This window comes from Oncorhynchus keta, unplaced genomic scaffold (assembly GCF_023373465.1).
Source record: "Oncorhynchus keta strain PuntledgeMale-10-30-2019 unplaced genomic scaffold, Oket_V2 Un_scaffold_2010_pilon_pilon, whole genome shotgun sequence".
NCBI classification, from domain to species: Eukaryota; Metazoa; Chordata; class Actinopteri; order Salmoniformes; family Salmonidae; genus Oncorhynchus; species Oncorhynchus keta.
This window is the reverse complement of record NW_026290854.1, coordinates 295,001-365,000: the sequence shown is the minus strand read 5'-3', so window position 1 is coordinate 365,000 and position 70,000 is coordinate 295,001. Positions and strand designations below refer to the sequence as shown.

Here is a 70,000-nt window from a genome sequence, read left to right as displayed (position 1 = left end):
CATGTCAAAGGTAGCATTCCAGACAGGATTGTTGGACGGAATCACATCGGTCCGATGGGACTTGGAACCGTAGGTGACCACAGCGTACCTGTAGCAGGTGGAGAAACAGGAAGTTGGAAACAAACTGGAAAGATTCAAATACTATGACCTGCCACAAGAGGAGGATCAAACTCATTCCAAGGAGGACCTTTGATACCCTCCGTGGAATGAGAGAGGAGAGAGAACCATCAGACACTCGGCCCTCCGTGGAATGAGAGAGGAGAGAGAACCCCTAGACACTCGGCCCTCCGTGGAATGAGAGAGGAGAGAGAACCCCTAGACACTCGGCCCTCCGTGGAATGAGAGAGGAGAGAAAACCCCTAGACACTCGGCCCTCCGTGGAATGAGAGAGGAGAGAAAACCCCTAGACACTCAGCCCTCCGTGGAATGAGAGAGGAGAGAGAACCCCTAGACACTCAGCCCTCCGTGGAATGAGAGAGGAGAGAGAACCCGTAGACACTCGGCCCTCCGTGGAATGAGAGAGGAGAGAGAACCCGTAGACACTCGGCCCTCCGTGGAATGAGAGAGGAGAGAGAACCCCTAGACACTCGGCCCTCCGTGGAATGAGAGAGGAGAGAGAACCCCTAGACACTCGGCCCTCCGTGGAATGAGAGAGGAGAGAAAACCCGTAGACACTCGGCCCTCCGTGGAATGAGAGAGGAGAGAGAACCCCTAGACACTCAGCCCTCCGTGGAATGAGAGAGGAGAGAGAACCCCTAGACACTCGGCCCTCCGTGGAATGAGAGAGGAGAGAGAACCCGTAGACACTCGGCCCTCCGTGGAATGAGAGAGGAGAGAGAACCCCTAGACACTCAGCCCTCCGTGGAATGAGAGAGGGGAGAGAACCCCTAGACACTCGGCCCTCCGTGGAATGAGAGAGGGGCTACTCCAGTTGGCACATACAGTGGGGCAAAAAAGTATTTAGTCAGCCACCAATTGTGCAAGTTCTCCCACTTAAAAAGATGAGAGAGGCCTGTAATTTTCATCATAGGTACACTTCAACTATGACAGACAAAACGAGAATAAAAATCCAGAAAATCACATTGCAGGATTTTTTATGAATTTATTTGCAAATTATGGTGGAAAATAAGTATTTGGTCAATAACAAAAGTTTATCTCAATACTTTGTTATATTCACATATTGAATCACTCATTCACATATTGAATCACTCATTCACATATTGAGTCACTCATTCACATATTGAGTCACTCATTCACATATTGAGTCACTCATTCACATATTGAGTCACTCATTCACATATTGAGTCACTCATTCACATATTGAATCACTCATTCACATATTGAATCACTCATTCACATATTGAGTCACTCATTCACATATTGAGTCACTCATTCACATATTGAATCACTCATTCACATATTGAATCACTCATTCACATATTGAATCACTCATTCACATATTGAGTCACTCATTCACATATTGAATCACTCATTCACATATTGAATCACTCATTCACATATTGAGTCACTCATTCACATATTGAGTCACTCATTCACATATTGAATCACTCATTCACATATTGAATCACTCATTCACATATTGAGTCACTCATTCACATATTGAATCACTCATTCACATATTGAATCACTCATTCACATATTGAATCACTCATTCACATATTGAATCACTCATTCACATATTGAATCACTCATTCACATATTGAATCACTCATTCACATATTGAATCACTCATTCACATATTGAATCACTCATTCACATTCATTATTGAGTCACTCATTCACATATTGAATCACTCATTCACATATTGAATCACTCATTCACATATTGAATCACTCATTCACATATTGAATCACTCATTCACATATTGAATCACTCATTCACATATTGAATCACTCATTCACATATTGAATCACTCATTCACATATTGAATCACTCATTCACATATTGAATCACTCATTCACATATTGAATCACTCATTCACATATTGAATCACTCATTCACATATTGAATCACTCAAAAAAATCTCATCTCCTTACTTTTGGCAGAAGTTTAAAAAAAAACAGACTTCCTGCTGGTCTTATACCTTCTCCAGAGGAAGTCTCCAGAATGACAGAATAACAATTATTAGATTATTATTATTTCTTATTATTATTATAATTACAGTCTCGTTATTATGAATTCTCATTGGGATTACATAGTCTTCTCAACAACACCGGAGCTGTTGAACCAAAATGTATAAATTAGGTGAAATATTTAGCGTTGTACCATTATCCCGATAATTACCCAGCCTTTGTTTGGTTAACAGACTAGTGACAATTTAAAAGTCACACCACTCTAAATGATTTTTGGATTGAATTGAAATACACAACTACGATATGAAAAAAACACCATTTAAATCTGTGAAGTCGGAAATCTGACCGAGATCCTCTGAATCTAAACCTTCATTAGAGGCTTTAAATCCACTCACCTGTTTGAATTGGTGTGAGTGGTTCTTCAGCTGACTTTCTCCTCAGATCTGGAGTCAGTGATGAAGTCTGTCCCTCCTCCCTGTCTGTCTGCTTCTCTCTACAGCCTGGGATGGTCTTTTATACAGAACAGCTGACTTTCTCCTCAGATCTGGAGTCAGTGATGAAGTCTGTCTCTCCTCCCTGTCTGTCTGTCTGCTTCTCTCTACAGCCTGGGATGGTCTTTTATACAGAACAGCTGACTTTCTCCTCAGATCTGGAGTCAGTGATGAAGTCTGTCTCTCCTCCCTGTCTGTCTGCTTCTCTCTACAGCCAGGGATGGTCTTTTATACAGAACAGCTGACTTTCTCCTCAGATCTGGAGTCAGTGATGAAGTCTCTCCTCCTCTGTCTGTCTGCTTCTCTCTACAGCCAGTGATGGTCTTTTATACAGAACAGCTGACTTTCTGACTACCACAAACGTTTCCGTAAAACTTTTTTAAAAGCTACAGTGGGGAGAACAAGTATTTGATACACTGCCGATTTTGCAAGTTTTACAAAGCATGTAGAGGTCTGTAATTTTTGTCATAGGTATTTTGTCACTTCAACTGTGAGAGACAGAATCTAAAACAAAAATCCAGAAAATCACATTGTATGATTTTTAATTAATTAATTAGCATTTTATTGCATGACATAAGTATTTGATACATCAGAAAAGCAGAACTTAATATTTGGTATAGAAACCTTTGTTTGCAATTACAGAGATCATACGTTTCCTGTAGTTCTTGACTAGGTTTGCACACACTGCAGCAGGGATTTTTTTCCCACTCCTCCATACAGACCTTCTCCAGATCCTTCAGGTTTAGGGGCTGTCGCTGGGCAATACGGACTTTCAGCTCCCTCCAAATATTTTCTATTGGGTTCAGGTCTGGAGACTGGCTAGGCCTCTCTAGGACCTTGAGAAGCTTCTTATGGAGCCACTCCTTAGTTGCCCTGGTTGTGTGTTTCGGGTCGTTGTCATGCTGGAAGACTCAGCCACGACCCGTCTTCAATGCTCTTACTGAGGGAAGGAGGTAGTTGGCCAAGATCTCGCGATACATGGCCCCATCCATCCTCCCCTCAATACGGTGCGTCCTGTCCCCTTTGCAGAAAAGCATACCCAAAGAATGATGTTTCCACCTCCATGCTTCACGGTTAGGATGGTGTTCTTGGGGTTGTACTCATCCTTCTTCTTCCTCCAAACACGGCAAGTGGAGTTTAGACCAAAATGCTCTACTTTTGTCTCATCAGACCACATGACCTTCTCCCATTCCTCCTCTGGATTATCCAGATGGTCATTGGTAAACTTCAGATGGGCCTTGACATGCGCTGGCTTGAGCAGGGGGACCTTGCGTGCTCTGCAGGATTTTAATCCATGACGGCGTAGTGTGTTACTAATGGTTTTCTTTGAGACTGTGGTCCCAGCTCTCGAGGTGAGATCTTGCATGGACCCCCAGACTGAGGCTGATTGACCGTCATCTTGAACTTCTTCCATTTTCTAATAATTGCGCCAACAGTTGTTGCCTTTTCACCACGCTGCCTGCCTATTGTCCTGTAGCCCATCCCAGCCCTGTGCAGGTCTACCATTTTATCCCTGATGTCCTTACACCCTCTCTGGTCTTGGCCATAGTGGAGAGGTTGGAGTCTGATTGATTTGATTGAGTGTGTGGACAGGTGTCTTTTATACAGGTAACGAGTTCAAACAGGTGCAGTTAATACAGGTAATGAGTGGAGAACAGGAGGACTTCTTAAAGAAAAACTAACAGGTCTGTGAGAGCCGGAATTCTTACTGGTTGCTAGGTGATCAAATACTTATGTAGGAAAACCTGCAAAATCGGCAGTCAAATCAAATAAAATACTTGTTCTCCCCACTGTAACGTCCTTAACCCTTTATGATATTGGGAATTGTCCTATATTGATAGAGCTAAATTGAAATGATTCTTACAGAAAAAAATGTGGAAAGTAAATGGATAACCATGGAATCAAAAGGGAACAGTTGCCTCCACCTCCCTCCCTCCCTCCCTCCCTCCCTCCCTCCCTCCCAGAAGGGTCCAGATGTGGAGGCAGGAGAAGAAGGAGGAGACTGCCAGGGAGGCACTCTTTATGGCCATTTTACAGGCCATGATTAAGTAGTTTTATGTATTTTGTATGCACTTTATTTATAGCTATTCATTTATACATTTTCTACTGTTTCTGGTAAGTCCTTTATTTAAACCCAAAGTGGAGTTCTGTTTTCTCTATGAAAAGTTTTCTTGCTTGTAATAATCATAAACAAACTGGCACACTGGCATGTTCCAGCCCCAACACCAGGTTCCCATTTAATGCTCTCATACGTGCAGGAGGAAATATTTGAGGTTTGTCCTTGAGAACATGATGGAAAGGGCAGTGGAAACAGGAGTGGTATGATGTTGATATCCTGTCTCACTAACCCACATTGAACCATAGAAGTCTTATGTGCTTTGGTTTCAGAAGTGGGGATCTTTTTATTTTTTTATCCAATCGGATGAACACTTCAAACAGCTTACCCCAACCATTCTGAGGCGTCCGCATGGGGGGGAATGCCCACCCAAATCACACCAATAGAGACATAAAAAGCTCTCTAAGGTCAGGGTGTGACAGTACCCCCACTCAAAACCTGAACCTATAGGGGAGGGTCTGGGTGGGCATTTCTCTGCGATGGCGGTTCTGGTGCAGGACGTAGACCCCTATCCACCTCTGGCTTGGCCCATTTTGGTGGCGGCTCTAGTGCAGGGACCCTCGCCGCCGACCCCGGACTGGGCACGCTCGTTGGGGCCCCGGACTTGAGACCCTCGTTGCGGGTCCCGGACTGGGCACACTCGTTGCGGGCCCCGTACTGGGCACCCTCGTTCTATGTTCAGGCTCCGGACTGGAGGGCGACACTGGAGGCTCCGGACTGGAGGGCGTCGCTGGAGGGAGGAGACGCAGAGATAGCCTGGTGCGCGGGGCTGCCACAGGGCCCACCAGGCTGGGGAGACCTACAGGAGGCCTGGTGCGTAGAGGAGGCACAGGATGAACCGGGCTGTGGGGGAGCACTGGAGCTCTGGTGCGCAGCCTTGCCACCTCTCCACTTGGCTGAATGCCCACTTTAGCCCGGCATGGGCTGGGACTGTTCAGTTCGTCCTATGCCTGCTCTCCGCCTGTGCCGGGCTAAAGTGGGCATTCATCCAAGTGGAGAGGTGGCAGTGCGTAGAGCCGGCGCAGGATACCCTGGGCCAAAATGGCACACCGGAGACCAAGCGCGCTGAGCTGCCACAATCCGCCCTGGCTGGATGCCCACTCTCGCATGCCACTTGCGGGGGGCTGGCCTACAGCTCACCGGGCTATGAGCTCGTACTGGCGACACCGTGCACTTTACCTCATAACACGGTGCCTGACCAGTACCGAGCTGCTTCCTGTAAGCACGGGGAGCTGGCTCAGGTGTATAGCCTGACTCCGCCAATCTCCCCGTGGCCTGCCTCTCTTGCCTGCTTCACTGACTTTCCTCCTCGTATCGCCGCCTCTCAGCTTTAGCTGCCTCCAGTTCCTCTTTCGGGCGGCGATACTCCCCAGCCTGTCTCCAGTTCCTCTTTCGGGCGGCGATAATCCCCAGCCTGCCTCCAGTTCCTCTTTCGGGCGGCGATACTCCCCAGCCTGTCTCCAGTTCCTCTTTCGGGCGGCGATACTCCCCAGCCTGTCTCCAGTTCCTCTTTCGGGCGGCGATACTCCCCAGCCTGCCTCCAGTTCCTCTTTCGGGTGGCGATACTCCCCAGCCTGCCTCCAGGGTCCCTTTCGGGGGGCGATACTCCCCAGCCTGTCTCCAGTTCCTCTTTCGGGCGGCGATACTCCCCAGCCTGCCTCCAGTTCCTCTTTCGGGCGGCGATACTCCCCAGCCTGTCTCCAGTTCCTCTTTCGGGCGGCGATACTCCCCAGCCTGCCTCCAGTTCCTCTTTCGGGCGGCGATACTCCCCAGCCTGCCTCCAGTTCCTCTTTCGGGCGGCGATACTCCCCAGCCTGTCTCCAGGGTCCCTTTCCGTCCAGTATCCAGGAGTCCTGAACCCTCTGCTCCTCCATACCACGCTGCTTGGTCCGCTTGTGGTGGGTAGTTCTGTACGCTCGTCGTTGCGTGAAGAAGTGGACCAAAGCGCGATACGTGTTCATGATTATTTATTAAACTGAACACTGAAACAAAATAACAAAGAGCAAAACGACAACGAACAGTTCTGTCAGGTGCATATAGTTGGGGAAAAGCCACCTAAGTATGGTTCCCAATCAGAGACAACGATAGACGTGCTTCATACACTTACACACATGCTTCATTTCATACTTCTATCAACGAGAGTGAATCTATCAAAAAATACACACACAAGGGATTTGTAGCTCAATGTTTAACCATTGTTTCCATAGCTCTTATCACAATGGTGTTAATATAGATGATTAACTCAACTTTAAACCTTCTAAACTTGTCAAACAAAAACAACCTTCAGTTATTACTCATCGTCTCAATCTACAGTGGGAAAGGGAAGCTCATCCAGCATCGGCAACTCACCATCCTCTTGAAGAGCATTAAACACGAGTGCTGCTGAGACCGTATTAGACTGGGAGAATAGCCTTACAGCCTGTTAGATAGCCTTACAGCCTGTTAGATAGCCTTACAGCCTGTTAGATAGCCTTACAGCCTGTTAGATAGCCTTACAGCCTGTTAGATAGCCTTACAGCCTGTTAGATAGCCTTACAGCATGTTAGATAGCCTTACAGCCTGTTAGATAGCCTTACAGCCTGTTAGATAGCCTTACAGCCTGTTAGATAGCCTTACAGCCTGTCAGATAGCCTTACAGCCTGTCAGATAGCCTTACAGCCTGTCAGATAGCCTTACAGCCTGTCAGATAGCCTTACAGCCTGTTAGATAGCCTTACGGCCTGTCAGATAGCCTTACGGCCTGTCAGATAGCCTTACGGCCTGTTAGATAGCCTTACAGCCTGTCAGATAGCCTTACAGCCTGTTAGATAGCCTTACGGCCTGTCAGATAGCCTTACAGCCTGTTAGATAGCCTTACAGCCTGCATGTGTTAGATAGCAGATAGCCTTACAGGCATGTTAGATAGCCTTACAGCCTGTCAGATAGCCTTACAGCCTGTTAGATAGCCTTACCTTACAGGCCTGTTAGATAGCCTTACAGCCTGTTAGATAGCCTTACAGCCTGTTAGATAGCCCTTACAGCCTGTCAGATAGCCTTACGGCCTGTCAGATAGCCTTACGGCCTGTTAGATAGCCTTACAGCCTGTCAGATAGCCTTACAGCCTGTCAGATAGCCTTACGGCCTGTCAGATAGCCTTACGGCCTGTCAGATAGCCTTACAGCCTGTCAGATAGCCTTACAGCCTGTTAGATAGCCTTACAGCCTGTCAGATAGCCTTACAGCCTGTCAGATAGCCTTACGGCCTGTCAGATAGCCTTACGGCCTGTTAGATAGCCTTACGGCCTGTTAGATAGCCTTACGGCCTGTTAGATAGCCTTACAGCCTGTTAATAATACAATTATGCAGACTAAGCAAAAACACACGCTGCAGCCCATTGGTCAATATGAGATCCCCAACTTCCCAACAGGGATTCCAACCAAGTTGCAAGCGTCCGCTCTAGTTGTGGGGAATAATTTTTAGCAACAGTGGCAATGTATTGGGCAAGATCAGTCACATTAGAAGAGTGACCTGGGACAAAAGTACAACATTCATCGCCAATGATTGCACAAGTGCCCCCTTGAGCTGCCAAAAGATAGTCAAGAGCCTCTCTGTTTTGAAGAGTCATTTCAGCCAATTCTTTTAGTTCCCCATTCAATTGTTCCAGGGCATTTCGAGTAGCATTGCCAATTTTCTCCACGTGTCTAGAGATATCACGAATTTGGTCTTGGGCACCGGCAACTCCATACCCAGGGAAAAACCCGTCAAAGAACCTGGAGGCAGGTGCCTGAGTGTGAGTGCCGTCAGCCAGAGACCTCTTATCTCTCCTCGTCCCAGGAGGTTTGTAGTCTCTAAAGAGAGCCTTCAGATTCTGGTCATTGTTTGGAACGGTTCTCATTGCCGTCACCACAAACCCAACAGTACAAGTACCTCCCCAGTTCAGGGGAAGGCTATGGTAAGCCATCTTACCACACAGCCAGTAGGTGCCATTAGGGGCTCCTCTCAGAGTTGTTCTATGTTTGTCAAACCAAATTGTAAACGGTTCCTTATCAACCTGACCATTCTCCTGTATCACCTTTAAATTACAAGCATTTGATCCATTAATATTCATTGTACAATTACATTTGAATTCCCCCAAATAGTGATCTCCATATCCCCTAATACACCAAGGGGCAGTCGTCACCCCAGCCACTGAAATGGGTGGGAGTGAAACATAAGCAGGTCTCACATAACAGAATACATTGGGTTGATTATATACCTTAACATTGTTGGTCATAGTGTAAAAAGGTATTTTTCCTGCCAACGCTATAGTAAAGTTCACCCCTATCGGGACTCCTACAAGGGGGAAGCCTGCCCCTACCTTCACCGGACTCAACCCACACACCCAACAGTCCTTTCCTTTGAATGTCAGGTTGGCAACCATTTGTGCTCTAGATAAGAACAAATTGTCCTCGTGGTTGTGAAGGCCCAGCAGGGCTCTCCTTCTACGGTGACCATCTACATCTGGGCCACTACTCCAGGCCTGTGTTTGCCCCTTTGGCTCAGGACTCATTTGACCCTCTGTCGGGTTTCCTACAAGAAGACAGCCTACTGTTCCTATTAGCATTCCTGTGCTAAAGCAGAGGAGGGCCACACGGCACCGCCGGGACTGGCAAGGCTTCATCTTCTCCTGGATCAGGAGCTCGTCTGCAGTGCGACGCGTGGATCCAGGTATCTCTCTCAGCAACCTTCACCGCAGTGGGGGGGTGGTCTTGAAGAACTTGATATCGACGGGCGTCGTTCCAACTCTTTCTCCTGAAAGTCTTTGACCACCACGGAATGACCTGGGTTCAAACAGTGTTCAGCTCCACCTGCTAGGTTCGGCAAAGACGCCTTTACCCGTGGGAAACGAGTCCTAAGAACACTGTTAAGGGGGGACACAATTCTCTACCATGTCTTCCTCCGTTTCTTGCAGGGACAACCTGTTCTGGGGGAAAAGGTGTATTAGTCATTAGTCTAACGTGGTGTCTCTCAAGTCCAACCTAGGGCTACAGTCAACGGCAATGGCTAGGTCACAGACATGGTCTTCACCGGCATCTGCTTTAGGGAGAAGCATTGAAGGGTTAACATGTAATTTCCATACTCACACATCCACATTCCCTTAGTGCCCAAACACACCCAGTATTACTCCATCTGTATCTTCAACGGTTCTCTTGCAGCTAATTCCTATGCATATATAATAACACCGTGCGCTATTTACTATTTACCAGTGGCTCTCAGACCACGTAGACACTACACGTCAATGCCTATAGACAACGGGGATATTCCTGCCCACGTCTTTAGCCTTCTCTCTAAGACTATGGTATTTTTCCATTTACTTCATTTTTAAGGTTTATTTTTATTTTTTTATTTTTTTTACATCTTTTTAAATACAAATTCATTTAAATTAACTTACTGAAAAGTCAGTAGATGTGTCCTCTATTGTTCACTTATGATATGTCTCCTATGGTCTGGGCGGGTCCTAGTCATCTTTTCGTCAGATGAGAAATTCCCTCACGCCTTCCCATAGAATGTGCAGAATCAATCATCCTGTTTGTGATGCCAGAACTGGGCTGTTCTGCCAATTGGTATGAGGAGATCACAGTCACCTGCACAAACCACAATAGAGTGAGAGAGAACAAGCACAAGATGTACAATGCAAGGCTTTCTCTTCAGACAACAACATTTCCCACCACACTTCCTGTATGGTTAATAATGGCTTGCCATTGGATACACTTCCTGTATGGTTAATAATGGCTTGCCATTGGTTACACTTCCTGTATGGTTAATAATGGCTTGCCATTGGTTACACTTCCTGTATGGTTAATAATGGCTTGCCATTGGTTACACTTCCTGTATGGTTAATAATGGCTTGCCATTGGTTACACTTCCTGTATGGTTAATAATGGCTTGCCATTGGTTACACTTCCTGTATGGTTAATAATGGCTTGCCATTGGATACACTTCCTGTATGGTTAATAATGGCTTGCCATTGGATACACTTCCTGTATGGTTAATAATGGCTTGCCATTGGATACACTTCCTGTATGGTTAATAATGGCTTGCCATTGGATACACTTCCTGTATGGTTAATCTTGGCTTGAATTGGTTACACTTCCTGTATGGTTAATAATGGGGTGCCAAGGTGGATTGACTCTTCCTGTATGGTTAATAATGGCTTGCCATGGTGGATACACTTCCTGTATGGTTAATAATGGCTTGCCATTGGATACACTTCCTGTATGGTTAATAATGGCTTGCCATTGGATACACTTCCTGTATGGTTAATAATGGCTTGCCATTAGTATACACTTCCTGTATGGTTAATAATGGCTTGCCATTGGTTACAGGAACTTCACTGTATGGTTAATAATGGCTTGCCATTGGTCTACACTTCAACCTGTATGGTTAATAATGGCTTGCCATTGGTTACACTTCCTGTATGGTTAATAATGGCTTGCCATTGGTTACACTTCCTGTACTTGGTTAATAATGGCTTGCCATTGGATACACTTCCTGTATGGTTAATAATGGCTTGCCATTGGATACACTTCCTGTATGGTTAATAATGGCTTGCTGAGAGCATTGGTTACACTTCCTGAATACTGGTTAATAATGGCTTGCCATTGGTTTTGGACACTTCTGTATTGGTTAATAATGGCTTGCCATTGGTTGCAACACTTCTCTGACGGGAGGGACGTATGGTTAATAATGGCTTGCCATTCTGGAGAAGAGAGGAGGGGATACACTTTGTTGTATGGTTTCATAATGGCTTGGGCCATTTTTTTTTACACTTCCTTTTTAATAATGGCTTGCCATTGGATGGCAACTTCCTGTATGGTTAATAATGGCTTGCCATTGTTACACTTCCTGTATGGTTAATAATGGCTGCCCGGCCATTGGATACACTTCCTGTATGGTTAATAATGGCTTGCCATCAAAGGATGGTTGAGGACTTCCTCAGTATGGAAAGTTAATAATGGCTTGCCATTGGTTACAGAAGAGAGAGCTTCCTGTATGGTTAAGAATGGGTCGGAGACTTTGCAATGCCATTGGTGGATCTAGTAAAGACTTCACAGTATGGTTAAAATGGCTTGCCATTGGTTACAGAACTTCCTGTATGGTTAATAATGGCTTGCCATTGGATACAAGGCTTCCTGTATGGTTAATAATGGCTTGCCATTGGTTACACTTCCTGTATGGTTAATAATGGCTTGCCATTGGTTACACTTCCTGTATGGTTAATAATGGCTTGCCATTGGTTACACTTCCTGTATGGTTAATAATGGCTTGCCATTGGATACACTTCCTGTATGGTTAATAATGGCTTGCCATTGGATACACTTCCTGTATGGTTAATAATGGCTTGCCATTGGATACACTTCCTGTATGGTTAATAATGGCTTGCCATTGGTTACACTTCCTGTATGGTTAATAATGGCTTGCCATTGGATACACTTCCTGTATGGTTAATAATGGCTTGCCATTGGATACACTTCCTGTATGGTTAATAATGGCTTGCCATTGGTTACAATGTTTGCCAGCTATGGTATACGAGGCGATAGTAGGCCTAGTAGGACAAGGCTATCTAAGTGTGCACATGATGTAAGTAAAAGGTTATTATGAATTATTTCATGAAAACAAAATGTATGTGATTCAACTAGACTCTCCAGAGTTTTCTTCAACTGATAATAACTAAAACTAATGAGGGATGAAATTATTCAAATGTGACTAAGATTTAAGGTCTTTTGAGACTAAAAAATATAAAATAGTTATCAAAATAAATACTTGTGTCAAACAATCTCTGAGACGAGCACATATACACTCTCTCTCTCACCACACACACGCACACGCACGCACACGCACACACACGCACGCACACGCACGCACACGCACACACACGTGAACCAAAATACTCAAAAGAATATTGGGAGATTAAATGTAGTGTTTACCTTTAGAGTTTTTTGAGTGACAACTCAAACCTTTGTTTGGTTAGTAGAATTGAATGACAATTATGAGATTTAAAAAAAATGTACATTTTCAAAACATCTGCAAAGTCACAAATCTGACAAAGTTTCCTCTGGATCTAAATGGTGCCATGTCAGGTATTAATGAGGAGCAGACAGTCTACAGGTCTGGTTCTTTCTGTTCTTTCCCAGTTGTAAATCCACTCACCTCTTTACATCGGTGTGAGTGGTTCTTCAGATGAGTTTCTCCTCAGATCTGGAGTCAGTGATGAAGTCTGTCTCTCCCTGCTCTCTGTCTGTCTGCTTCTCCCTACAGCCAGGGATGGTCTTTTATACAGAACAGCTGAGTGTGCTACATGTCTGTACCTGTGTGTGTGTGTGTGTGTGTGTGTGTGTGTGTGTGTGTGTGTGTGTGTGTGTGTGTGCTGTAGCTATCATGGAACTCAACTGCTTCTTCCTGTTCCACAGAAAAACAACAAGACCCTGTGTACATGAGGAAGAAAGTCAACGTTTGACTGTGGTGTTCATTGCTAGAGATACATACAGTGTAGCTACGGTAACAGATCAATGGAACCCCACAGGGTGTAGCACAAGGACCCAGTCACTGTCACCCATTCAAAGAAGCTGATCCGTCAAATCCGTCATAATTTATGTAATGATCTAATCTAATTGTTTTTAAATGAAATGTTTTAATATTTATCTAATGGGCCTATAATGTGGTGTTTATTCAGCTATTTTCGTAATATTTAGTAATATTTAGAAGTTGTCATTTTCTGGTTGAATTTTTTTTTTTTGGGGGTATAATGCTAACTCCCTTTCAAATAAACTGGTGACATAGCTAATGAGGTAGAAATGGGTGTCGGAAGTTGTTTGTTAATGATGACATTAAATTGTTTTGGGGTTGGCACCAATAGAAGCATTATACTGTAATCTGATTTTTTCTACCAGAACATAGTGTATAATGCACATATAAACATTAGCCTAAATTTAGGCACATTTATATGGGCGGCAATGAGGATGAGTTGGTATCTACATGGTTTTGGCGAAACTTTTACTTTTTTCTATTATAGTGAATTCAAAGGGTATTTATGTATTTATTTAACCTTTATTTAACTGGACAATGGAACTCCTAATCACAGCGGGTTGTGATACAGTCTGGATTTGATCCAGGTTGTCTGTAGTGACACATCACTGAGATGCAGTGTCTTAGACCTCTGTTCCAGTTGGAAGCCCTGGGTAATACTGACCTCAATGAGAACCCTGCTCCAGTTGGAAGCCCTGGGTAATACTGACCTCAATGAGAACCCTGCTCCAGTTGGAAGCCCTGGGTAATACTGACCTCAATGAGAACCCTGCTCCAGTTGGAAGCCCTGGGTAATACTGACCTCAACAAGAACCCTGGTCCAGTTGGAAGCCCTGGGTAATACTGACCTCAACAAGAACCCTGCTCCAGTTGGAAGCCCTGGGTAATACTGACCTCAACAAGAACCCTGGTCCAGTTGGAAGCCCTGGGCAATACTGACCTCAACAAGAACCCTGGTCCAGTTGGAAGCCCTGGGTAATACTGACCTCAATGAGAACCCTGCTCCAGTTGGAAGCACTGGGTAATACTGACCTCAACAAGAACCCTGGTCCAGTTGGAAGCCCTGGGTAATACTGACCTCAATGAGAACCCTGCTCCAGTTGGAAGCCCTGGGTAATACTGACCTCAACAAGAACCCTTGGCCATTTGGAAGCCCTGGGCAATACTGACCTCAACAAGAACCCTTGGCCATTTGGAAGCCCTGGGCAATACTGACCTCAACAAGAACCCTTGGCCATTTGGAAGCCCTGGGTAATACTGACCTCAACGAGAACCCTGGTCCAGTTGGAAGCCCTGGGTAATACTGACCTCAATGAGAACCCTGGTCCAGTTGGACGCCCTGGGTAATACTGACCTCAATGAGAACCCTGGTCCAGTTGGAAGCCCTGGGTAATACTGACCTCAACGAGAACCCTGGTCCAGTTGGAAGCCCTGGGTAATACTGACCTCAATGAGAACCCTGGTCCAGTTGGACGCCCTGGGTAATACTGACCTCAACGAGAACCCTGGTCCAGTTGGAAGCCCTGGGTAATACTGACCTCAATGAGAACCCTGGTCCAGTTGGAAGCCCTGGGTAATACTGACCTCAACGAGAACCCTGCTCCAGTTGGAAGCCCTGGGTAATACTGACCTCAACGAGAACCCTGGTCCAGTTGGAAGCCCTGGGTAATACTGACCTCAACGAGAACCCTGGTCCAGTTGGAAGCCCTGGGTAATACTGACCTCAACGAGAACCCTGCTCCAGTTGGAAGCCCTGGGTAATACTGACCTCAACGAGAACCCTGGTCCAGTTGGAAGCCCTGGGTAATACTGACCTCAACGAGAACCCTGCTCCAGTTGGAAGCCCTGGGTAATACTGACCTCAACGAGAACCCTGGTCCAGTTGGAAGCCCTGGGTAATACTGACCTCAACGAGAACCCTGGTCCAGTTGGAAGCCCTGGGTAATACTGACCTCAACGAGAACCCTGCTCCAGTTGGAAGCCCTGGGTAATACTGACCTCAACGAGAACCCTGCTCCAGTTGGAAGCCCTGGGTAATACTGACCTCAACAAGAACCCTGGTCCAGTTGGAAGCCCTGGGTAATACTGACCTCAACGAGAACCCTGCTCCAGTTGGAAGCCCTGGGTAATACTGACCTCAACGAGAACCCTGGTCCAGTTGGAAGCCCTGGGTAATACTGACCTCAACGAGAACCCTGGTCCAGTTGGAAGCCCTGGGTAATACTGACCTCAATGAGAACCCTGGTCCAGTTGGAAGCCCTGGGTAATACTGACCTCAACGAGAACCCTGCTCCAGCAACCATCAACCCTGTCCTTCAAACACAAACACAATAAAAAAGTGGTCACACACGTGGTCACACACACATACAAACAGGGACATAAACAGTCACACATGGACACACACCTACACACACACAGACACAAACAAACAGGGACACAGCCACACACACATGGACACACACACACACACACACAGGGACACACAGACACACAGACACACAGGGACACACACACAGGGACACACACACAGGGACACACACGTTGATATCATGTGCCAAATGCCAGAAGTGCAGTATGTGTGTGTGTTTGTGTGTGTTCGCCTGTGTTCATGTGTTACCTGTGCTGAACAGTCTCACGTCTCCCCCATTGCGTGCAGAGTTGCAGAGTCACTGAACTGAGAAACACAACGGGTGGAGGGATATCATGGACAGACAGATGATGGAGATTGTTCCCTGCGCTGGATAAAGATCAACAACAACCCAACCAAGTTAAACAAACCCACAGACACACTCTCAACCTGAGAGGGAAAAGGAGAGACAGATGGAGAGAGAGAGATAATGTCGACTGATCGTGTACAATTCCCCGCTGTTCGGGTTGCTACATCGTTTACCTGGTCTTGCGAAAGCAGACTCTCGAATCACGATACGGTTCTAGAAGCATACAGCCCTCTACTTTCATATCACATCAAAAATAATTTCCCAAATGCTAAATTTCTGTACACCACAGGAGGCTGGTGAGGGGAGGATGTCTGGAATGGAGAAAATGAAGTGGTGTCATGGAAACCAGGTATTAGATTCCATTCCTTCCTTCCTTCCGTTCCAACCATTACTATGAGGCCGTCCTTCTGCCATTACAAATCAAATCGAATCAAATTGTATTGTGAAATGCTTACTTACAAGCCCTTAACCAACGATGCAGTTTAAAGAAAATATCTAAACAATAAAAAAAATTAAAAAGTAAGAGGAAAGAAAACAAAAAATTAAGAGCAACAGTAAATAACAATAGTGGGGTGAAATATAGGGGATACCAGTCCAGAGTAAATGTGTCAATGTGGAGGCTATATACAGGGGGTACCAGTCCAGAGTAAATGTGGAGGCTATATACAGGGGGTACCAGTACAGAGTCAATGTGGAGGCTATATACAGGGGGTACCAGTACAGAGTCAATGTGGAGGCTATATACAGGGGGTACCGGTACAGAGTCAATGTGGAGGCTATATACAGGGGGTACCAGTCCAGAGTAAATGTGTCAATGTGGAGGCTATATACAGGGGGTACCAGTACAGAGTCAATGTGGAGGCTATATACAGGGGGTACCGGTACAGAGTCAATGTGGAGGCTATATACAGGGGGTACCGGTACAGAGTCAATGTGGAGGCTAGATACAGGGGGTACCGGTACAGAGTCAATGTGGAGGCTATATACAGGGGGTACCGGTACAGAGTCAATGTGGAGGCTATATACAGGGGGTACCGGTACAGAGTCAATGTGGAGGCTATATACAGGGGTACCGGTACAGAGTCAATGTGGAGGCTATATACAGGGGGTACCGGTACAGAGTCAATGTGGAGGCTATATACAGGGGGTACCGGTACAGAGTCAATGTGGAGGCTATATACAGGGGGTACCAGTACAGAGTAAATGTGTCAATGAGGAGGCTATATACAGGGGGTACCAGTACAGAGTCAATGTGGAGGCTATATACAGGGAGTACCAGTACAGAGTCAATGTGGAGGCTATATACAGGGGGTACCGGTACAGAGTCAATGTGGAGGCTATATACAGGGGTACCAGTACAGAGTCAATGTGGAGGCTATATACAGGGGCTACCGGTACAGAGTCAATGTAGAGGCTATATACAGGGGTACCGGTACAGAGTCAATGTGGAGGCTATATACAGGGGTACCGGTACAGAGTCAATGTAGAGGCTATATACAGGGGTACCGGTACAGAGTCAATGTGGAGGCTATATACAGGGGTACCGGTACAGAGTCAATGTGGAGGCTATATACAGGGGTACCGGTACAGAGTCCATGTGGAGGCTATATACAGGGGGTACCGGTACAGAGTCAATGTGGAGGCTATATACAGGGGTACCAGTACAGAGTCAATGTGGAGGCTATATACAGGGGGTACCGGTACAGAGTCAATGTGGAGGCTATATACAGGGGTACCGGTACAGAGTCAATGTGGAGGCTATATACAGGGGGTACCGGTACAGAGTCAATGTGGAGGCTATATACAGGGGGTACCGGTACAGAGTCAATGTGGAGGCTATATACAGGGGTACCGGTACAGAGTCAATGTGGAGGCTATATACAGGGGGTACCGGTACAGAGTCAATGTGGAGGCTATATACAGGGGTACCGGTACAGAGTCAATGTGGAGGCTATATACAGGGGGTACCGGTACAGAGTCAATGTGGAGGCTATATACAGGGGTTACCGGTACAGAGTCAATGTGGAGGCTATATACAGGAGATACCGGTACAGAGTCAATGTGGAGGCTATATACAGGGGTACCGGTACAGAGTCAATGTGGAGGCTATATACAGGAGATACCGGTACAGAGTCAATGTGGAGGCTATATACAGGGGGTACCGGTACAGAGTCAATGTGGAGGCTATATACAGGGGTACCAGTACAGAGTCAATGTGGAGGCTATATACAGGGGTACCGGTACAGAGTCAATGTAGAGGCTATATACAGGGGTACCGGTACAGAGTCAATGTGGAGGCTATATACAGGGGTACCAGTACAGAGTCAATGTGGAGGCTATATACAGTGGGTACCGGTACAGAGTCAATGTAGAGGCTATATACAGGGGGTACCGGTACAGAGTCAATGTGGAGGCTATATACAGGGGGTACCGGTACAGAGTCAATGTAGAGGCTATATACAGGGGGTACCGGTACAGAGTCAATGTGGAGGCTATATACAGGGGGTACCGGTACAGAGTCAATGTGGAGGCTATATACAGGGGGTACCGGTACAGAGTCCATGTGGAGGCTATATACAGGGGGTACCGGTACAGAGTCAATGTGGAGGCTATATACAGGGGTACCAGTACAGAGTCAATGTGGAGGCTATATACAGGGGTACCAGTACAGAGTCAATGTGGAGGCTATATACAGGGGTACCGGTACAGAGTCAATGTGGAGGCTATATACAGGGGGTACCGGTACAGAGTCAATGTGGAGGCTATAAACAGGGGTACCGGTACAGAGTCAATGTGGAGGCTATATACAGGGGTACCGGTACAGAGTCCATGTGGAGGCTATATACAGGGGGTACCGGTACAGAGTCAATGTGGAGGCTATATACAGGGGGTACCAGTACAGAGTCAATGTGGAGGCTATATACAGGGGGTACCGGTACAGAGTCAATGTGGAGGCTATATACAGGGGTACCAGTACAGAGTCAATGTGGAGGCTATATACAGGGGGTACCGGTACAGAGTCAATGTGGAGGCTATATACAGGGGGTACCAGTACAGAGTCAATGTGGAGGCTATATACAGGGGGTACCGGTACAGAGTCAATGTGGAGGCTATATACAGGGGGTACCAGTACAGAGTCAATGTGGAGGCTATATACAGGGGGTACCGGTACAGAGTCAATGTGGAGGCTATATACAGGGGGTACCGGTACAGAGTCAATGTGGAGGCTATATACAGGGGTACCAGTACAGAGTCAATGTGGAGGCTATATACAGGGGGTACCGGTACAGAGTCAATGTGGAGGCTATATACAGGGGTACCGGTACAGAGTCAATGTGGAGGCTATATACAGGGGTACCAGTACAGAGTCAATGTGGAGGCTATATACAGGGGGTACTGGTACAGAGTCAATGTGGAGGCTATATACAGGGGGTACTGGTCCAGAGTCAATGTGGAGGCTATTTACAGGGGGTACCGGTCCAGAGTCAATGTGGAGGCTATATACAGGAGGTACCGGTACAGAGTCAATGTGGAGGCTATATACAGGAGGTACCGGTACAGAGTCAATGTGGAGGCTATATACAGGGGGTACCGGTACAGAGTCAATGTGGAGGCTATATACAGGGGTACCAGTACAGAGTCAATGTGGAGGCTATATACAGGGGTACCAGTACAGAGTCAATGTGGAGGCTATATACAGGGGGTATGTGGAGGCTATATACAGGGGGTACCGGTACAGAGTCAATGTGGAGGCTATATACAGGGGGTACCGGTACAGAGTCAATGTGGAGGCTATATACAGGGGGTACCGGTACAGAGTCAATGTGGAGGCTATATACAGGGGTACCGGTACAGAGTCAATGTGGAGGCTATATACAGGGGTACCAGTACAGAGTCAATGTGGAGGCTATATACAGGGGGTACCGGTACAGAGTCAATGTGGAGGCTATATACAGGGGGTACCGGTACAGAGTCAATGTGGAGGCTATATACAGGGGTACCAGTACAGAGTCAATGTGGAGGCTATATACAGGGGTACCGGTACAGAGTCAATGTGGAGGCTATATACAGGGGGTACCGGTACAGAGTCAATGTGGAGGCTATATACAGGGGTACCGGTACAGAGTCCATGTGGAGGCTATATACAGGGGTACCGGTACAGAGTCAATGTGGAGGCTATATACAGGGGGTACCAGTACAGAGTCAATGTGGAGGCTATATACAGGGGTACCAGTACAGAGTCAATGTGGAGGCTATATACAGGGGTACCGGTACAGAGTCAATGTGGAGGCTATATACAGGGGGTACCGGTACAGAGTCAATGTGGAGGCTATATACAGGGGGTACCGGTACAGAGTCAATGTGGAGGCTATATACAGGGGGTACCGGTACAGAGTCAATGTGGAGGCTATATACAGGGGTACCCAGAGTCATTGGAGGCTCACCCTCACCCCCATATTGATCAGGTCACACCTCACACCCATATTGATCAGGTCACACCTCACATATTGAGGTCATACCACCCATATTGATCAGACAACCCATATTGATCAGGTCAACCTCACCACACCTCACAACCCATATTGATCAGATCAAACCTCATAACCCATATTGATATAAATTGATCAGGTCACACCTCACCACCCATATTGGGTCACCTCACAACCCATATTGGTCACACCTCACCACCCATATTGTCACATCTATTGATCACCACCCAGAGTCATTGGTCATCAGGTCACACACCACCATATTGATCAGGTCACACTCACCACCCATATTGATCAGGTCACCCACATCATTGATCAGGCACACCCATATTGATCACACACATATTGATCAGGTCACACCTCACCACCAATTGATCAGGTCCTCACCACCCATATTGATCAGGTCACACCTCACCACCCATATTGATCAGGTCACACCTCATAACCCATATTGATCAGGTCACACCTCACCACCCATATTGATCAGGTCACACCTCACAACCCATATTGATCAGGTCACACCTCACCACCCATATTGATCAGGTCACACCTCACCACCCATATTGATCAGGTCACACCTCACCACCCATATTGATCAGGTCACACCTCACCACCCATATTGATCAGGTCACACCTCACCACCCATATTGATCAGGTCACACCTCACCACCCATATTGATCAGGTCACACCTCACAACCCATATTGATCAGGTCACACCTCACCACCCATATTGATCAGGTCACACCTCACCACCCATATTGATCAGATCAAACCTCACCACCCATATTGATCAGATCAAACCTCACCACACTGACACAAATGCAGCAAACATACTGCATCTGAAAGGCCATTAAAAGGACGGTGATCAGTGTTTAGGGGAAATGGGTCATTTAATACAAACGTTTATTGAACTGAACACACAGTAGCAGCATCAGACACACACCCAACAAAATAAAAGTCCAGAGACAGGTTTACAAAATAAGAGTCCTTTAATGGTGGGAGATGAACAGATCATATGAAGTGCCTCTTGGCAGATTCAAGCTTACAAAAACACTTCCCCACATGCATACTGGGTATTGTAGTTCCCTGGAACATAGGAGATACAGTGAAGCAGTAAATGGAATGGGGGGGTACTACAAACATGGCAGTGGACTGTGCCCTGACTATTGTCCCACCTAAGGGATGTTGGTAGCCATTTAAATAATCCCATGAGTCAGCCTTCTGTGTGTCGGTCTCCTATGAGAGAGTATGGAACACTAGTCTACCACTAACCATCTGACATGTTATCATTGAGAGAGAGAATAATGCCTTGGCAAACAGAGAGGGGACACTATAAAGTAGGGGGTGGAGGGGTAATGGTCCATGTGAACACACAGACACACACTCATTCGCTCAGTCAGTCAGTCAGTCAGTCAGTCAGTCAGTCAGTCAGTCAGTCAGTAACGACAGGTCTCTTATTTTCACACAAACAACGATGTAGCCATGGCAATGGATACAGGGGATAAGGGGTGTTGATGGTGTCAGTGTAAAGTTGCATATAGAACAGAACAGTGTGGGGGGGAGGGGGGCTTCTAAGGGTAGTAGGGAGGACAAGAGGGGATATTTGAGGGGGTGGGATATAGAGGGGGCTTTCAGGGGTGGAGGGTGTTCAGGCGGTATTCAGGGGTGATGGGAGTATTCAGGGGGTGATGGGGGTATTCAGGGAGTATTCAGGGGTGATGGGGTGGGGGGGGTATTCAAGGGGTGATGGGGGTATTCAGGGGTGATGGGGGTATTCAGGGGTGATGGGGTATTCAGGGGGTGATGGGGGTATTCAGGGGTGATGGGGGTATTCAGGGGGTGATGGGGGTATTCAGGGGCTGATGGGGGTATTCAGGGGTGATGGGGGTATTCAGGGGTGATGGGGGTATTCAGGGGGTGATGGGGGTATTCAGGGGGTGATGGGGGTATTCAGGGGTGATGATGGGGTATTCAGGGGTATTCAGGGGGTGATGGGGGTATTCAAGGGGTGATGGGGGTATTCAGGGGTGATGGGGGTATTCAGGGGGTGATGGGGGTATTCAGGGGTGATGGGGGTATTCAGGGGTATTCAGGGAGTATTCAGGGGGTGATGGGGGTATCAGAGCCTTGTCTCTATCCCGTGCGAAGGATGACGTGAACTCCAGAATCGGTGAACACCGGACCACTCATGTCTCCCACCTTCAGAGCGAAGGACGCATCCTCAAACGGCTTCTGCATCTGACCTGAAACACACACACACCTCTATCACAACGAAAACAGAAAACTTTGTGCCTGTCTGTGATTGCATGCTTGTGTGTGGGAGTGGATAGTATATTTTCCATTTGACCGTGTGTGTGTGTGTAGAATATTTTCCATTTGACCGTGTGTGTGTGTGTGAGAGTGGAGAGTATATTTTCCATTTGACAGTGTGTGTGTGTGAGAGTGGAGAGTATATTTTCCATTTGACAGTGTGTGTGTTACCTCTGCCGAACAGTCCCAGGTCTCCTCCGTTGCGTGCGGAGCTGCAGTCACTGAACTGAGAGGCCAGAGCCTCAAACTCCTCCTCTCCTGACTGCATCTGCTCTATGTACTCTGCAACATGTAAACCCACACACCATGTTATGTAACACTTACACTACAACATGTTAACAACACACAGTGCAACAACAACATGTTAACAACACACAGTGCAACAACAACATGTTAATAACACACAGTGCAACAACAACATGTTAATAACACACAGTGCAACAACAACATGTTAATAACACACAGTGCAACAACAACATGTTAATAACACACAGTGCAACAACAACATGTTAATAACACACAGTGCAACAACAACATGTTAATAACACACAGTGCAACAACAACATGTTAATAACACACAGTGCAACAACAACATGTTAATAACACACAGTGCAACAACAACATGTTAATAACACACAGTGCAACAACAACATGTTAATAACACACAGAGCAACAACAACATGTTAATAACACACAGAGCAACAACATGTTAATAACACACAGTGCAACAACATGTTAATAACACACAGTGCAACAACATGTTAATAACACACAGTGCAACAACATGTTAATAACACACAGTGCAACAACATGTTAATAACACACAGTGCAACAACATGTTAATAACACACAGTGCAACAACATGTTAATAACACACAGAGCAACAACATGTTAATAACACACAGTGCAACAACATGTTAATAACACACAGTGCAACAACATGTTAATAACACACAGAGCAACAACATGTTAATAACACACAGTGCAACAACATGTTAATAACACAGTGCAACAACATGTTAATAACACACAGAGCAACAACATGTTAATAACACACAGAGCAACAACATGTTAATAACACAGTGCAACAACATGTTAATAACACACAGTGCAACAACATGTTAATAACACACAGTGTAAAAACATGTTAATAACACACAGTGCAACAACATGTTAATAACACACAGTGCAACAACATGTTAATAACACACAGAGCAACAACATGTTAATAACACACAGTGCAACAACATGTTAATAACACACAGTGCAACAACATGTTAATAACACACAGTGCAACAACATGTTAATAACACACATAGCAACAACATGTTAATAACACACATAGCAACAACATGTTAATAACACACAGAGCAACAACATGTTAATAACACACAGAGCAACAACATGTTAATAACACACAGTGCAACAACATGTTAATAACACAGTGCAACAACATGTTAATAACACACAGAGCAACAACAACATGTTAATAACACACAGTGCAACAACAACATGTTAATAACACACAGTGCAACAACAACATGTTAATAACACACAGTGCAACAACAACATGTTAATAACACACAGAGCAACAACATGTTAATAACACAGAGCAACAACATGTTAATAACGCACAGAGCAACAACATGTTAATAACACACAGTGCAACAACATGTTAATAACACACAGTGCAACAACATGTTAATAACACACAGTGCAACAACATGTTAATAACACACAGTGCAACATGTTAATAACACACAGAGCAACAACATGTTAATAACACACAGTGCAACAACATGTTAATAACACACAGTGCAACAACATGTTAATAACACACAGTGCAACAACATGTTAATAACACACAGTGCAACAACATGTTAATAACACACAGAGCAACAACATGTTAATAACACACAGTGCAACAACATGTTAATAACACACAGTGCAACAACATGTTAATAACACACAGAGCAACAACATGTTAATAACACACAGTGCAACAACATGTTAATAACACAGTGTAACAACATGTTAATAACACAGTGTAACAACATGTTAATAACACAGTGTAACAACATGTTAATAACACACAGAGCAACAACATGTTAATAACACAGAGCAACAACATGTTAATAACACACAGTGCAACAACATGTTAATAACACACAGAGCAACAACATGTTAATAACACACAGAGCAACAACATGTTAATAACACACAGTGCAACAACATGTTAATAACACACAGTGCAACAACATGTTAATAACACACAGAGCAACAACATGTTAATAACACACAGAGCAACAACATGTTAATAACACACAGTGCAACAACATGTTAATAACACACAGTGCAACAACATGTTAATAACACAGAGCAACAACATGTTAATAACACACAGTGCAACAACATGTTAATAACACACAGTGCAACAACAACATGTTAATAACACACAGAGCAACAACAACATGTTAATAACACACAGAGCAACAACAACATGTTAATAACACACAGAGCAACAACAACATGTTAATAACACACAGAGCAACAACATGTTAATAACACACAGAGCAACAACAACATGTTAATAACACACAGTGCAACAACAACATGTTAATAACACACAGAGCAACAACATGTTAATAACACACAGAGCAACAACATGTTAATAACACACAGTGCAACAACATGTTAATAACACACAGTGCAACAACATGTTAATAACACACAGTGCAACAACATGTTAATAACACACAGTGCAACAACATGTTAATAACACACAGTGCAACAACATGTTAATAACACACAGTGCAACAACATGTTAATAACACACAGTGCAACAACATGTTAATAACACACAGTGCAACAACATGTTAATAACACACAGTGCAACAACATGTTAATAACACACAGTGCAACAACATGTTAATAACACACAGTGCAACAACATGTTAATAACACACAGTGCAACAACATGTTAATAACACACAGTGCAACAACATGTTAATAACACACAGAGCAACAACATGTTAATAACACACAGAGCAACAACATGTTAATAACACACAGAGCAACAACATGTTAATAACACAGTGCAACAACATGTTAATAACACACAGAGCAACAACATGTTAATAACACACAGAGCAACAACATGTTAATAACACACAGAGCAACAACATGTTAATAACACACAGAGCAACAACATGTTAATAACACACAGAGCAACAACATGTTAATAACACACAGAGCAACAACATGTTAATAACACACAGTGCAACAACATGTTAATAACACACAGTGTAACAACATGTTAATAACACACAGTGTAACAACATGTTAATAACACACAGTGCAACAACATGTTAATAACACAGTGCAACAACATGTTAATAACACACAGAGCAACAACATGTTAATAACACACAGAGCAACAACATGTTAATAACACACAGTGCAACAACAACATGTTAATAACACACAGTGCAACAAACATGTTAATAACACACAGTGCAACAACAACATGTTAATAACACACAGAGCAACAACAACATGTTAATAACACAGAGCAACAACAACATGTTAATAACACACAGAGCAACAACAACATGTTAATAACACACAGAGCAACAACAACATGTTAATAACACACAGAGCAACAACATGTTAATAACACAGAGCAACAACAACATGTTAATAACACACAGTGCAACAACATGTTAATAACACACAGTGCAACAACATGTTAATAACACACAGTGCAACAACATGTTAATAACACACAGTGCAACAACATGTTAATAACACACAGTGCAACAACATGTTAATAACACACAGAGCAACAACATGTTAATAACACACAGAGCAACAACATGTTATTAACACAGTGCAACAACATGTTAATAACACACAGAGCAACAACATGTTAATAACACACAGAGCAACAACATGTTAATAACACACAGAGCAACAACATGTTAATAACACACAGAGCAACAACATGTTAATAACACACAGAGCAACAACATGTTAATAACACACAGAGCAACAACATGTTAATAACACACAGTGCAACAACATGTTAATAACACAGTGTAACAACATGTTAATAACACAGTGTAACAACATGTTAATAACACAGTGTAACAACATGTTAATAACACAGTGTAACAACATGTTAATAACACACAGAGCAACAACATGTTAATAACACACAGAGCAACAACATGTTAATAACACACAGTGCAACAACAACATGTTAATAACACACAGTGCAACAACAACATGTTAATAACACACAGTGCAACAACAACATGTTAATAACACACAGAGCAACAACAACATGTTAATACAGAGCAACAACAACATGTTAATAACACACAGAGCAACAACAACATGTTAATAACACACAGAGCAACAACAACATGTTAATAACACAGAGCAACAACATGTTAATAACACACAGAGCAACAACATGTTAATAACACACAGTGCAACAACATGTTAATAACACACAGTGCAACAACATGTTAATAACACACAGTGCAACAACATGTTAATAACACAGTGTAACAACATGTTAATAACACACAGAGCAACAACATGTTAATAACACACAGAGCAACAACATGTTAATAACACACAGTGCAACAACATGTTAATAACACACAGTGCAACAACATGTTAATAACACACAGAGCAACAACATGTTAATAACACACAGAGCAACAACATGTTAATAACACACAGTGCAACAACATGTTAATAACACACAGTGCAACAACATGTTAATAACACACAGAGCAACAACATGTTAATAACACAGAGCAACAACATGTTAATAACACACAGTGCAACAACATGTTAATAACACACAGTGCAACAACATGTTGATAACACACAGAGCAACAACATGTTGATAACACACAGTGCAACAACATGTTAATAACACACAGTGCAACAACATGTTGATAACAACAACAACAACATGTTAATAACACACAGAGCAACAACATGTTAATAACACACAGAGCAACAACATGTTAATAACACACAGAGCAACAACATGTTAATAACACACAGAGCAACAACATGTTAATAACACACAGTGCAACAACATGTTAATAACACACAGTGCAACAACATGTTAATAACACACAGAGCAACAACATGTTAATAACACACAGAGCAACAACATGTTAATAACATAAGAGCAACAACATGTTAATAACACAGAGCAACAACATGTTAATAACACACAGAGCAACAACATGTTAATAACACACAGAGCAACAACATGTTAATAACACACAGAGCAACAACATGTTAATAACACACAGTGCAACAACATGTTAATAACACACAGAGCAACAACATGTTAATAACACACAGAGCAACAACATGTTAATAACACACAGAGCAACAACATGTTAATAACACACAGAGCAACAACATGTTAATAACACACAGAGCAACAACATGTTAATAACACACAGAGCAACAACATGTTAATAACACACAGAGCAACAACATGTTAATAACACACAGTGCAACAACATGTTAATAACACACAGTGCAACAACATGTTAATAACACACAGAGCAACAACATGTTAATAACACACAGAGCAACAACATGTTAATAACACACAGTGCAACAACATGTTAATAACACACAGTGCAACAACATGTTAATAACACACAGAGCAACAACATGTTAATAACACACAGTGCAACAACATGTTAATAACACACAGTGCAACAACATGTTAATAACACACAGAGCAACAACATGTTAATAACACACAGAGCAACAACATGTTAATAACACACAGTGCAACAACATGTTGATAACACACAGAGCAACAACATGTTAATAACACACAGAGCAACAACATGTTAATAACACACAGTGCAACAACATGTTGATAACACACAGTGCAACAACATGTTGATAACACACAGAGCAACAACATGTTAATAACACACAGAGCAACAACATGTTAATAACACACAGTGCAACAACATGTTGATAACACACAGAGCAACAACATGTTAATAACACACAGAGCAACAACATGTTAATAACACACAGAGCAACAACATGTTAATAACACACAGAGCAACAACATGTTAATAACACACAGAGCAACAACATGTTAATAACACACAGAGCAACAACATGTTAATAACACACAGAGCAACAACATGTTAATAACACACAGAGCAACAACATGTTAATAACACACAGTGCAACAACATGTTAATAACACACAGTGCAACAACATGTTAATAACACACAGAGCAACAACATGTTAATAACACACAGAGCAACAACATGTTAATAACACACAGAGCAACAACATGTTAATAACACACAGAGCAACAACATGTTAATAACACACAGAGCAACAACATGTTAATAACACACAGAGCAACAACATGTTAATAACACACAGAGCAACAACATGTTAATAACACACAGAGCAACAACATGTTAATAACACACAGAGCAACAACATGTTAATAACACACAGAGCAACAACATGTTAATAACACACAGAGCAACAACATGTTAATAACACACAGAGCAACAACATGTTAATAACACACAGAGCAACAACATGTTAATAATGCAACAACATGTTAATAACACACAGTGCAACAACATGTTAATAACACACAGAGCAACAACATGTTAATAACACACAGTGCAACAACATGTTAATAACACACAGAGCAACAACATGTTAATAACACACAGAGCAACAACATGTTAATAACACACAGAGCAACAACATGTTAATAACACACAGAGCAACAACATGTTAATAACACACAGAGCAACAACATGTTAATAACATGTGTTAATAACACACAGAGCAACAAACAACATGTTAACATGTTAATAACACACAGAGCAACAACATGTTAATAACACACAGAGCAACAACATGTTAATAACACACAGTGCAACAACATGTTAATAACAACAGACAACAACATGTTAATAACACACAGAGCAACAACATGTTAATAACACACAGAGCAACAACATGTTAATAACACACAGAGCAACAACATGCAACAACATGTTAATAACACACAGTGCAACAACATGTTAATAACAACAGAGCAACAACATGTTAATAACACACAGAGCAACAACATGTTAATAACACACAGAGCAACAACATGTTAATAACACACAGAGCAACAACATGTTAATAACACAGAGCAACAACATGTTAATAACACACAGTGCAACAACATGTTAATAACACACAGTGCAACAACATGTTAATAACACACAGAGCAACAACATGTTAATAACACACAGTGCAACAACATGTTAATAACACACAGTGCAACAACATGTTAATAACACACAGTGCAACAACATGTTAATAACACACAGTGCAACAACATGTTAATAACACACAGAGCAACAACATGTTAATAACACACAGAGCAACAACATGTTAATAACACACAGAGCAACAACATGTTAATAACACACAGTGCAACAACATGTTAATAACACACAGTGCAACAACATGTTAATAACACACAGTGCAACAACATGTTAATAACACACAGAGCAACAACATGTTAATAACACACAGAGCAACAACATGTTAATAACACAGTGCAACAACATGTTAATAACACACAGAGCAACAACATGTTAATAACACACAGAGCAACAACATGTTAATAACACAGAGCAACAACATGTTAATAACACACAGAGCAACAACATGTTAATAACACACAGTGCAACAACATGTTAATAACACACAGAGCAACAACATGTTAATAACAACAGAGCAACAACATGTTAATAACACACAGAGCAACAACATGTTAATAACACACAGAGCAACAACATGTTAATAACACACAGTGCAACAACATGTTAATAACACACAGTGCAACAACATGTTAATAACACACAGAGCAACAACATGTTAATAACACACAGAGCAACAACATGTTAATAACACACAGAGCAACAACATGTTAATAACACACAGAGCAACAACATGTTAATAACACACAGAGCAACAACATGTTAATAACACAGTCAACATGTTAATAACACACAGTGCAACAACATGTTAATAACATGTTAATAACACACAGAGCAACAACATGTTAATAACACACAGAGCAACAACATGTTAATAACACACAGAGCAACAACATGTTAATAACACACAGTGCAACAACATGTTAATAACACACAGAGCAACAACATGTTAATAACACACAGAGCAACAACATGTTAATAACACACAGAGCAACAACATGTTAATAACACACACAACAGAGCAACAACATGTAATAACACACAGAGCAACAACATGTTAATAACACACAGTGCAACAACATGTTAATAACACACAGAGCAACAACATGTTAATAACACACAGAGCAACAACATGTTAATAACACACAGAGCAACAACATGTTAATAACACACAGAGCAACAACATGTTAATAACACACAGAGCAACAACATGTTAATAACACACAGAGCAACAACATGTTAATAACACACAGAGCAACAACATGTTAATAACACACAGTGCAACAACATGTTAATAACACACAGTGCAACAACATGTTAATAACACACAGAGCAACAACATGTTAATAACACACAGAGCAACAACATGTTAATAACACACAGAGCAACAACATGTTAATAACACACAGTGCAACAACATGTTAATAACACACAGTGCAACAACATGTTAATAACACACAGAGCAACAACATGTTAATAACACACAGAGCAACAACATGTTAATAACACACAGTGCAACAACATGTTAATAACACACAGTGCAACAACATGTTAATAACACACAGAGCAACAACATGTTAATAACACACAGAGCAACAACATGTTAATAACACACAGAGCAACAACATGTTAATAACACACAGAGCAACAACATGTTAATAACACACAGAGCAACAACATGTTAATAACACACAGTGCAACAACATGTTAATAACACACAGTGCAACAACATGTTAATAACACACAGAGCAACAACATGTTAATAACACACAGAGCAACAACATGTTAATAACACACAGTGCAACAACATGTTAATAACACACAGAGCAACAACATGTTAATAACACACAGAGCAACAACATGTTAATAACACACAGAGCAACAACATGTTAATAACACACAGAGCAACAACATGTTAATAACACACAGTGCAACAACATGTTAATAACACACAGAGCAACAACATGTTAATAACACACAGAGCAACAACATGTTAATAACACACAGAGCAACAACATGTTAATAACACACAGAGCAACAACATGTTAATAACACACAGAGCAACAACATGTTAATAACACACAGTGCAACAACATGTTAATAACACACAGAGCAACAACATGTTAATAACACACAGTGCAACAACATGTTAATAACACACAGTGCAACAACATGTTAATAACACACAGTGCAACAACATGTTAATAACACACAGAGCAACATGTTAATAACACACAGAGCAACAACATGTTAATAACACACAGTGCAACAACATGTTAATAACACACAGTGCAACAACATGTTAATAACACACAGAGCAACAACATGTTAATAACACACAGTGCAACAACATGTGTTAATAACACACAGAGCAACAACATGTTAATAACACACAGAGCAACAACATGTTAATAACACACAGAGCAACAACATGTTAATAACACACAGAGCAACAACATGTTAATAACACACAGAGCAACAACATGTTAATAACACACAGAGCAACAACATGTTAATAACACACAGAGCAACAACATGTTAATAACACACAGAGCAACAACATGTTAATAACACACAGAGCAACAACATGTTAATAACACACAGAGCAACAACATGTTAATAACACACAGAGCAACAACATGTTAATAACACACAGAGCAACAACATGTTAATAACACACAGTGCAACAACATGTTAATAACACACAGTGCAACAACATGTTAATAACACACAGTGCAACAACATGTTAATAACACACAGAGCAACAACATGTTAATAACACACAGAGCAACAACATGTTAATAACACACAGAGCAACAACATGTTAATAACACACAGTGCAACAACATGTTATATGTATATATTCATATTGGCCATATACCACAACCCTCAGGCCTTATTGCCTAATTCTATACTATTTATTGCATCTTAGCCTTTGTAGCTCGGTCATCGCTCATCCATGTATTTATATGTATTTATTCTTATTCCATCCCTTTACTTAGATGTGTGTGTATTAGGCCGTTGTTGTGGAATTGTTAGATTACTTGTTAGATATTACTGCAGTCGGAACTAGAAGCACAAGCATTTCACTACACTCGCAATAACATCTACTAACCATCTGTATGTGACCAATAACATCTGCTAACCATGTGACCAATAACATCTGCTAACCATGTGACCAATAACATCTGCTAACCATGTGACCAATAACATCTCATAACCATGTGACCAATAACATCTGCTAACCGTGTGTATGTGACCAATAACATCTGCTAACCATGTGACCAATAATATCTGCTAACCATGTGACCAGTAACATCTGCTAACCATGTGACCAGTAACATCTGCTAACCATGTGACCAATAACATCTGCTAACCAGTGACCAATAACATCTGCTAACCACGTGACCAGTAACATCTGCTAACCACGTGACCAATAACATCTGCTAACCAGTGACCAATAACATCTGCTAACCAGTGACCAATAACATCTGCTAACCATGTGACCAATAACATCTGCTAACCAGTGACCAATAACATCTGCTAACCAGTGACCAATAACATCTGCTAACCATGTGTATGTGACCAATAACATCTGCTAACCATGTGACTAATAACATCTGCTAACCATGTGTATGTGACCAGTAACATCTGCTAACTGTGTGTATGTGACCAGTAACATCTGCCAACCGTGTGTATGTGACCAATAACATCTGCTAACCATGTGTATGTGACCAATAACATCTGCTAACCATGTGTATGTGACCACAACATCTGCTAACCATGTAACCAATAACATCTGCTAACCGTGTGTATGTGACCAGTAACATCTGCTAACTGTGTGTATGTGACCAGTAACATCTGCTAACCGTGTGACCATTAACATCTGCTAACCGTGTGACCATTAACATCTGCTAACCGTGTGACCATTAACATCTGCTAACCGTGTGACCATTAACATCTGCTAACCGTGTGACCATTAACATCTGCTAACCGTGTGACCATTAACATCTGCTAACCGTGTGACCATTAACATCTGCTAACCGTGTGACCATTAACATCTGCTAACCGTGTGACCATTAACATCTGCTAACCGTGACCATTAACATCTGCTAACCGTGTGACCAGTAACATCTGCTAACCGTGTGACCAGTAACATCTGCTAACCAGTGACCAATAACATCTGCTAACCGTGTGTATGTGACCAATAACATCTGCTAACCATGTGACTAATAACATCTGCTAACCATGTGTATGTGACCAGTAACATCTGCTAACTGTGTGTATGTGACCAGTAACATCTGCCAACCGTGTGTATGTGACCAATAACATCTGCTAACCATGTGTATGTGACCAATAACATCTGCTAACCATGTAACCAATAACATCTGCTAACCGTGTGTGTGACCAGTAACATCTGCTAACTGTGTGTATGTGACCAGTAACATCTGCTAACCGTGTGACCAGTAACATCTGCTAACCGTGTGACCAGTAACATCTGCTAACCATGTGACCAGTAACATCTGCTAACCATGTGACCAGTAACATCTAACCAGTGACCAGTAACATCTAACCAGTGACCAATAACATCTGCTAACCGTGTGTATGTGACCAATAACATCTGCTAACCATGTGACTCATAACATCTGCTAACCGTGTGTATGTGACCAATAACATCTGCTAACCATGTGACTCATAACATCTGCTAACCGTGTGTATGTGACCAATAACATCTGCTAACCGGGTGTATGTGACCAATAACATCTGCTAACCATGTAACCAATAACATCTGCTAACTGTGTATGTGACCAGTAACATCTGCTAACTGTGTGTATGTGACCAGTAACATCTGCTAACCGTGTGACCAGTAACATCTGAACCACCAGTAACATCTGCTAACCGTGTGACCATTAACATCTGCTAACCGTGTGACCATTAACATCTGCTAACCGTGTGACCATTAACATCTGCTAACCGTACCATTAACATCTGCTAACCGTGTGACCAGTAACATCTGCTAACCGTGTGACCAGTAACATCTGCTAACCGTGTGACCAGTAACATCTGCTAACCAGTAACATCTGCTAACCGTGTGACCAGTAACATCTGCTAACCGTGTGACCAGTAACATCTGCTAACCGTGTGACCAGTAACATCTGCTAACCGTGTGACCAGTAACATCTGCTAACCGTGTGACCAGTAACATCTGCTAACCGTGTGACCAGTAACATCTGCTAACCGTGTGACCAGTAACATCTGCTAACCGTGTGACCAGTAACATCTGCTAACCGTGTGACCAGTAACATCTGCTAACCGTGTGACCAGTAACATCTGCTAACCATGTGACCAATAACATCTGCTAACCGTGTGACCATTAACATCTGCTAACCGTGTGACCAGTAACATCTGCTAACCGTGTGACCAGTAACATCTGCTAACCATGTGACCAATAACATCTGCTAACCGTGTGACCAATAACATCTGCTAACCGTGTGACCAATAACATCTGCTAACCGTGTGACCATTAACATCTGCTAACCGTGTGACCATTAACATCTGCTAACCGTGTGACCATTAACATCTGCTAACCCTGTGACCAGTAACATCTGCTAACCCTGTGACCAGTAACATCTGCTAACCCTGTGACCAGTAACATCTGCTAACCGTGTGACCAGTAACATCTGCTAACCGTGTGACCAGTAACATCTGCTAACCGTGTGACCAGTAACATCTGCCAACCGTGTGACCAGTAACATCTGCCAACCGTGTGACCAGTAACATCTGCCAACCGTGTGACCAGTAACATCTGCCAACCGTGTGACCAGTAACATCTGCTAACCATGTGACCATTAACATCTGCTAACCATGTGACCAGTAACATCTGCTAACCATGTGACCAGTAACATCTGCTAACCATGTGACCAGTAACATCTGCTAACCATGTGACCAGTAACATCTGCTAACCATGTGACCAGTAACATCTGCTAACCATGTGACCAGTAACATCTGCTAACCATGTGACCAGTAACATCTGCTAACCATGTGACCAGTAACATCTGCTAACCATGTGACCAATAACATCTGCTAACCATGTGCATGTGACCAATAACATCTGCTAACCGTGTGTATGTGACCAATAACATCTGCCAACCATGTGACCAATAACATCTGCCAACCGTGTGCATGTGACCAATAACATCTGCTAACCGTGTGCATGTGACCAATAACATCTGCTAACCATGTGACCAATAACATCTGCCAACCATGTGACCAATAACATCTGCCAACCATGTGACCAATAACATCTGCCAACCATGTGACCAATAACATCTGCCAACCATGTGACCAATAACATCTGCCAACCATGTGACCAATAACATCTGCCAACCATGTGACCAATAACATCTGCCAACCATGTGACCAGTAACATCTGCCAACCATGTGTATGTGACCAACATCTGCTAACCATGTGTATGTGACCAATAACATCTGCCAACCATGTGACCAATAACATCTGCTAACCATGTGTGACCAATAACATCTGCCAACCATGTGACCAATAACATCTGCCAACCATGTGACCAATAACATCTGCCAACCATGTGACCAATAACATCTGCCAACCGTGTGCATGACCAATAACATCTGCTAACCGTGTGCATGTGACCAATAACATCTGCTATCCGTGTGTATGTGACCAATAACATCTGCCAACCGTGTGACCAATAACATCTGCCAACCGTGTGACCAATAACATCTGCCAACCGTGTGTATGTGACCAATAACATCTGCCAACCGTGTGACCATTAACATCTGCTAACCGTGTGACCATTAACATCTGCTAACCGTGTGACCATTAACATCTGCTAACCGTGTGACCATTAACATCTGCTAACCGTGTGACCATTAACATCTGCTAACCGTGTGACCATTAACATCTGCTAACCGTGTGACCAGTAACATCTGCTAACCCTGTGACCAGTAACATCTGCTAACCCTGTGACCAGTAACATCTGCTAACCCTGTGACCAGTAACATCTGCTAACCCTGTGACCAGTAACATCTGCTAACCATGTGACCAGTAACATCTGCTAACCATGTGACCAGTAACATCTGCTAACCATGTGACCAGTAACATCTGCTAACCATGTGACCAGTAACATCTGCTAACCATGTGACCAGTAACATCTGCTAACCATGTGACCAGTAACATCTGCTAACCATGTGACCAGTAACATCTGCTAACCATGTGACCAGTAACATCTGCTAACCATGTGACCAGTAACATCTGCTAACCATGTGACCAGTAACATCTGCTAACCATGTGACCAGTAACATCTGCTAACCATGTGACCAGTAACATCTGCTAACCATGTGACCAGTAACATCTGCTAACCATGTGACCAATAACATCTGCTAACCGTGTGTATGTGACCAATAACATCTGCTAACCATGTGACCAATAACATCTGCTAACCATGTGTATGTGACCAGTAACATCTGCTAACTGTGTGTATGTGACCAGTAACATCTGCCAACCGTGTGTATGTGACCAATAACATCTGCTAACCATGTGACCAATAACATCTGCTAACCATGTGTATGTGACCAATAACATCTGATAACCGTGTGTATGTGACCAATAACATCTGCTAACCATGTGCATGTGACCAATAACATCTGCTAACCATGTGTATGTGACCAATAACATATGCTAACCGTGTGTATGTGACCAATAACATCTGCCAACCATGTGACCAATAACATCTGCTAACAATGTGATGTGACCAATAACATCTGCCAACCGTGTGTATGTGACCAATAACATCTGCTAACCGTGTGTATGTGACCAATAACATCTGCTAACCATGTGTATGTGACCAATAACATCTGCTAACCATGTGCATGTGACCAATAACATCTGCTAACCATGTGTATGTGACCAATAACATCTGCTAACCATGTGTGACCAATAACATCTGCTAACCATGTGCATGTGACCAATAACATCTGCCAACCATGTGACCAATAACATCTGCCAACCGTGTGTATGTGACCAATAACATCTGCTAACCGTGTGCATGTGACCAATAACATCTGCTAACCATGTGTGACCAATAACATCTGCTAACCGTGTGTATGTGACCAATAACATCTGCTAACCGTGTGTGTGACCAATAACATCTGCTAACCATGTGCATGTGACCAATAACATCTGCTAACCGTGTGTATGTGACCAATAACATCTGCCAACCGTGTGTATGTGACCAATAACATCTGCTAACCATGTGTATGTGACCAATAACATCTGCTAACCGTGTGTATGTGACCAATAACATCTGCTAACCGTGTGTATGTGACCAATAACATCTGCTAACCATGTGTATGTGACCAATAACATCTGCTAACCGTGTGTATGTGACCAATAACATCTGCTAACCGTGTGTATGTGACCAATAACATCTGCTAACCGTGTGTATGTGACCAATAACATCTGCTAACCGTGTGTATGTGACCAATAACATCTGCTAACCGTGTATGTGACCAATAACATCTGCTAACCATGTGACCAATAACATCTGCTAACCGTGTGACCATTAACATCTGCTAACCGTGTGACCATTAACATCTGCTAACCGTGTGACCATTAACATCTGCTAACCGTGTGACCATTAACATCTGCTAACCGTGTGACCATTAACATCTGCTAACCGTGTGACCAATAACATCTGCTAACCGTGTGACCAGTAACATCTGCTAACCCTGTGACCAGTAACATCTGCTAACCGTGTGACCAGTAACATCTGCTAACCATGTGACCAGTAACATCTGCTAACCATGTGACCAGTAACATCTGCTAACCGTGTGACCAGTAACATCTGCCAACCGTGTGACCAGTAACATCTGCCAACCATGTGACCAGTAACATCTGCTAACCATGTGACCAGTAACATCTGCTAACCATGTGACCAGTAACATCTGCTAACCATGTGACCAGTAACATCTGCTAACCATGTGACCAGTAACATCTGCTAACCATGTGACCAGTAACATCTGCTAACCATTGTGACCAGTAACATCTGCCCATGTGACCAGTAACATCTGCCCATGTGACCAGTAACATCTGCAACCATGTGACCAATAACATCTGCTAACCATGTGTATGTGACCAATAACATCTGCTAACCGTGTGTATGTGACCAATAACATCTGCCAACCGTGTGTATGTGACCAATAACATCTGCCAACCGTGTGTATGTGACCAATAACATCTGCCAACCGTGTGTATGTGACCAATAACATCTGCCAACCGTGTGTATGTGACCAATAACATCTGCCAACCGTGTGTATGTGACCAATAACATCTGCCAACCGTGTGTGTGACCAATCGCATCTGCTAACCGTGTGTATGTGACCAATAACATCTGCCAACCATGTGACCAATAACATCTGCCAACCATGTGACCAATAACATCTGCCAACCATGTGACCAATAACATCTGCCAACCATGTGACCAATAACATCTGCCAACCATGTGACCAATAACATCTGCCAACCATGTGACCAATAACATCTGCCAACCATGTGACCATTAACATCTGCCAACCATGTGTATGTGACCAATAACATCTGCTAACCATGTGTATGTGACCAATAACATCTGCAACCATGTGACCACATCTGCTAACCATGTGTATGTGACCAATAACATCTGCCAACCATGTGACCAATAACATCTGCCAACCATGTGACCAATAACATCTGCCAACCATGTGACCAATAACATCTGCCAACCGTGTGTATGTGACCAATAACATCTGCTAACCGTGTCCAATAACATCTGCTAACCATGTGTATGTGACCAATAACATCTGCTAACCGTGTATGTGACCAATAACATCTGCTAACCGTGTGTATGTGACCAATAACATCTGCTAACCATGTGCATGTGACCAATAACATCTGCTAACCATGTGTATGTGACCAATAACATCTGCTAACCGTGTATGTGACCAATAACATCTGCTAACCATGTGTATGTGACCAATAACATCTGCTAACCGTGTGTATGTGACCAATAACATCTGCTATCCGTGTGTATGTGACCAATAACATCTGCTAACCGTGTGTATGTGACCAATAACATCTGCCAACCGTGTGTATGTGACCACAACATCTGCAACCGTGTGTATGTGACCAATAACATCTGATAACCGTGTGTATGTGACCAATAACATCTGCTAACCATGTGCATGTGACCAATAACATCTGCTAACCATGTGTATGTGACCAATAACATCTGCTGTGTTGTGACCAATAACATCTGCCAACCATGTGACCAATAACATCTGCTAACAATGTGTATGTGACCAATAACATCTGCCAACCGTGTGTGACCAATAACATCTGCTAACCGTGTGTATGTGACCAATAACATCTGCCAACCATGTGTATGTGACCAATAACATCTGCTAACCATGTGCATGTGACCAATAACATCTGCTAACCATGTGTATGTGACCAATAACATCTGCTAACCATGTGTATGTGACCAATAACATCTGCTAACCGTATGTGACCAATAACATCTGATAACCATGTGTATGTGACCAATAACATCTGCCAACCGTGTGTATGTGACCAATAACATCTACTAACCATGTGTACCAATAACATCTGCCAACCGTGTGTGACCAATAACATCTGCTAACCATGTGTATGTGACCAATAACATCTGCCAACCGTGTGCATGTGACCAATAACATCTGACTTGACATGTATGTAGTTTATCAAACTGTCTCTCACCATCTCTCAACACACCCAGAGACGGTCAACATTAGATCAAATGTTGTCACACCAACTCTTTCCCCCAACTACTCACTTTGTATGAGGTCGAGGGCCTCCTCTTTGGAGCGTGTGATGTTCTCCTCCCTCCAGGAGGACGGGCGACGCGATTGGCTGTGCATCACCAGGAGGTGGGAACAACGCACCTTGTCTGGCTCGCCACTCCCATCACCTACAATTCAATACAACTTTATTGTCCCCTCCCATCACCTACAATTCAATACACTTTATTGTCCCCTCCCTTCACCCACAATACAACTGTATTGTCCCCTCCCTTCACCCACAATACAACTGTATTGTCCCCTCCCTTCACCCACAATACAACTGTATTGTCCCCTCCCTTCACCCACAATACAACTGTATTGTCCCCTCCCTTCACCTACAATACAACTGTATTGTCCCCTCCCTTCACCCACAATACAACTGTATTGTCCCCTCCCTTCACCTACAATACAACTGTATTGTCCCCTCCCTTCACCCACAATACAACTGTATTGTCCCCTCCCTTCACCTACAATACAACTGTATTGTCCCCTCCCTTCACCTACAATACAACTGTATTGTCCCCTCCCTTCACCTACAATACAACTGTATTGTCCCCTCCCTTCACCTACAATACAACTGTATTGTCCCCTTCCTTCACCTACAATACAACTGTATTGTCCCCTCCCTTCACCTACAATACAACTGTATTGTCCCCTCCCTTCACCTACAATACAACTGTATTGTCCCCTCCCTTCACCTACAATACAACTGTATTGTCCCCTCCCATCACCTACAATACAACTGTATTGTCCCCTCCCATCACCTACAATACAAATGTATTGTCCCCTCCCTTCACCTACAATACAAATGTATTGTCCCCTCCCCTCACCCACAATACAAATGTATTGTCCCCTCCTTCACCTACAATACAAATGTATTGTCCCCTCCCCTTCACCTACAATACAACTGTATTGTCCCCTCCCATCACCTACAATACAACTGTATTGTCCCCTCCCATCACCTACAATACAACTGTATTGTCCCCTCCCTTCACCTACAATACAACTGTATTGTCCCCTCCCTTCACCTACAATACAAATGTATTGTCCCCTCCCTTCACCTACAATACAACTGTATTGTCCCCTCCCATCACCTACAATACAACTGTATTGTCCCCTCCCTTCACCTACAATACAACTGTATTGTCCCCTCCCTTCACCTACAATACAACTGTATTGTCCCCTCCCATCACCTACAATACAACTGTATTGTCCCCTCCCTTCACCTACAATACAACTGTATTGTCCCCTCCCATCACCTACAATACAACTGTATTGTCCCCTTCCTTCACCTACAATACAACTGTATTGTCCCCTCCCCTCACCTACAATACAAATGTATTGTCCCCTCCCATCACCCACAATACAAATGTATTGTCCCCTCCCTTCACCTACAATACAACTGTATTGTCCCCTCCCTTCACCTACAATACAACTGTATTGTCCCCTCCCTTCACCTACAACTGTATTGTCCCCTCCCCTCACCTACAATACAACTGTATTGTCCCCTCCCCATCACCTACAATACAACTGTATTGTCCCCTCCCCTCACCTACAATACAACTGTATTGTCCCCTCCCATCACCTACAATACAAATGTATTGTCCCCTCCTTCACCTACAATACAACTGTATTGTCCCCTCCCCTCACCTACAATACAAATGTATTGTCCCCTCCCTCACCCACAATACAACTGTATTGTCCCTTCCTTCACCTACAATACAACTGTATTGTCCCCTCCCATCACCTACAATACAAATGTATTGTCCCCTCCCATCACCCACAATACAAATGTATTGTCCCCTCCCCTCACCTACAATACAACTGTATTGTCCCCTCCCTTCACCCACAATACAAATGTATTGTCCCTCCCTCACCCACAATACAACTGTATTGTCCCCTCCCTTCACCCACAATACAACTGTATTGTCCCCTCCCTACAATCACCTACACCCATACAACTGTATTGTCCCCTCCCTTCACCCACAATACAAATGTATTGTCCCCTCCCTTCACCTACAATACAACTGTATTGTCCCCTCCCTTCACCTACAATACAACTGTATTGTCCCCTCACCTACAATACAAATGTATTGTCCCCTCCCATCACCTACAATACAAATGTATTGTCCCCTCCCATCACCTACAATACAACTGTATTGTCCCCTCCCTCACCTACAATACAACTGTATTGTCCCCTCCCATCACCTACAATACAACTGTATTGTCCCCTCCCATCACCTACAATACAACTGTATTGTCCCCTTCCTTCACCTACAATACAACTGTATTGTCCCCTTCCTTCACCTACAATACAACTGTATTGTCCCCTTCCTTCACCTACAATACAAATGTATTGCCCCCTCCCTTCACCTACAATACAACTGTATTGTCCCCTCCCTTCACCCACAATACAAATGTATTGTCCCCTCCATTCACCCACAATACAAATGTATTGTCCCCTCCCTTCACCCACAATACAAATGTATTGTCCCCTCCATTCACCCACAATACAAATGTATTGTCCCCTCCATTCACCCACAATACAAATGTATTGTCCCCTCCCTCACCTACAATACAACTGTATTGTCCCTCCCCTCACCTACAATACAACTGTATTGTCCCTCCCTTCACCCACAATACAAATGTATTGTCCCCTCATTCACCCCAAACAACATTGTCCCACTCCTTCACCCACAATACAACTGTAGTCCCACCCTTCACCCACAATACAAATGTATTGTCCCCAGCACACTTCACACATACAAATGTATTGTCCCCTCACACTTCACACACAGTAGAATACAACTGTACTGTCCCCTCCCAGTCACCCACAATACAAATGTATTGTCCCTCACCACAGTAGAGGAGCAGCACACTTCACACAATACAAGGTATTGTCCACACTTCACCCACAGTACAAATGTAGCACACTTCACCTACAGTAGAGGAGCAGCACACTTCACCCACAATACAAAGTATTGTCAGCACACTTCACCCACAGTACAAAGCAGCACACTTCCACACCTAGAGGAGCAGCACACTTCATTGTCCCAGTTCACAGGAGCAGCACACTTCATACAGTTTATGCAGCACACTTCACACACAATACAGGAGCAGCACACTTCACACACAGTAGAGGAGCAGCACACTTCACCTCAGTAGAGGAGCAGCACACTTCATACAGTAGAGGAGCAGCACACTTCACACACAGTAGAGGAGCAGCACACTTCACACACAGTAGAGGAGCAGCACACTTCACACACAGTAGAGGAGCAGCACACTTCATACAGTAGAGGAGCAGCACACTTCATACAGTAGGAGGAGCAGCACACTTCACACACAGTAGAGGAGGAGCAGCACACTTCACACACAGTAGAGGAGGAGCAGCACACTTCACACAGTAGAGGAGCAGCACACTTCACACAGTAGAGGAGCAGCACACTTCATACAGTAGAGGAGCAGCACACTTCATACACAGTAGAGGAGCAGCACACTTCATACACAGTAGAGGAGCAGCACACTTCACACAGTAGAGGAGCAGCACACTTCATACAGTAGAGGAGCAGCACACTTCACACACAGTAGAGGAGCAGCACACTTCACACACAGTAGAGGAGGAGCAGCACACTTCATACAGTAGAGGAGCAGCACACTTCACACACAGTAGAGGAGCAGCACACTTCACACACAGTAGAGGAGCAGCACACTTCACACACAGTAGAGGAGCAGCACACTTCACACACAGTAGAGGAGCAGCACACTTCATACAGTAGAGGAGGAGCAGCACACTTCATACAGTAGAGGAGCAGCACACTTCACACACAGTAGAGGAGCACATTTCACACACAGTAGAGGAGGAGCAGCACACTTCATACAGTAGAGGAGCAGCACACTTCATACAGTAGAGGAGCAGCACACTTCACACACAGTAGAGGAGCAGCACACTTCACACACAGTAGAGGAGCAGCACACTTCATACAGTAGAGGAGGAGCAGCACACTTCATACAGTAGAGGAGCAGCACACTTCATACAGTAGAGGAGCAGCACACTTCACACACAGTAGAGGAGCAGCACACTTCACACACAGTAGAGGAGCAGCACACTTCACACACAGTAGAGGAGCACACTTCATACAGTAGAGGAGGAGCAGCACACTTCACACACAGTAGAGGAGCAGCACACTTCACACACAGTAGAGGAGGAGCACACTTCACACAGTAGAGGAGGAGCACACTTCACACACAGCAGAGGAGGAGCACACTTCACACAGTAGAGGAGGAGCACACTTCACACACAGTAGAGGAGGAGCACACTTCACACAGTAGAGGAGGAGCACACTTCACACAGTAGAGGAGGAGCACACTTCACACACAGTAGAGGAGCAGCACACTTCATACAGTAGAGGAGGAGCACACTTCATACAGTAGAGGAGGAGCAGCACACTTCACACACAGTAGAGGAGCAGCACACTTCACACACAGTAGAGGAGCGGCACACTTCACACAGTAGAGGAGCGGCACACTTCACACAGTAGAGGAGCGGCACACTTCACACAGTAGAGGAGCGGCACACTTCACACAGTAGAGGAGCAGCACACTTCACACAGTAGAGGAGGAGCACACTTCACACAGTAGAGGAGGAGCACACTTCACACAGTAGAGGAGGAGCACACTTCACACAGTAGAGGAGGAGCACACTTCACACAGTAGAGGAGGAGCAGCACACTTCACACAGTAGAGGAGCAGCACACTTCACACAGTAGAGGAGCAGCACACTTCACACAGTAGAGGAGGAGCACACTTCACACAGTAGAGGAGCAGCACACTTCACACAGTAGAGGAGGAGCACACTTCACACAGTAGAGGAGCGGCACACTTCACACATTAGAGGAGCGGCACACTTCACACAGTAGAGGAGGAGCACACTTCACACAGTAGAGGAACAGCACACTTCACACAGTAGAGGAGGAGCACACTTCACACAGTAGAGGAGGAGCACACTTCACACAGTAGAGGAGGAGCACACTTCACACAGAGGAGGAGCACACTTCACACAGTAGAGGAGGAGCACACTTCACACAGTAGAGGAGGAGCACACTTCACACAGTAGAGGAGGAGCACACTTCACACAGTAGAGGAGCGGCACACTTCACACAGTAGAGGAGCAGCACACTTCACACAGTAGAGGAGGAGCACACTTCACACAGTAGAGGAGGAGCACACTTCACACAGTAGAGGAGGAGCACACTTCACACAGTAGAGGAGGAGCACACTTCACACAGTAGAGGAGGAGCACACTTCACACAGTAGAGGAGGAGCACACTTCACACAGTAGAGGAGGAGCACACTTCACACAGTAGAGGAGGAGCACACTTCATACAGTAGAGGAGGAGCACACTTCACACAGTAGAGGAGCAGCACACTTCACACAGTAGAGGAGCAGCACACTTCACACAGTAGAGGAGCAGCACACTTCACACAGTAGAGGAGCAGCACACTTCACACAGTAGAGGAGCAGCACACTTCACACAGTAGAGGAGCAGCACACTTCACACAGTAGAGGAGGAGCACACTTCACACAGTAGATGAGGAGCACACTTCACACAGTAGATGAGCAGCACACTTCACACAGTAGAGGAGCAGCACACTTCACACAGTAGATGAGCAGCACACTTCACACAGTAGAGGAGCAGCACACTTCACACAGTAGATGAGGAGCACACTTCACACAGTAGAGGAGGAGCACACTTCACACAGTAGATGAGGAGCACACTTCACACAGTAGAGGAGGAGCACACTTCACACAGCAGAGGAGGAGCACACTTCACACACAGTAGAGGAGGAGCACACTTCACACAGTAGATGAGGAGCACACTTCACACAGCAGAGGAGGAGCACACTTCACACAGTAGATGAGGAGCACACTTCACACACAGTAGATGAGGAGCACACTTCACACACAGTAGAGGAGGAGCACACTTCACACAGTAGATGAGGAGCACACTTCACACACAGTAGAGGAGGAGCACACTTCACACAGTAGATGAGGAGCAAACTTCACACAGCAGAGGAGGAGCACACTTCACACAGTAGATGAGGAGCACACTTCACACAGTAGAGGAGCAGCACACTTCACACAGTAGAGGAGAAGCACACTTCACACAGTAGATGAGCAGCACACTTCACACAGTAGATGAGGAGCACACTTCACACAGAGGAACAGCACACTTCACACAGCAGAGGAGGAGCACACTTCACACAGTAGAGGAGGAGCACACTTCACACAGTAGAGGAGGAGCACACTTCACACAGTAGAGGAGGAGCACACTTCACACACAGTAGAGGAGGAGCACACTTCACACACAGTAGAGGAGCACAGGGTCAAACCATAGTGCAGCGCCCCTGGATGGAGAGAGCCAGTATGTTGTTGGGTTAAGGGCCAGCATGTTGTTGGGTTAAGGGCCAGCATGCTGTTGGGTTAAGGGCCAGCATGCTGTTGGGTTAAGGGCCAGCATGCTGTTGGGTTAAGGGCCAGCATGCTGTTGGGTTAAGGGCCAGCATGCTGTTGGGTTAAGGGCCAGCATGCTGTTGGGTTAAGGGCCAGCATGCTGTTGGGTTAAGGGCCAGCATGCTGTTGGGTTAAGGGCCAGCATGCTGTTGGGTTAAGGGCCAGCATGCTGTTGGGTTAAGGGCCAGCATGCTGTTGGGTTAAGGGCCAGCATGCTGTTGGGTTAAGGGCCAGCATGCTGTTGGGTTAAGGGCCAGCATGCTGTTGGGTTAAGGGCCAGCATGCTGTTGGGTTAAGGGCCAGCATGCTGTTGGGTTAAGGGCCAGCATGCTGTTGGGTTAAGGGCCAGCATGCTGTTGGGTTAAGGGCCAGTATGCTGTTGGGTTAAGGGCCAGCATGCTGTTGGGTTAAGGGCCAGCATGCTGTTGGGTTAAGGGCCAGTATGCTGTTGGGTTAAGGGCCAGTATGCTGTTGGGTTAAGGGCCAGTATGCTGTTGGCTTAAGGGCCAGTATGCTGTTGGGTTAAGGGCCAGCATGCTGTTGGGTTAAGGGCCAGCATGTTGTTGGGTTAAGGGCCAGAATGTTGTTGGGTTAAGGGCCAGAATGTTGTTGGGTTAAGGGCCAGTATCTTGTTGGGTTAAGGGCCAGTATCTTGTTGGGTTAAGAGCCAGCATGTTGTTGGGTTAAGGGCCAGCATGTTGTTGGGTTAAGGGCCAGCATGTTGTTGAGTTAAGGGACAGCACCCCCCCCAGTTTAATTTTACAGTGCCCCACCAGGGATTCTAACCGTGACCTGTCAGCTACAGGTCCATCCCCTTAGCTGCTGGGCGACCTACCTGACCCCACCGGACGCTCCCACTGGCTGGCATTGGTGATGTGGTTAAAGTAGTACACTCTACCTAGGAAAGGGAGGAGGGAGAAAGAGTATGGGGGAGGAGGGCGGGAGAGAGAAAGAGGACGGGGAGGGAGGGAATGGAGAGAAAGGGGACGTGGGAGGGATTGGAGAGAAAGGGGACGTGGGAGGGAATGGAGAGAAAGGGGACGTGGGAGGGAATGGTGAGAAAGGGGACGTGGGAGGGAATGGAGAGAAAGGGGACGTGGGAGGGAATGGAGAGAAAGGGGACGTGGGAGGGAATGGAGAGAAAGGGGACGTGGGAGGGAATGGAGAGAAAGGGGACGTGGGAGGGAATGGAGAGAAAGGGGACGTGGGAGGGAATGGAGAGAAAGGGGACGTGGGAGGGAATGGAATGGAGAAAGGGGACGTGGGAGGGAGGGAGGGAATGGAGAGAAAGGGGACGTGGGAGGGAGGGAGGGAATGGAGAGAAAGGGGACGTGGGAGGGAGGGAGGGAATGGAGAGAAAGGGGACGTGGGAGGGAGGGAGGGAATGGAGAGAAAGGGGACGTGGGAGGGAGGGAGGGAATGGAGAGAAAGGGGACGTGGGAGGGAGGGAGGGAATGGAGAGAAAGGGGACGTGGGAGGGAGGGAATGGAGAGAAAGGGGACGTGGTAGGGAGGGAATGGAGAGAAAGGGGACGTGGTAGGGAGGGAATGGAGAGAAAGGGGACGTGGGAGGGAGGGAATGGAGAGAAAGGGGACGTGGTAGGGAGGGAATGGAGAGAAAGGGGACGTGGTAGGGAGGGAATGGAGAGAAAGGGGACGTGGTAGGGAGGGAATGGAGAGAAAGGGGACGTGGTAGGGAGGGAATGGAGAGAAAGGGGACGTGGTAGGGAGGGAATGGAGAGAAAGGGGACGTGGTAGGGAGGGAATGGAGAGAAAGGGGACGTGGTAGGGAGGGAATGGAGAGAAAGGGGACGTGGTAGGGAGGGAATGGAGAGAAAGGGGACGTGGTAGGGAGGGAATGGAGACGAAGGGAGGGAATGGAGACGTGGGAGGGAGGGAATGGAGAGAAAAGATGGAAGGGGAGAGAAAGGATGGAGAGGGTGAGGGAGAGAAAGGATGGGGAGTAGGGGAAGAGAGAGGAGAGGTGTTGGTTTGGGGGATGAGAAAAAGGGAGCCGATGCTACAACTAAAGTCTACTGAAGCTTCCTTTCCTTCAAGTGCATTAATCTACACAGATAAAAGCGTGAGCCTACACAGATAAAAGCATTCATCTACACAGATAAAAGCATTCATCTACACAGATAAAAGCATTCATCTACACAGATAAAAGCATGATCTACACAGATAAAAGCATTCATCTACACAGATAAAAGCATTCATCTACACAGATAAAATCTACACAGATAAAAGCATTCATCTACACAGATAAAAGCATTCATCTACACAGATAAAAGCATTCATCTACACAGATAAAAGCATTCATCTACACAGATAAAAGCATGAATCTACACAGATAAAAGCAGGAGCCTACACAGATAAAAGGCATTTTGCTTTAGTCTAATCTCAGTTGGTCGTCTTCAGCAACTTTTACTGATATTATGCTGAAGAAGGCGTTGAGAAAATACATATTTAACTTCTGCTCACTGGGCAGAAACCCGCCATCCTAACACAGGTGTCGGAATGGTCCCACGGCGCGGGACAAAATGACGTCATTGTTATGGGCCTTGTTATTTTCTGCTACCTCGCGAGCTGGCGTGAAATGAATGAATGGACATTAATGAATAAACTGACCAACTCAAAATGACGACACCCCATACAACAGTCTTATCTTCCAATACAGATATTCCTAAGAATTTGATTATGAAATAAGTTACTGTCCAATGCATAGTGCGTTGAACAGTTGTCAAAACATGCATGCGCCGTTGCTAGTTAGGCTAGCTTGCTGAGTTAGTCGTGAGGGTAATGACTGGCTAACTAAACAACACCAGATGATAGCTTTTTGATACACGCACTAGTCAAACGAATAACCATCAGAGACAATTCACGAATAAACATGCGTCACCACCTAACGATGCAACAAGATTACAACCTAACTAGCTGGTAATTTAGCTAAGCCGCTAATGCCGCTAGCATTTGGGTTCGTTCGGTCGGTACTTGGCCATGCAAGTGGTTTGTGCACCAGCGACAAATTGTTCGGGACTGGGATGATACAGCTAGTTATCGCTCTCAACCTACTGGAACTGCGGCTCATCCGCTTTTCCCACCCGGACGGTAGCTTCTCGTCCTCGCCGTCTGCCATTTTCCCTGCTTGCTTTCAAAACTGTGCAAGTCACTCCTCTTTGCCTCTGGTGGCTCGTAGATTGCGGCTGTAAGGAAACGTCTGCTGCTGATTCTGTTGTTGCACCTTCCATCCGCCAGGTGTCAAAGAGACATGTTTAGAATATTCTTCACTTTTCTAGAAGGGTTGCTTTTACATGTGTTTCGTTGTTGTTGCATTAGACATGTATTTCTCATGATAAACTACATTTGATTTAATCGAATGGTATGTTGATATCATTTCGGCTGTTTATTCCACTGATCTACAGTAAAATAAAAAGCCCTTATAGACTGATGTGACCGCATTTGTTATTTCATTGCAACTATTCGCAGCACTTCTGGTTGATTTACGGCATAGCTGAATATTGCAGTGCCCGCCTTCTCTTGACATGTCACCCTATGAGAGGCCTTGACGTAGCCACGTCAATCATCCGTTTAGATGTTTCATTGGTGCTTTTTCTCGTTGTACACAAAGCGGAACGCTTTACGACTACACAGGCTGAAACGATTCTGACTTTCGCTAACGACTAGCTATCAATAAGGTAATATCTGTACTTATACGATATTTTATCAATGGTATAGACCAATAAACATGTGAGGAAACTTCAATATCTAAGACGTAATGCTTTATTTATTTTGTCAGGGGTTGTTGATGAAGCGCTAACTAGCTCTGCTAACATTAGCCAACTCCACATGACAACATAACGTTTATTGTCCTTGCTGTTATGTTATCTGCTAAGTAACATTACATTATTGGAGTTGTAATGACAAACAACTGGAACATCATCCTTGTATTGTAATCAGCACTGTTGTGTAACCAACTAAAGTTCGCTAGTTAGTTTAAACTGTGTGCTGTTTCACTCCACTTCGATACGAAGTGATTTTCGTAGCAGGTTATGAGAGCATTTTTCGCTAAGCCGTCTTAACCTCAGTCTCCTAACCGACTACGTTAATTATCCTAACCCGCTTTAAGTTCTGACCTGCTACGAAAAAGTCGCTTCCGTATCGTAGTTGTTTGAACATAGTGTTTATCGTATGTTCACCGTGTCATACTGTACCGCTGTCTCAACCAACTCTCCCCGTCTCTCTCTGCGGATCAGGATGATTGAGGTGGTTTGCAATGACCGGCTGGGCAAGAAGGTCCGGGTGAAGTGCAAGTATCCTTTTACTAAGCTGACCACCATGCTAGTCTTACAGCACAGACCTACGCCATTCACAGACTGCATCTGATTTAGCGCCTATTGGCGATAGTAACACACTGTTACAATAGTATGTGAATACCCCTTCAAATGAGTGGATTTGGCTATTTCAGCCACACCCGCTGCTGACAGGTGTATAAAATCGAGCGCACCGCCATGCAATCTCCATAGATAAACATTGGCAGTAGAATGACCTTACTGAAGAGCTCAGTGACTTTCAATGTGGCATCATCATAGGATGCCACCTTTCCAACAAGTAAGTTAGTCAAATTTCTGCCCTGCTAGAGCTGCCCCAGTCAACTGAAAGTGCTGTTATTGTGAAGTGGAAACGTCTAGGAGCAACAACGGTTCAGCCGCGAAGTGGTAAGCCACACAAGCTCACAGAACGGGACCGCTGCAGCGCGTTAAAAATGGTCTGTCCTCGGTTGCAACACTTACTACCGAGTTCCAAACTGCCTCGGGGAAGCAACGTCAGCGCAATAACTGTTCGTCAGGAGCGTCACGAAATGGGTTTCCATGGCCGAGCAGCCACACATAACCCTAAGATCACCATGATGCCCAGCGTCGGCTGGAGTGGTGGAAAGCTCGCCACCATTGGACCCAGCGCAGTGGAAATGCTTTTTCTGGAGTGATGAATCACGCTTCACCATCTGGCAGTCCGACTGACGAATCTGGGTTTTGGTGCATAGTGCCAACTGTAAAGTGGAGGAGGAGTAATAGTCTGGAGCTGTTTTTCATGGTTCGGGCCCCTTAGTTCCAGTGAAGGGAAATCTTAACACTACAGCACACAATGACATTCTAGACGATTCTGTGCTTCCAACTCTGTCTCAACAGTTTTGGGAAGTCCCTCTCCTGTTTCGGCTGGCTCCCGTGCACAACGAGGTTCATACAGACATTGTTTGTTGAGATCGTTTTGGAAGAACTTGACTGGCCTGCACAGAGCCCTGACCTCAACCCCCATCGAACACCTTTGGGATGAATTGGAACGCCGACTGCCCAACATCAGTCCCCGACCTCACTAGTGCTCTTGTGGCTGAATGGAAGCAAGCCGCCGCAGCAATGTTCCAACATCTAGTGGAAAGCCTTCCCAGAAGAGTGGAGGCTGTTATAGCAGCAATGTTCCAACATCTAGTGGAAAGCCTTCCCAGAAGAGTGGAGGCTGTTATAGCAGCAATGTTCCAACATCTAGTGGAAAGCCTTCCCAGAAGAGTGGAGGCTGTTATAGCAGCAAAGGGGGGACCAACTCCATATTAATGACCATGATTTTGGAATGAGATGTTCGACGAGCAGGTGTCCACATACTTTTTTCTTATCCCAGATGCTCGTTCTGAACGTTAAAACGCGTCGCTGCGATATGGTTTTGGAAACAAGGAATGTATCTTTCATATCAGCAAGAAATACTTTTAAAAAAACGAAAGGTTAAATTACTACAGACCTTTTTCGAGGGTTAGGGTTATATAGATGTCTGTAGATGCTAAACCTTCAGAGGTTGCAGGCATAGACACACTATACCAACATGTCGTTATAGCAGTCATCTGTGTACAGCCTTAACCCTTTCCAGCTCAGAAGACACTATAGGAGACCTGAAGAAGCTCATCGCTGCCCAGACAGGCACACGGTGGGACAAGATCGTACTCAAGAAATGGTGAGAAAGAAATTAAGTCCCTAGTCTACGGACCAGTGACGAGTCACTTCCCTACGGAGTGACCACTTCCTAGCCTACGGACCAGTGACGAGTCACTTCCCTAGCCTACGGACCAGTGACGAGTCACTTCCCTAGCCTACGGACCAGTGACGAGTCACTTCCCTAGCCTACGGACCAGTGACGAGTCACTTCCCCTACGGACCAGTGACGAGTCACTTACCTAGGGACCAGTGACGAGTCACTTCCCTAGCCTACGGACCAGTGACGAGTCACTTCCCTAGCCTACGGACCAGTGACGAGTCACTTCCTAGCCTACGGACCAGTGACGGACCAGCCTGACCAGTGAGTCACTTCCCGAGCCTACGGACCAGTGACGAGTCACTTCCCTAGCCTACGGACCAGTGACGAGTCACTTCCCTAGCCTACGGACCAGTGACGAGTCACTTCCCTAGCCTACGGACCAGTGACGAGTCACTTCCCTAGCCTACGGACTTTTATTAATTATTTTTTAAATGTAACTATACAAGTCAGTTAAGAACAAATTATTATTATCTCCAATGACGGCCTACTGCGGCCAAACCCGGACGGCGCTGGGCCAGTAGTGCGTCACCCTATGTGACTCCGTCACGGCCAGGTGTGATTCAAATCAAATGTATTTATAATGCCCTTCTTACATCAGCTGATATCTCAACGTGCTGTACAGAAACCCAGCCTAAAACCCCATACTGCAAGCAATGCAGGTGTAGAGGCCTGGAATCGAACCAGGGTCTGTAGTGACGCCTCTAGCACTGAGATGTAGTGTCTTATTTCTTTACTCATCTATTGTTCACCTAATACCTTTTATTATTTTTTTGACTTAAAAATTGCACTGTTGGTCAAATCAAATGTATTTGTCACATACACATGGTTAGCAGATGTTAATGCGAGTGTAGCGAAATGCTGGTGCTTCTAGTTCCGACAATGCAGTAATAACCAACGAATAATCTAACCTAACAATTCCACAACTACTACCTTATAGACACAAGTGTAAGGGGATAAAGAATATGTACATAATGATATATGAGATGAGTAATGTAGGGTATGTAAACATTATATTAAATAGCATTGTTTAAAGTGGCTAGTGATATATTTTACATTAATTCCCATTTATTAAAGTGGCTGGAGTTGAGTCAGCGTGTTGGCAGCAGCCAAGTAAGTATGTCACTGTTGGTTAGAGCCTGTAACTAAGTATGTCACTGTTGGTTAGAGCCTGTAACTAAGTATGTCACTGTTGGTTAGAGCCTGTAACTAAGTATGTCACTGTTGGTTAGAGCCTGTAACTAAGTATGTCACTGTTGGTTAGAGCCTGTAACTAAGTATGTCACTGTTGGTTAGAGCCTGTAACTAAGTATGTCACTGTTGGTTAGAGCCTGTAACTAAGTATGTCACTGTTGGTTAGAGCCTGTAACTAAGTATGTCACTGTTGGTTAGAGCCTGTAACTAAGTATGTCACTGTTGGTTAGAGCCTGTAACTAAGTATGTCACTGTTGGTTAGAGCCTGTAACTAAGTATGTCACTGTTGGTTAGAGCCTGTAACTAAGTATGTCACTGTTGGTTAGAGCCTGTAACTAAGTATGTCACTGTTGGTTAGAGCCTGTAACTAAGTATGTCACTGTTGGTTAGAGCCTGTAACTAAGTATGTCACTGTTGGTTAGAGCCTGTAACTAAGTATGTCACTGTTGGTTAGAGCCTGTAACTAAGTATGTCACTGTTGGTTAGAGCCTGTAACTAAGTATGTCACTGTTGGTTAGAGCCTGTAACACTAAGTATGTCACTGTTGGTTACCTGTAACTGGTCACTAGTTAGCCTGTAACTAAGTATGTCACTGTTGTATTCACTGGGCAAACACTGTGACCTGTAAACACTTTGATTTAGATCACTGCCTGTAACTAAGTCACTCAGAAACTTGTCAGTTGTTAGGCCTGTATATTTGGAACCAATGACGTATGTCACTGTTGGTTAGAGCTCCACTTCTCTTCCTCCTGTATTATTCACTGTTGGTTAGAGCTGGTCTCTGTGTCGTAACTACGTTTGTATCCAGGGTAACCTGTAACTAAGTTGTCAGAATATTAAGGTAGAAATGTCACTGAACCTGTAACTAAGCCTCTGTGACATGTAGAATGAGGAATCATGTCATTTCTATCTGAAACCTGTTCACTGTTGAAGGAACTAAGCTGTTGGTTAGAGCCTGAACTAAGGTCACGTGTTCTTCCTCTGTGACACTGTGTAGAATGAGGAATCATGTCATTTCTATCTGAAACGTTCCGGAAGGAATCTGGTCGTAGGTCACTGTGTTCTTCCTCTGTGACCTGTAACTAAGTCACTGTTTTCCTGTAACCTCTGTCAGGTACACCATATTCACTGTTGGTTAGGACCACGTGTCCTCTGGGAGACTGTATCACTTTTGAGCCCTCGTCACTGAAGTGCAGTTTCACTGTTTTCCCAACGGATGGCGTTTTATTGTCGTGAGTCTGTAACGTCCTGGAGGCCTGTAACTAACTGTTGGCCATTTCCCTTGACAGAGTCACTTCGGCAAAGTCAAACTCTGTATATATGTTTTCAATAATGTGTCTTTTTGGTGTTTTAAATTAGGGTTAGGCATTAGGTTCAACAGTGTGTTAGGCATTAGGTTCAACAGTGTGTTTTAAATTAGTGTTAGGCATTAGGTTCAACAGTGTGGTTAAATTAGGGTTTGGCATTAGGTTCAACAGTGTGGTTAAATTAGGGTTAGGCATTAGGTTCAACAGTGTGTTTTAAATTAGTGTTAGGCATTAGGTTCAACAGTGTGTTTTAAATTAGTGTTAGGCATTAGGTTCAACAGTGTGGTTAAATTAGGGTTAGGCATTAGGTTCAACAGTGTGTTTTAAATTAGGGTTAGGCATTAGGTTCAACAGTGTGTTAGGCATTAGGTTCAACAGTGTGGTTAGGGTTAGGCATTAGGTTCAACAGTGTGGTTAAATTTAAAATGAGATTGGATGCCTTTGTGACTGTGCCAGCTAGTGAGCACTGTAGAGCTGCCTCCAGAACAACATTCATGATGAAGAATGCTAAAACAGCTGTTTAACCAAGAGGAAATAGAACACTATTGAGCCCTTAGAACAGCAGTTTCACTCTGACCAGGGAGGAATCTGTAAACTGGGTGATACTGAGCCAACATGTCTGCTTTCCTTCCAGATTTTGCTACTGTTAGATATAGTAAGGAGAGAGAGAGAAACATACAGCAACATTTGAATGTCTCCTCCTCCTCCTCACTTTATCTGATGGTTATTGTCAGAGTGGGTTTCTACATGTAAGCAACGTTTTTGTTATTGAGAAATGCTGTTGGTGAAGTATTGCCTTGAAAGTGAGGAGTTTCCTGGTTTAGTTCATTATATTGAGGGAAACTCGGGGAAATGATTTGGTTGTGCAACTCGAGACATTTGACACACACATAAACACGGTACATCTGGCATATGGATGGTGTTTATGTGGGACTATTGATCATCACCACCACTGTTCTCCTCCTTAACTCACCTGTCTGCAGATGAGATCCATGATGGGCAGAACCTGGAGCTGTACTACCAGTAGAAGACTGAGGACACACCACACACACACACCTATGTATTAACAAGGCTTGAGTTTGTTGATCATTGGATCAGGGTTTTGCGGAAGACATTGATGATGTTCTAGTGATGAAATGTTTTGATATTGTTTGGAAATAAAAACAAATATTTATATTAGTTTAATTTGTCTCCATCTCTAACTTATATTATTATAGTGCACTACTATAGACCAGATCCCTTTATAGTGCACTACTATAGACCAGATCCCTTTATAGTGCACTACTATAGACCAGATCCCTTTATAGTGCACTACTATAGACCAGATCCCTTTATAGTGCACTACTATAGACCAGATCACTTTATAGTGCACTACTATAGACCAGATCCCTTTATAGTGCACTACTATAGACCAGATCCCTTTTATAGAACACTACTATAGACCAGATCCCTTTATAGTGCACTACTATAGACCAGATCCCTTTATAGTGCACTACTATAGACCAGATCCCTTTATAGTGTACTACTATAGACCAGATCCCTTTATAGTGCACTACTATAGACCAGATCCCTTTATAGTGCACTACTATAGACCAGATCCCTTTATAGTGTACTACTATAGACCAGATCCCTTTATAGTGCACTACTATAGACCAGATCCCTTTATAGTGCACTACTATAGACCAGATCCCTTTATAGTGCACTACTATAGACCAGATCCCTTTATAGTGCACTACTATAGACCAGATCCCTTTATAGTGCACTACTATAGACCAGATCCCTTTATAGTGCACTACTATAGACCAGATCCCTTTATAGTGCACTACTATAGACCAGATCCCTTTATAGTGCACTACTATAGACCAGATCCCTTTATAGTGCACTACTATAGACCAGATCCCTTTATAGTGCACTACTATAGACCAGATCCCTTTATAGTGCACTACTATAGACCAGATCCCTTTATAGTGCACTACTATAGACCAGATCCCTATATAGTGCACTACTATAGACCAGATCCCTTTATAGTGCACTACTATAGACCAGATCCCTTTATAGTGTACTACTATAGACCAGATCCCTTTATAGTGCACTACTATAGACCAGATCCCTTTATAGTGCACTACTATAGACCAGATCCCTTTATAGTGCACTACTATAGACCAGATCCCTTTATAGTGCACTACTATAGACCAGATCCCTTTATAGTGCACTACTATAGACCAGATCCCTATATAGTGCACTACTATAGACCAGATCCCTTTATAGTGCACTACTATAGACCAGATCCCTTTATAGTGCACTACTATAGACCAGATCCCTTTATAGTGCACTACTATAGACCAGATCCCTTTATAGTGCACTACTATAGACCAGATCCCTTTATAGTGCACTACTATAGACCAGATCCCTTTATAGTGCACTACTATAGACCAGATCCCTTTATAGTGCACTACTATAGACCAGATCCCTTTATAGTGCACTACTATAGACCAGATCCCTTTATAGTGCACTACTATAGACCAGATCCCTTTATAGTGCACTACTATAGACCAGATCCCTTTATAGTGCACTACTATAGACCAGATCCCTTTATAGTGCACTACTATAGACCAGATCCCTTTATAGTGCACTACTATAGACCAGATCCCTTTAGTGCAGTGCACTACTATAGACCAGATCCCTTTATAGTGCACTACTATAGACCAGATCCCTTTATAGTGCACTACTATAGACCAGATCCCTTTATAGTGCACTACTATAGACCAGATCCCTTTATAGTGCACTACTATAGACCAGATCCCTTTATAGTGCACTACTATAGACCAGATCCCTTTATAGTGCACTACTATAGACCAGATCCCTTTATAGTGCACTACTATAGACCAGATCCCTTTATAGTGCACTACTATAGACCAGATCCCTTTATAGTGCACTACTATAGACCAGATCCCTTTATAGTGCACTACTATAGACCAGATCCCTTTATAGTGCACTACTATAGACCAGATCCCTTTATAGTGCACTACTATAGACCAGATCCCTTTATAGTGCACTACTATAGACCAGATCCCTTTATAGTGCACTACTATAGACCAGATCCCTTTATAGTGCACTACTATAGACCAGATCCCTTTATAGTGCACTACTATAGACCAGATCCCTTTATAGTGCACTACTATAGACCAGATCCCTTTATAGTGCACTACTATAGACCAGATCCCTTTATAGTGCACTACTATAGACCAGATCCCTTTATAGTGCACTACTATAGACCAGATCCCTTTATAGTGCACTACTATAGACCAGATCCCTTTATAGTGCACTACTATAGACCAGATCCCTTTATAGTGCACTACTATAGACCAGATCCCTTTATAGTGCACTACTATAGACCAGATCCCTTTATAGTGCACTACTATAGACCAGATCCCTTTATAGTGCACTACTATAGACCAGATCCCTTTATAGTGCACTACTATAGACCAGATCCCTTTATAGTGCACTACTATAGACCAGATCCCTTTATAGTGCACTACTATAGACCAGATCCCTTTATAGTGCACTACTATAGACCAGATCCCTTTATAGTGCACTACTATAGACCAGATCCCTTTATAGTGCACTACTATAGACCAGATCCCTTTTATAGTGCACTACTATAGACCAGACTATGTTCTGTCTAGGTACTATAGAGGTTCCCTATATAGTGCACTACTATAGACCAGACTCTGTTCTGTCTAGGTAAGAGGTTCCCTATATAGTGTACTACTATAGACCAGACTCTTATGTCTAGGTACTAGAGGTTCCCTATATAGTATAGTGCTACTATAGACCAGACTGTTCTGTGCCATTTGGGACAGAACCTCTGAATATTAGTCAATATTAACTGCAACGATGTTAAACCAGATCCCTTTATAGTAGACTCAGCGATGTGGCGAAGATTCACAAAGTAAACTGCATAGTGGGTCCATTTCCGCATCAGCTAAAAGCGTTGAAGATCGCGAGGCTCCACTTCTCTGCTGTTCTGCTCCCACGTTGTAACCGTGGAGAGACCGACTACTATAGACCAGATTGCTCTGTGTGATTGTCTGAGAGATCCCTTTATAGGCTTCCATCTCGCTCGTCTCCGCTGCGGTCCTGCTCGACCAGATAGCAACGTCATTTCAGACAGAGTCCCTTTATAGTGCACTAAATATTGAACACGCCTATAGAATGGCACGTGTCTTTTTTCCCCTGTTGCTCGTTTGAAAAACCCTTTAGATTCAGTCTTGGAGGTGTTTCCTGACCGATTCCGCGTTTGGTTTTATTGAGGTTTGTCCCCATGAGATACTGTACACTATAGAAGCCTGTTTCAAATCCTCAGAATTAATTGAAGACAACTCAAACAAATCTGTATTTTGTACATTTTTGCTGGGGATGTTTTAGTTGTGCAATTTTACGTGAAGGTGTTTGGTGCGGTATTTCGTAACAAAAATTGCGACGTGTTGTCTTAAGAACACAAAGTCTGTCTGCTGGGCAGGTCCATCTATGCTATTGGATAGAGAGCTGTCACCACAGCGGTCAATTCAATTCAGCGGTCATAGAGATGGAAAGAGGCCGTATCATTGTATCTGTGTGTAGTGGGGGTCATAGAGATGGAAAGAGGCCGTATCATTGTATCTGTGTGTAGTGTGGGGGGTCATAGTGATGGAAAGAGGCCGTATCATTGTAACTGTGTGTAGTGGGGGGTCATAGAGATGGAAAGAGGCCGTATCATTGTATCTGTGTGTAGTGGGGTCATAGAGATGGAAAGAGATCCCTTTATAGTGCCGTATCATTGTATCTGTGTGTAGTGGGGGGTCATAGAGATGGAAAGAGGCCGTATCATTGTATCTGTGTGTAGTGGGGGGTCATAGAGATGGAAAGAGATATCATTGTATCTGTGTGTAGTGGGGGGGTCATAGAGATGGAAAGAGGCCGTATCATTGTATCTGTGTGTAGTGTGGGGGGGTCATAGTGATGGAAAGAGGCCGTATCATTGTATCTGTGTGTAGTGGGGGGTCATAGAGATGAAAGAGATCTGTGTGTAGTGGGGGGCCTCATAGAGATGGAAAGAGTTGTGCCGTATCATTGTATCTGTGTGTAGTGGGGGGTCATAGAGATGGAAAGAGGCCGTATCATTGTATCTGTGTGTAGTGTGGGGGGTCATAGTGATGGAAAGAGGCCGTATCATTGTATCTGTGTGTAGTGGGGGGGTCATAGAGATGGAAAGAGGCCGTATCATTGTATCTGTGTGTAGTGTGGGGGGTCATAGTGATGGAAAGAGGCCGTATCATTGTATCTGTGTGTAGTGGGGGGGGTCATAGAGATGGAAAGAGGCCGTATCATTGTATCTGTGTGTAGTGGGGGGGTCATAGAGATGGAAAGAGGCCGTATCATTGTATCCGTCCCACTACGGCGTCTGTGACATCATGGGTAGTGCAGATCACGATTGGCTGTTACCTCCTGATGACCCTTGGCTGCACATGACTCCCAACAGGGTCACCAGTAGGGATCAGCCAATGAAGTTGGAAGTCCCAGCCAGTTGACTACATTGAAATGGTGGAAGTCCTCAATGGTGCTGCCCCGTGCTATAACACAACCGTTTGGCCACTAGAGGCCTCTATCATTCTCTATGGTGGTGGTAAAGCTTCCACCATATTGCCTCTATCATTCTCTATGGTAGTGGTAAAGCTTCCACCATATTGCCTCTATCATTCTCTATGGTGGTGGTAAAGCTTCCACCATATTGCCTCTATCATTCTCTATGGTAGTGGTAAAGCTTCCACCATATTGCCTCTATCATTCTCTATGGTAGTGGTAAAGCTTCCACCATATTGCCTCTATCATTCTCTATGGTGGTGGTAAAGCTTCCACCATATTGCCTCTATCATTCTCTATGGTAGTGGTAAAGCTTCCACCATATTGCCTCTATCATTCTCTATGGTGGTGGTAAAGCTTCCACCATATTGCCTCTATCATGCTCTATGGTGGTGGTAAAGCCTCTATCATTCTCTATGGTGGTGGTAAAGCTTCCACCATATTGTCTCTATCATTCTCTATGGTAGTGGTAAAGCCTCTATCATTCTCTATGGTAGTGGTAAAGCTTCCACCATATTGCCTCTATCATTCTCTATGGTAGTGGTAAAGCCTCTATCATTCTCTATGGTAGTGGTAAAGCCTCTATCATTCTCTATGGTGGTGGTGGTAAAGCTTCCACCATATTGCCTCTATCATGCTCTATGGTACTGGTAAAGCTTCCACCATATTGCCTCTATCATGCTCTATGGTGGTGGTAAAGCCTCTATCATTCTCTATGGTAGTGGTAACGCCTCTATCATTCTCTATGGTAGTGGTAAAGCTTCCACCATATTGTCTCTATCATTCTCTATGGTAGTGGTAAAGCTTCCACCATATTGCCTCTATCATTCTCTATGGTGGTGGTAAAGCTTCCACCATATTGCCTCTATCATTCTCTATGGTGGTGGTAAAGCTTCCACCATATTGCCTCTATCTTACAGATCAAACATTTAACGCCTCCACGCAGTCTTTTTAATTTTTTATTTTAAATCATCACGGGATGTCTAATAAATCACTGTGTTTACTTCATGAAAATAACTTCAAATAAATGTTTTATCATTTATTTCCCTGAGCCTCCTTCAGCCATCGGAATGCTCTGTCGGTGTGTTGATAGAAATTTAAATATATTTACATGCACAGCTCTGATTGGCGGATAGGATTGAATAGACTCTAGAGCAGGGATTGGCAACTCCAGTCCTTGGGGGCTTGATTGGTGTCACACTTCAGCCCCAGCTAAGACATCTGACTCCAGTAATGCAATGATGATGTTCTTCAGTTCAGAACACAGCCAGTCTAATCAGCTGTGTTTGCTAGGGAAACAGTGGGACTGGAGCTGCCCATCTCTGCACTAGAGCCTACCCTGCTTACCCCTTCAAAGTAGGTGGAGTCATATGCAAATAAATGATGACTGGCCATTGGACAGAAAAATCAGATCAGATTGTGATGTCATGCTGTGGGTCAAAACTCCATCCCACCTGAACAGGCTGAAATTCCAAGCATGATTTTCAAAAGGACATTAACGTACATTTTATACAATTTCAGAGTGTTACTTCAACCTCATAGTGTGGAGATATTGTTGAAAAAAACAAAACAGTAAAATCACATTTTTGACTGCACTGGTTCGGGGCAAGGGAAGGGGTAGGGATTTAATTGGGACACACTGTCTCTTTCACACACAGGTGTGACAGTAAGGAGACATCAGCAGTAGTCACACAGGTGAAGGTGTGAGGCAACATCAGCAGTATTCAGAGTAATCCTCTTCTACATAGTTAGCTGGGAACAGACCGACCTACAGACAGAGAGACGGGGAGTTAGCTGGGAACAGACCGACCTACAGACAGAGAGACGGGAGTTAGCTGGGAACAGACCGACCTACAGACAGAGAGACCGGAGTTAGCTGGGAACAGACAGAGAGACGGGAGTTAGCTGGGAACAGACAGAGACAGGAGTTAGCTGGGAACAGACAGAGAGAGGAGTTAGCTGGGAACAGACAGAGAGAGGAGTTAGCTGGGAACAGACAGAGACAGGAGTTAGCTGGGAACAGACAGAGACAGGAGTTAGCTGGGAACAGACAGAGACAGGAGTTAGCTGGGAACAGACAGAGACAGGACTTAGCTGGGAACAGACAGAGACAGGAGTTAGCTGGGAACAGACAGAGACAGGAGTTAGCTGGGAACAGACAGAGACAGGAGTTAGCTGGGAACAGACAGAGACAGGAGTTAGCTGGGAACAGACAGAGAGACAGGAGTTAGCTGGGAACAGACAGAGAGACGGGAGTTAGCTGGGAACAGACAGAGAGACAGGAGTTAGCTGGGAACAGACAGAGAGACAGGAGTTAGCTGGGAACAGACAGAGACGGGAGTTAGCTGGGAACAGACAGAGAGACAGGAGTTAGCTGGGAACAGACAGAGACAGGAGTTAGCTGGGAACAGACAGAGAGACAGGAGTTAGCTGGGAACAGACAGAGAGACAGAAGTTAGCTGGGAACAGACAGAGAGACAGGAGTTAGCTGGGAACAGACAGAGAGACAGGAGTTAGCTGGGAACAGACAGAGAGACAGGAGTTAGCTGGGAACAGACAGAGAGACAGGAGTTAGCTGGGAACAGACAGAGAGACAGAAGTTAGCTGGGAACAGACAGAGAGACAGGAGTTAGCTGGGAACAGACAGAGAGACAGGAGTTAGCTGGGAACAGACAGAGAGACAGGAGTTAGCTGGGAACAGACAGAGAGACAGAAGTTAGCTGGGAACAGACAGAGAGACAGGAGTTAGCTGGGAACAGACAGAGAGACAGGAGTTAGCTGGGAACAGACAGAGAGACAGGAGTTAGCTGGGAACAGACAGAGAGACAGGAGTTAGCTGGGAACAGACAGAGAGACAGGAGTTAGCTGGGAACAGACAGAGAGACGGGAGTTAGCTGGGAACAGACAGAGACAGGAGTTAGCTGGGAACAGACAGAGACAGGAGTTAGCTGGGAACAGATAGAGAGACAGGAGTTAGCTGGGAACAGACAGAGAGACGGGAGTTAGCTGGGAACAGACAGAGACAGGAGTTAGCTGGGAACAGACAGAGAGACAGGAGTTAGCTGGGAACAGACAGAGAGACAGGAGTTAGCTGGGAACAGACAGAGAGACGGGAGTTAGCTGGGAACAGACAGAGACAGGAGTTAGCTGGGAACAGACAGAGAGACAGGAGTTAGCTGGGAACAGACAGAGAGACAGGAGTTAGCTGGGAACAGACAGAGACAGGAGTTAGCTGGGAACAGACAGAGACAGGAGTTAGCTGGGAACAGACAGAGAGACAGGAGTTAGCTGGGAACAGACAGAGACAGGAGTTAGCTGGGAACAGACAGAGACAGGAGTTAGCTGGGAACAGACAGAGACAGGAGTTAGCTGGGAACAGACAGAGACAGGAGTTAGCTGGGAACAGACAGAGAGACAGGAGTTTGCTGGGAACAGACAGAGAGACAGGAGTTAGCTGGGAACAGACAGAGAGACAGGAGTTAGCTGGGAACAGACAGAGAGACAGGAGTTAGCTGGGAACAGATAGAGAGACAGGAGTTAGCTGGGAACAGACAGAGAGACAGGAGTTAGCTGGGAACAGATAGAGAGACAGGAGTTAGCTGGGAACAGACAGAGAGACGGAGTTAGCTGGGAACAGACAGAGAGACAGGAGTTAGCTGGGAACAGATAGAGAGACAGGAGTTAGCTGGGAACAGACAGAGAGACAGGAGTTAGCTGGGAACAGATAGAGAGACAGGAGTTAGCTGGGAACAGACAGAGAGACGGGAGTTAGCTGGGAACAGACAGAGAGACGGGAGTTAGCTGGGAACAGACAGAGAGACAGGAGTTAGCTGGGAACAGACAGAGACAGGAGTTAGCTGGGAACAGACAGAGACAGGAGTTAGCTGGGAACAGACAGAGACAGGAGTTAGCTGGGAACAGATAGAGAGACAGGAGTTAGCTGGGAACAGACAGAGAGACGGGAGTTAGCTGGGAACAGACAGAGAGACAGGAGTTAGCTGGGAACAGACAGAGAGACAGGAGTTAGCTGGGAACAGACAGAGAGACAGGAGTTAGCTGGGAACAGACAGAGACAGGAGTTAGCTGGGAACAGACAGAGACAGGAGTTAGCTGGGAACAGACAGAGAGACAGGAGTTAGCTGGGAACAGACAGAGAGACAGGAGTTAGCTGGGAACAGACAGAGACAGGAGTTAGCTGGGAACAGACAGAGACAGGAGTTAGCTGGGAACAGACAGAGAGACAGGAGTTAGCTGGGAACAGACAGAGACAGGGTTAGCTGGGAACAGACAGAGAGACAGGAGTTAGCTGGGAACAGACAGAGACAGGAGTTAGCTGGGAACAGACAGAGAGACAGGAGTTAGCTGGGAACAGACAGAGACAGGAGTTAGCTGGGAACAGACAGAGAGACAGGAGTTAGCTGGGAACAGACAGAGAGACAGGAGTTAGCTGGGAACAGACAGAGAGACAGGAGTTAGCTGGGAACAGACAGAGAGACAGGAGTTAGCTGGGAACAGACAGAGAGACAGGAGTTAGCTGGGAACAGACAGAGAGACAGGAGTTAGCTGGGAACAGACAGAGAGACAGGAGTTAGCTGGGAACAGACAGAGAGACAGGAGTTAGCTGGGAACAGACAGAGAGACAGGAGTTAGCTGGGAACAGACAGAGAGACGGGGTTAGCTGGGAACAGACAGAGAGACAGGAGTTAGCTGGGAACAGATAGAGAGACGGGAGTTAGCTGGGAACAGACAGAGACAGGAGTTAGCTGGGAACAGACAGAGAGACAGGAGTTAGCTGGGAACAGACAGAGACAGGAGTTAGCTGGGAACAGACAGAGACGGGAGTTAGCTGGGAACAGACAGAGACAGGAGTTAGCTGGGAACAGACAGAGACAGGAGTTAGCTGGGAACAGACAGAGAGACAGGAGTTAGCTGGGAACAGACAGAGACAGGAGTTAGCTGGGAACAGACAGAGACAGGAGTTAGCTGGGAACAGACAGAGAGACAGGAGTTAGCTGGGAACAGACAGAGAGACAGGAGTTAGCTGGGAACAGACAGAGAGACGGAGTTAGCTGGGAACAGACAGAGACAGGAGTTAGCTGGGAACAGACAGAGACAGGAGTTAGCTGGGAACAGACAGAGAGACAGGAGTTAGCTGGGAACAGACCGAGAGACAGGAGTTAGCTGGGAACAGACAGAGAGACAGGAGTTAGCTGGGAACAGACAGAGAGACGGGGAGTTAGCTGGGAACAGATAGAGAGACAGGAGTTAGCTGGGAACAGACAGAGAGACAGGAGTTAGCTGGGAACAGACAGAGAGACAGGAGTTAGCTGGGAACAGACAGAGAGACAGGAGTTAGCTGGGAACAGACAGAGAGACAGGAGTTAGCTGGGAACAGACAGAGAGACGGGAGTTAGCTGGGAACAGAGAGAGACGGGAGTTAGCTGGGAACAGACAGAGAGACGGGAGTTAGCTGGGAACAGACAGAGAGACAGGAGTTAGCTGGGAACAGACAGAGAGACAGGAGTTAGCTGGGAACAGACAGAGAGACGGGAGTTAGCTGGGAACAGACAGAGAGACGGGAGTTAGCTGGGAACAGACAGAGAGACGGGGAGTTAGCTGGGAACAGACAGAGACAGGAGTTAGCTGGGAACAGACAGAGAGACGGGAGTTAGCTGGGAACAGACAGAGACGGGAGTTAGCTGGGAACAGACAGAGACAGGAGTTAGCTGGGAACAGACAGAGAGACGGGGAGTTAGCTGGGAACAGACAGAGAGACAGGAGTTAGCTGGGAACAGACAGAGACAGGAGTTAGCTGGGAACAGACAGAGAGACGGGGAGTTAGCTGGGAACAGACGAAGAGACAGAGAGACAGGAGTTAGCTGGGAACAGACAGAGACAGGAGTTAGCTGGGAACAGACAGAGAGACGGGAGTTAGCTGGGAACAGACAGAGACAGGAGTTAGCTGGGAACAGACAGAGACAGGAGTTAGCTGGGAACAGACAGAGACAGGAGTTAGCTGGGAACAGACAGAGAGACGGGAGTTAGCTGGGAACAGACAGAGAGACGGGAGTTAGCTGGGAACAGACAGAGAGACAGGAGTTAGCTGGGAACAGACAGAGACAGGAGTTAGCTGGGAACAGACAGAGACAGGAGTTAGCTGGGAACAGACAGAGAGACAGGAGTTAGCTGGGAACAGACAGAGAGACGGGAGTTAGCTGGGAACAGACAGAGACAGGAGTTAGCTGGGAACAGACAGAGACAGGAGTTAGCTGGGAACAGACAGAGAGACAGGAGTTAGCTGGGAACAGACAGAGAGACAGGAGTTAGCTGGGAACAGACAGAGAGACAGGAGTTAGCTGGGAACAGACAGAGAGACAGGAGTTAGCTGGGAACAGACAGAGAGACGGGGAGTTAGCTGGGAACAGACAGAGAGACGGGAGTTAGCTGGGAACAGACAGAGACAGGAGTTAGCTGGGAACAGACAGAGACAGGAGTTAGCTGGGAACAGACAGAGAGACAGGAGTTAGCTGGGAACAGACAGAGAGACAGGAGTTAGCTGGGAACAGACAGAGACAGGAGTTAGCTGGGAACAGACAGAGAGACGGGAGTTAGCTGGGAACAGACAGAGAGACGGGAGTTAGCTGGGAACAGACAGAGAGACAGGAGTTAGCTGGGAACAGACAGAGACAGGAGTTAGCTGGGAACAGACAGAGACAGGAGTTAGCTGGGAACAGACAGAGAGACGGGAGTTAGCTGGGAACAGACAGAGAGACGGGAGTTAGCTGGGAACAGACAGAGAGACAGGAGTTAGCTGGGAACAGACAGAGACAGGAGTTAGCTGGGAACAGACAGAGAGACAGGAGTTAGCTGGGAACAGACAGAGAGACAGGAGTTAGCTGGGAACAGACAGAGAGACAGGAGTTAGCTGGGAACAGACAGAGACAGGAGTTAGCTGGGAACAGACAGAGAGACGGGAGTTAGCTGGGAACAGACAGAAAGACAGGAGTTAGCTGGGAACAGACAGAGACAGGAGTTAGCTGGGAACAGACAGAGACAGGAGTTAGCTGGGAACAGACAGAAAGACAGGAGTTAGCTGGGAACAGACAGAGAGACAGGAGTTAGCTGGGAACAGACAGAGAGACAGGAGTTAGCTGGGAACAGACAGAGAGACAGGAGTTAGCTGGGAACAGACAGAGAGACAGGAGTTAGCTGGGAACAGACAGAAAGACAGGAGTTAGCTGGGAACAGACAGAGAGACAGGAGTTAGCTGGGAACAGACAGAGAGACAGGAGTTAGCTGGGAACAGACAGAGAGACAGGAGTTAGCTGGGAACAGACAGAAAGACAGGAGTTAGCTGGGAACAGACAGAGAGACAGGAGTTAGCTGGGAACAGACAGAGACAGGAGTTAGCTGGGAACAGACAGAGACAGGATTTAGCTGGGAACAGACAGAGAGACAGGAGTTAGCTGGGAACAGACAGAGAGACAGGAGTTAGCTGGGAACAGACAGAGACAGGAGTTAGCTGGGAACAGACAGAGACAGGAGTTAGCTGAGAACAGACAGAGACAGGAGTTAGCTGGGAACAGACAGAAAGACAGGAGTTAGCTGGGAACAGACAGAGACAGGAGTTAGCTGGGAACAGACAGAGACAGGAGTTAGCTGGGAACAGACAGAGACAGGAGTTAGCTGGGAACAGACAGAAAGACAGGAGTTAGCTGGGAACAGACAGAGACAGGAGTTAGCTGGGAACAGACAGAGAGACAGGAGTTAGCTGGGAACAGACAGAGAGACAGGAGTTAGCTGGGAACAGACAGAGACAGGAGTTAGCTGGGAACAGACAGAAAGACAGGAGTTAGCTGGGAACAGACAGAAAGACAGGAGTTAGCTGGGAACAGACAGAGACTGGAGTTAGCTGGGAACAGACAGAGAGACAGGAGTTAGCTGGGAACAGACAGAGAGACAGGAGTTAGCTGGGAACAGACAGAAAGACAGGAGTTAGCTGGGAACAGACAGAAAGACAGGAGTTAGCTGGGAACAGACAGAGACAGGAGTTAGCTGGGAACAGACAGAGAGACAGGAGTTAGCTGGGAACAGACAGAGAGACAGGAGTTAGCTGGGAACAGACAGAGACAGGAGTTAGCTGGGAACAGACAGAAAGACAGGAGTTAGCTGGGAACAGACAGAAAGACAGGAGTTAGCTGGGAACAGACAGAGACTGGAGTTAGCTGGGAACAGACAGAGACAGGAGTTAGCTGGGAACAGACAGAGACAGGAGTTAGCTGGGAACAGACAGAGACAGGAGTTAGCTGGGAACAGACAGAGACT

General features: G+C 44.8%; 3 protein-coding genes and 1 pseudogene across 15 annotated transcripts in view; 1 reads left to right on the top strand and 3 right to left on the bottom strand.

Moving 5' to 3' along the window:
• Nucleotides 1–6,650: 6,650 nt before the first annotated feature.
• On the bottom strand, nucleotides 6,651–13,038 carry LOC127928023 (uncharacterized). 12 transcript variants are annotated; one of them, XM_052514925.1, is made up of 4 exons: nucleotides 12,868–13,038; nucleotides 10,109–10,301; nucleotides 8,021–9,640; nucleotides 6,651–7,319 (listed from the first exon to the last, which is right to left on the bottom strand). In XM_052514925.1, the coding sequence occupies exon 3, from the start codon at nucleotides 9,335–9,337 to the stop codon at nucleotides 8,045–8,047; it is 1,293 nt and encodes a 430-aa protein (XP_052370885.1). In that variant the 5' UTR covers nucleotides 9,338–9,640; nucleotides 10,109–10,301; nucleotides 12,868–13,038; the 3' UTR covers nucleotides 6,651–7,319; nucleotides 8,021–8,044. The 12 variants fall into 12 exon arrangements, 1 of the variants encoding a protein (XP_052370885.1); XR_008130035.1 differs by lacking the exon at nucleotides 6,651–7,319 and adding an exon at nucleotides 7,589–7,650 and having other exon boundaries at nucleotides 7,718–9,640; nucleotides 12,868–13,035; XR_008130036.1 differs by lacking the exon at nucleotides 6,651–7,319 and adding an exon at nucleotides 7,589–7,650 and having other exon boundaries at nucleotides 7,718–9,635; nucleotides 12,868–13,035.
• Nucleotides 13,039–22,320: 9,282 nt separating this feature from the next.
• On the bottom strand, nucleotides 22,321–50,928 carry pin1 (peptidylprolyl cis/trans isomerase, NIMA-interacting 1). Of its 2 annotated transcripts, none has more exons than XM_052514877.1 (5): nucleotides 50,550–50,928; nucleotides 40,958–41,092; nucleotides 22,932–23,042; nucleotides 22,536–22,693; nucleotides 22,321–22,407 (listed from the first exon to the last, which is right to left on the bottom strand). In XM_052514877.1, the coding sequence occupies exons 1-4, from the start codon at nucleotides 50,611–50,613 to the stop codon at nucleotides 22,584–22,586; spliced, it is 420 nt and encodes a 139-aa protein (XP_052370837.1). In that variant the 5' UTR covers nucleotides 50,614–50,928; the 3' UTR covers nucleotides 22,321–22,407; nucleotides 22,536–22,583. The 2 variants fall into 2 exon arrangements, with proteins under 2 accessions (XP_052370837.1, XP_052370836.1); XM_052514876.1 differs by lacking the exon at nucleotides 22,321–22,407 and adding an exon at nucleotides 48,311–48,373 and having other exon boundaries at nucleotides 22,533–22,693.
• Nucleotides 50,929–51,031: 103 nt separating this feature from the next.
• LOC127928013 (ubiquitin-like protein 5) lies at nucleotides 51,032–57,238 on the top strand (annotated as a pseudogene).
• A 5,420-nt stretch (nucleotides 57,239–62,658) lies between these two features.
• The window catches only part of LOC127928018 (proto-oncogene vav-like), an 84,245-nt gene continuing 76,903 nt past the window's right edge, over nucleotides 62,659–70,000 (bottom strand). The window contains 1 exon segment of the mRNA XM_052514924.1: nucleotides 62,659–63,443. Within this exon segment, the coding sequence (XP_052370884.1) occupies nucleotides 63,390–63,443 (54 nt within the window). The 3' untranslated portion in view covers nucleotides 62,659–63,389.

Bases quoted from the DNA above. Each gene is read 5' to 3' on its own strand.
- LOC127928023 (XM_052514925.1), bottom strand. From the start codon at position 9,337: ATGAAGCCTTGCCAGTCCCGGCGGTGCCGTGTGGCCCTCCTCTGCTTT.
- pin1 (XM_052514876.1), bottom strand. From the start codon at position 50,613: ATGGCAGACGGCGAGGACGAGAAGCTACCGTCCGGGTGGGAAAAGCGG. The intron at 41,093-48,310 runs GTAGGTCGCCCA...ATTGAATTGTAG, and splicing joins GGAGCGTCCGGTGGGGTCAG to GTGATGGGAGTGGCGAGCCA. The intron at 22,694-22,931 runs GTAACACACACA...TGTGTGTTTCAG, and splicing joins CCTGGGACTGTTCGGCAGAG to GTCAGATGCAGAAGCCGTTT.